The sequence below is a fragment of the Lissotriton vulgaris genome, chromosome 8 (genome assembly GCF_964263255.1).
Source record: "Lissotriton vulgaris chromosome 8, aLisVul1.2, whole genome shotgun sequence".
NCBI lineage: Eukaryota > Metazoa > Chordata > Amphibia > Caudata > Salamandridae > Lissotriton > Lissotriton vulgaris.
This window is the reverse complement of record NC_141696.1, coordinates 561,162,682-561,234,770: the sequence shown is the minus strand read 5'-3', so window position 1 is coordinate 561,234,770 and position 72,089 is coordinate 561,162,682. Positions and strand designations below refer to the sequence as shown.

The 72,089-nt window shown below is 46.1% G+C and overlaps 1 pseudogene; it reads right to left on the bottom strand.

Annotated features, from left to right (window-relative positions):
• Positions 1 to 29,721: 29,721 nt before the first annotated feature.
• LOC147697712 (uncharacterized) lies at positions 29,722 to 60,520 on the bottom strand (annotated as a pseudogene).
• Positions 60,521 to 72,089: the final 11,569 nt, after the last annotated feature.

Genomic DNA, 72,089 nt, shown 5'->3' with positions numbered 1-72,089 from the left:
TGAGTAGTGTTTGTCCTGTTGCTGCCTGACAATTCTGTGGTTATTGGTACTTCGCTGAGGTCCCCCAAGACCCACTAAGATAAGTGAGGTGCAATTGTGTCAAAGGAAGTGATGTCATACGAGTGACACCACACCAGCAACATAGTCTGTGATCACCCACCAAGGAATATGTTTGACATCTCACAAACTCATAAACCGTTTTTTGCATAAGTCCCTTGTTTGCTGAATCTTAGCATCATAACTCTTCAAGTGTTTGTGTGCGAATAAAGTTTAGAGGGTTATGCACTAACTGCTGAGGTCTCTTTGTAAATTGCAAGTCATAGGTTCAGATGTATAACCTTCAACTCACTATCAAAACTAAGAAAAGTGCCCCTTGTGCATCAAATAAATCTAATAATTAATTTAACATTTCAAGTTAGACAATTCACAAACACAGGAAATAAATATTTTGATTATTCAATACTTGAATGTAGAACAAAGTTTTAGTATACAAGTATCCTATTCATGTCCCCTTTAGGGTGGGACAATTTAGCTCCATTACCACTTCTTTATAAAAAACAGAAATTCAAAAATGCAACACATATGGACAAAGTTACAAAATATGTATATATAGATAAAGGAAGCAAGCACAATGTCTAAATGATATAATATCCTGTAAGTTGTAACCTACAACTCAGACATGCAATAACATCTTATCTGACCAACATATATGAAATCCCAGAATTCAACCCTATGAAAGCTCACCTTGGCCCTTTTGTCCAATGGGAAGATCTCTCATACATAAAGCACATGCAATAGTCTCACCTGATACATTTTCACTGTAGCTAAGGGGATTATCTCAGAGCCATGGAGAATGGCAGGAGGCCCTTATGGCTCCAACAGAACTAGCCATTGTGGCTAGGTTCAGGCTTTAACAGTTCAAATTCTTAAATTGAGAGTATTATACTAGGAAACGTCTGTAGAAGATAGGATGTTAGGTGTTTCTAACTTGCTTGTGATGTGGTGCAGCCCATGGAGGTTTCATGTACTCTGTGGTGATTTGTTGCACTTCAGACATTTTGGGATGAGGTGGCCCTCACGAAATTACACACATGCGAATTGTCTTTTCCGCTCGCTGGACCCTCCTGAATATAGTGAAAAAGTTGCAGGCAGATTGATACATAAAATGGTTTATTGGACTTGGTTTGGTCATTGCCAAAATGGATGTTGCGCAAACTTGAAGACCCTCTTGGGCACCGAGCTTGTTTGAATGGAAGGTGGACCTGGAGGAGTGCTATAGAGTATTAGAGTAACTAAGGTTATGAGAAAAGTGGATGTCTCTAGAAGCGTGATTGGGTGTCAACAGACTGGCAAAATTACTATGAACCTGAGGGGGTCACAGGGTAGCTCTGGTTAATAATTGTACATCTGAACAATGTTTGTAAACACGTTGTGCAGACACAATGAACTTGATTTTAACATGTTATATATATAGTCTTGTTGTATTTTCCCATAAGTTACATTCATTATAGCATGTGCTTTTGTAAAGTTTGTCAGCTAGCTGGCATGAACCGTTTACTAGGAATTCTACTTTTTGGTAGATAGATCACAACTCATAGTTTTCAAATAGTACTATTAGCAGCACAACAATCCAAATAAACCTAGTGTTAGTGAAATCATGTATTGAATCTAACCTGAGTAACTAACATACAATAATTGTTAATAATTTGTGTAGTTATTGTGTTGAAGATTTCTATGGCTTAGTTCTATGTTTTACTATCTTTCTACATGTATTATTTAACACATTAAGAAAATATTGTTATTAGTAGCTAAAGAATAACTTCGACTTGACATTTTAACTTTATTTTGCAATTTAACTGTATTTAGTTTCATCTTTAACACCTCCCCATGATTGCCCGAGCAAACATTCAAATGGATCCCCTCCGAATCCAGAAAAACATTCAAATACACCGTCATCATCAGCAGACTAGACTATGGCAAAGCCCTCTATGCCGGAATAAACAAAAAACTCCTCTGCAAGCTCCAAAGCATCCAGAACCCCACAGCCAGACTAATTCTTGACATCCCCAGGCACAACCCCATCACCTCCACAATCTGTACTGGCTCCCCGTCGAAAGAAGAATAACTTTCAAGCTGCTCACATATGCATACAAGGCCCTCCACAACATCGGACCACAGTACCTCAACAACCGTCTCTCCTTCCACGCCACTGAGAGAAACCTCAGTTCAGCCAACCTCGCCCTGGCCACCATTCCACTTTTCTAAAGAAACAGAGCGGGGGCGGGGTCCTTCTCCTACCTCTCAGTCAAGACCTGGAATGACCTCCCCTCCTACTATGGCAAAGCCCCACACTGCTCCAGTTCAGGAAAGACCTCAATACTTGGCTCTTCAGATGAGCCCAACGGAACTGCATGCATCCCACTCCTCTCCAGCGCTTTGAGAACCTAACAGGTGAGTAGTGCACTTTATAAACCCCTGATTGATTGAAGGTATCTCGCAGAGCACGGGTACTCAAAGTACGGCCTGTGGGCCGGCAGCAGCCCGGCGAGCCTTCCTTGGCGGCCCATGGACCATGCAGACATAGTACCTTTTTTTTTTTTTTTTTTTTAAAGAGTGTCAGCAAACACCGCTGGTTGCAGCAGTGCAGGCTCCGAGAGACTCTGCTCTTTGGGGGCCGGGCGATTCCAGCGATAATCAGAGTGGAGATGCAGGGGCGCTAAGAAGAGGTGAAATACAACAAAGCCTCATTAACAAGTGAATGGTCTTTTAAAGACGTGTGAACTACTCGGGTGCGGCTGTGTGTGCGCCCAGGAAGCTGTCTCAGCCCGGCTGACACACACAAAGGGGGGGGGCCCTTTGAACTCAGTGGGCGGTGCACGCCTGTATGTGGCACATATATTTTCTGAAGGGTTTTGGCCTGGCACGCAGGCTTCTGGTGGTCACATACATAAGCTTGCTTGCCCCTGGCTGACCACCGGGCTGTCCTTCACAATCTACTCTTACTAACAGTGCCAAAGCTTCACTTTACAGCCAACGCATGGCTGGAGCCGGGCCTTGGAAAGCATCTGACCAGGAGCCCCTTTGGCTCTGTGACTCAGGGGCCACCCCTGCGGTTGCGGGAAGCAGTCCTCCCACTGCGCTTCTTTCTCTGCTCTCTTGTAATCCGGGAATTGTTGCACAACTATAGTGACCAGGACTCAAAGACAAACACTGTGACTTATTGAACCGAGCGTGAACTCGGAGATCACTCTGCGCAGCTCGTGCTCCCCTGAGTAGCATTTGTTTTATCGACACTGAAGGGATGAAAGACTGAGTCGGCCCAGCCTTACTTGGAATCTCTGCCCTTCGGATTACACCTGATCTCTGCCGCGGCGGTCCTGCCAGCTCTCGTGCACCCTCTACATTAGGGTGTCATTAATAACATGCTGCAGATTTTGGGAAGGCTGGAGAAGGTGGTTCGATGTGTGCAGCAAAGAGCTCTTGCTTTTCGAGATATTTCTAATAGAATTATTATACCTCGCCTAGACAGAGATAGGGAGACTGAGCGGGTGAGAGAGAGAGAGGGAGGAAGGAAGGAGAGGGAGGGAGACAGAGAGAGGGAGACATAGGGAGGGAGAGGGAGACAGCAGAGGGAGGGAGAGGGAGACAGACAAAGAAAGATAGAGGGACGGAGACAGAGGGAGGGAGACTGATGGGGGAGACAGAGACAGGCAGAGGGAGGGAGGGAGACAGAGGGAGGGAGGGCGACAGAGGAAGACGGACAGAGGGAGACAGAGAGAGAGAGAGAGGCAGGGAGAGGGAGACAGACAGAGGGAGAGAGAGAGGGAGACAGGGGGACAGACAGAGGGAGGAGGGCAACAGACAGAGGGAGGTAGACAGACAGACAGACAGAGAGAGACAGACGGAGACAGACAGGGGGAGACACAGAGAGAGAGGGAGGGACACAGAGAGAGGGAGGAGACAGAGAGAGAGAGGGAGGGAGACCGAGGGAGTGAGACAGAGAGAGAGAGAGGCAGAGAGAGAGAGCGAGGGAGACAGAGAGAGGGAGGGAGAGGTAGAGAGAGGGAGGGAGACAGAGAGAGAGAGATAGGGAGAAGAGAGAGAGAGATGTGTGTATGCCGGGTCTGGTGGCTCAGTGGACGAAGGCGTCCGCTGCAGGGGCCTGTGTTCAACCTCATGGTCACAGTTTATTTTGCTTAAGCCCCGCCCCACTCTCTCACTGACTCCGCCCCACGGGTGCAGCCCTCGGCCACAAACCACACTGTAAGTTTGGCCCCTAAAAGAAAGTTTGTGAGTACCCATGTCGTAGAGTCAAGCTGACATAGGAAGCCAACATGCTATTGATTTCTGATATTGCTACGTTCTCTCTGTATCGGTAAAGGTTTGGAGATAAAGGGCACTTGCTTTATCTATCCCAAAGATTTTATCAGGATTTTCATCTTAATCAAGATTAGTTGTGTTTCCAAGAGTTCAAATATGTTCTCACGCTTGTCCACTTGTGGATACCTCAAACAATTATCATGTGGGGCATATTCTAAAGTTTTATCTTGAATGAACTACCCCATTTAGGCCCCAGTAATGGATTTACTTCTGGCAATAAGACACAAATAGAAACAATGGTCTCATCTATCTTTCTCACTTACAAAACCCTGACAGATGTTAGACCTTGCCCAATGGTTCCAAAGCAGCAGCATCAGTGGCCTTCCAGAAGCATGTGTCCATATTGGATGGATTGCTTTGTGGGCTTCTCCTCATACCTTTTGCAGGTACTGCTTCCAAGGCAACTCTTCTAGTCAGGAAATTTCAGCCAACCTATTTGCTTCAGTGATGCTCCTACCTATGCATAAATATCCCTCCAGGATGTCAATGATGGGGTTCTGTCAAAATATTGAATAAAGAATATTGTGGGACAAGAATATTGTTGCCATGTTATTGTAATGTCAAGAATATTATGGACTTGTAGAATCTCTGATCGAGCCCTGATGGTTTTGGAGCTGGAACTTGGGCATGTGTCTCCTACATCCAAGTGCTGGTGACTGAATCTCTCACATTATCTTACTCTGGAGAATAAACTGAAACTTATTGGCCATCTACGCCAATTCCTATTGGATAATGAATCGTCTATGACTTCTGTGCAGATGTTATGGGCAGCAGGGAAGGCCACCTTGAGAGGTGTGCTCATGTGTGATTCGGCGATCCGTAAGTGAGGGACTCGAGATACGCAAATTCGATTAGAAAGGGTGGTTCTTGATCTCACCGAGTCTTACGTATGGCACCCCACACCGGTGGTTGAAGCAAACAAAATATGATCTCAATACACATCTTACCTCGCAAACAGAATGTGCCCTGCTTCGTCTGAAGTGGCATCACTATGAGCAATATTTACAACAAGGGGTGGTGAGGGACAGAGTCTCTGAATTAAGCAGAAAGCTCTCACCCAGTCAAGAGATCAGGGCTAGATCCAACACCGTTTTTTAGCTCACTGCACCATCCCAGTTTCAGAACCTGGCTGTATGCAAATTAGTCTGTTCCTGTCCCAGTGCATGATGGGAACAGGGCAAACCAAACTACAAAAGCCAATTCTTACACTGGGAAGGAAACAAGCTCCCGGGGACCGGTTTCTGGCATTACAGCCGTCTTCGGCCCGGTTTGCTTGAATCCTGATGGTGCAATGAGCAAGGGTCTCACATCTGGTCTGCTTAATTCAGACACTCTGTTCATCACCACCCCCTTTTCTAAATCGTTTTTGGCCACTATAGGTGTGGCAGGGTATACTCAGACATGAGTCCCTTTCTCACTGCTCCATCAGGATTCAAGCAAGCCGGGCCGAAGACGGCTGAAATGCCAGAAACCGGTCCCCGGTAGCTTGTCTCCTTTCTGGTGAAGAATTGGCTTGGTAGTTTAGTCTGCCCTGTTCCCATGATGCACTGGGCCAGGGACAGACTGATTTGCATATAGCCAGGTTCTGAGCTGGGATGGGGCAGTGAGATAAATAACGGTGATGGATCAAGCCCTGATCTTTGGACTGGGTAAGAGTGGTCTGCTTAATTCAGACACTCTGTTCATCACCACCCCCTTTTCTAAATCATCACTATGAGCAAGGCAGGCAGGCTTCTTGTGCAATTACACCAATGGAAGCCCAATTCTGCCATTCATGCAATCAGTAGCAGTACTCAAGGATTACCCACACATCCAATGGAGATTATGGAAACTGTCACACATTTCTTCTCTGTGGTTTATAGCATGGAGGCTCCTGTTGAAAATTCATCTGAACTAGATTTCCTGCTGCATAGTCACATCCCCTCCTTGTCTGAGAATGATAGGCAGCTCCTTCAGGGGGATATCACAGAGGAGGAGATTTCAGAGGCTGTCAAGAGCATGCCAACAAAGTCCTCGGAGATGATGGTTTACCGATTGATTTTTACACGATTAACAGAGAGTTGATGATCCCGTTTCTTTAAAGACTTTTTAAGAAATTAGAGGGTGATGCTGTCATTCAGCTGGAGTTGAATAGAGCTCTCATCAGCCTTTTCTTGAAACCCAATAGGGTACCTATTAATTGTGCAAATTACCACCCTATATTGCTCATTAATGCGGACATGAAGTGGTCCTAGCAACCTGCCTCAAGAAATTCCTTACTAGTTTGATACATAGCTCTCCTGTTGGATTTGTGCTGGGCGTTTTTCCAGTAATCTTATGCGTTTTTTGTCCAATGTTATATGGCAAGTATGAAATGATTCAGATGGTAAGCTGATGCTGCTATCATTGGACGGAGAGAAGGCTTTTGACTGGGTTGAATGGGGGTATCTTCTCCGCACTTGAAGTTAGGCAGTAAAAGGTCCAGTTTTTTGACTTACATCCAGTGGCTGCAACAATCGCGGTATTTCAACAGCGGTTAAGAAGTTTACAACATTCTATGCATAGAACCAAAAATTAATAATCCTGTTCGGTTTCTTAGGTAATGGATGTAAGTTTATTGGTTCCACAACCAGCCGGCACGTGTTTCGTTGCGTGGGAACAAAATCACTGCGACTCCTCAGAGCTGGGAAAGAAGCACAAAAGTACAAATATAGAACACTTGGTCATATTCAGTGCATGTACATCCGATTTTACATTTACATGCACTAGCTACAGTAATGGGTATGTCCAGTGATCAAGGTGTCAAAACAGAAAGATCCCACAAACCGTGGTTGGAAGGTTCCATCAACCATGAAGATAGTGGCGGTATGGAGAACATATAATTTTAGTGGTGAACATAAGCTTATATCAAAAGATCACATTCTCCATATAAAACACATTGGTCAGGAATAAAACTGTGGGATGTTGGAAAGTTTTATATTCTGACAGATAAAAAGCTTCACTATAAAATAGAAAAAAGGACCACCACAAAAAGGCCTAGTACGGCGGCGTGACATGCACCGTTTGAAGTCACTCTCATGTCTGTTGTGTGAAGTGAAAGCATCACTCGGAAAGAAATTATTTGCACACTAAGAAACTCTCATACCTTATGACACAACCTAAAATCCTATAGGTCTGAAGTGATGTGTCTACACATTCTGTTAGCTGCAGTGGGGAAGATAAATTAAGGGGGCAGGGGTTATTTAGGAGGGAAGGAAAGAAGGGAGAAGATGAACCAGGGAAAACATCTGTTGGTGTTTACCCCTAGTCACCGTGTATCTGTAGATCCACAGATATCATTAGACTACTGACTTGATGTCTAGCATACTGTATGCAGACATACACAAGAAAAGTAACCTCTCACCGTATGAACTTGGTAGTCCCACACGTCCAAGCCGGGTACGTGTATCATAGGAAAGTAGAAAAAACAGCTTTTAGCGTCTAGGGAGGTTCCAGGTGTGGTGGTACCTTCCTGTACAGAATGTAAAAAAAAAAAGGGGGGGGCATGTGTGTGTCAGAAGGAACCTCTGTTCATCGGTTCTCTTTAAGTAACGCCTTGTTTTGTACCTGGCGTTATATCATCTTAAAATCACCACTTACCGTAAATATGAGTGACAACCGAAGTGGGGTTCATTATATCTTCTAGTAGTGGTCTCCCAACGAGAATCTGAGTTCATGAGCAAACGGGTTGAGAATGTTCAACCGGCCGTGCTAGGAAGAAAAAATGCAAGTGCCTCAAACTTACAGTATGTTATAAGTCCTGAAGTCTGGTGAGAACAGACGGTTGATCAACAATCTCTAGAGTTATAATGTAGATCCAAATACCTTAATGAGTGTGCTCATCAAGCCTCTAACCGGGAGGGGATACACCTACAGGCTCCGGTTCACGCGGGTACGTCGTAAATCCGGAAGTGTCTGCAGGGGCAAAGCCAAAAGTGAATCGGCATTATTAGCGGTCCCTGTGAGTGTTACCATTAAGGTTACAGATCAGGAAATGTTCCTGTCTCACATCATAAGTGAACTCACTGTAAACACAGTATCCCTCCTCCTTTGGTTCCCGGTCGCCGTGTTCCAAATAAGGACACGTGACCGGAAGGAGACTGGGATTAAATACCCTCGTTCGCTGAAAGACTAGAACGTAAATGGCAATACCGGAATCGGCCATTAATACATTCTTGCGGCACCTCGTATCGAGTCCCGTGGGTGCCGGCAATAAAATTCATGTGCGAAATCAACCTGAAAGAAAACAACTCTGTTCCATAATGTTTTAGGTGAGAGGTTGTTGAGGAACTAAATCTATCCTCATCTCATGAGACTTGCTGTCATGCGGAAAGTAAATTTAGATCAGCGGGAACAAAACTACTAAGGCTGTGAATCCCACTAGTCAGTGAATCGCGAGCAATTTTACAGTATTCAGCCGCACCAAATGTGTCATAGAGGACACAAAGAGCACCCACCTCCAAGTGACTTTGTGACTCGAATACAGTATTGCAGAGAATTATTCCTGTACATAGTTGAACTTCAGGAAGTATATGGCATCACGTGGTGAATTACATCTATTTCTATATACAGAGTAAGGTTATGGAAAACAGTCATAAGCAAGATTGTGCATAATTATTAAGAACAGTTAGTAACTTGGACTTATTTGGAGAAAGATGATTGTGATAAACGGTCATCAATGAAGTCTCAGGTTATACCTATCTTGTATCGAACAACGAACACTTACACGCCCAAGGCAACCCCTGATAACATGTAACTAGGTCAATTAGTCTCCTAGGAAGAATTGTAACTCCGGGTCATAATTGAGCCTGTGTTCAATGCAATGTAAACGCATTATCCACATTGCTTCCTTTCGCCTCAGTGTAAGTTTGCGATTTCCACCTCTGATATTTAGTGGAATAACATCAATGCCAAAGAAGCGAACTTTAACATCGTCCTTCATAGGCTGGCATTCTGCAACATGCAGTGCCACTGGATATTTGGGGTCTCTTTTTTGTATAGCCCTCATGTGTTCTGCCATCCTGTCTTTGAGAGACCTAATGGTGCTACCCACATAATATTTGCCACATTGGCATTCTATGATGTAGACAACAAATTTGGTCACACAGGTAATGTTCTGCTTGATGTTATAGGTTTCCTTGTCAAATCCTGTAAATGTTTTAGTCCCATGTTTCCCCCACCTGCACATTGAGAAAAAAAATCTGCACCTAAAAAAAACGGTGCTGTGTCTTGTCATCCAGTTATTGACAGTGGTGTTGCGGGGGACAGTGGGACTGAGTCTATTTCTCAATGTTTGTCCTTTCCTGTATGTGATTGCTGGCTTATCTGGAATCCATTCTTTCACTGTGGAGTCTGTTTTTAAAAGATTCCAGTGTTTGTTAAAACTTTTTCTCACAGTGTTATGTAATGCGCTGTAATCTGTTATAAGTCTCACAATGTTTTTAGAGGACTTAGGCTCAGTTTGTTTCTTGAGACTGTCTGGTCTCTTAGTTTTCCTTACTCTCTTTCTTGGTCTATTTATGGTTACCTCAGAATACCCTCTTCTTGAGAACCTATCACTCATGTTCAAGATGCAATTGATGAATTCTGTTTGTTCACTACAATTCTGTCTTGCTCAGAGAATTAAATTAGGTAAGAAGTTCACACCGCGTTTCGGTGCTTAAGGTATAATCACACCTTCTTCAGGACAGGCGATTAAAAACCCAATGTGTTCTTCTTTCTAAAAAGAAATACATGTCATTAATTTATTATTCTTAAAGAGATTATTCTAGTTATGGGCACATCTAGCTTATGTCACTATCTAGGCTGTTCATTGAAAATTTATAAAACCAACCTACTTCAATTATTGGAGTACGATTCCTGTTGTTGATAATCAGGACCCCCCTGTCTTCAATAATAATAATAAAATAAATTAATGACATATATTTCTTTTTAGAAAGAAGAACACATTGGGTTTTTAATCGTCTGTCCTTAAGCACCGAAACGCGTCGACAAAGGACTTATTTTATTGTATGTGTATATTGAATATGTTTGTGAACTTCTTGCCTAATTTAATATTTAAGTTTGAATCTTTATCAACAGTGACTCTGAGCTAGAATACCGTAACCCTGAATTGTTAGAGAAAGGTGTTAATATTGTACCAGAGCACTGTACGTATATATTTCAAAAATGTTTTAATGATTAATGAATTTGTTTTAATAAAATAAATCTTGATAGATTTTAATTCAAACCTAGTGTGGAGTTGTAATAATAACATTTAGTGTCACGGTCTAAAAACAAAAATTATTTGACAGATATGTAGGCCTGTTGGTCACTAACATAAAAGCCTAATAACACAGAAAGGAAACGTTTTTAAAAACTACTCTGTACCCAGTCCTTTCTGGTCTCTGGGAAACTCTCTCTTTTTTAAGACTGTATGAGTGGGCATACCTTTAGCCAGGTTCTCAAAAAGTTCAGCAGCTGCCTTGGCTCTATCCATTGGTAAGTAAAGATATGGTGTATTCAGTTAATGTTCTAAGTTAGGGGAATTTAGAAAATTGAACAACGTGGAGGCGCCCTGTCTGAATCCAGTAATACAAATACAACAAGTGGGGTTTTTAGTGTTTCAGAAAAGGTTGGGCGCACTGCCTAGTGTGAACGTTAATGTGTACTGATTGCTAAGTTAAGGCGTGGTGCGGAAAGGCGAGCGAATAAGACCCCTTAACCGCTCTAAAATAGGTCAGTCACCTAACCTACGGGACAATGTAGAACAGCAATGCCCTCGCACACAACAATCGCGGTATTTCAACAGTGGTTAAGAAGTTTACAACATTCGGGGGGCATGGCTAGCAAGCCATGATGGCGGACAGAGTCTGCTAGAGCTCCGGTGCCGCCAGGAAGGGGAACTCCTGAAAGACGCTCCTGGGGGGGCAGAATAACGCCTCAGAGGAGGGACGCTAGCTCCATAGAGCCCCCTGACGACTCGGCGAAACTCTGGAGGTCCTGGGAGCCGGGACTACTGAGCGATTGGGACAGGAGAGCCTGAGGCCTATTTCCACGCTTGGAGCCGGGACCTCGAGTGGCGGGCGCGCCCGGACCGCTGGGCGCCGCCCACCGATATCGCCTGAAACTGCCACAGAGGAATTGCCCGAGACACAGCCCTACTCAGGGTCGGACACGGAGACAGGTATGGCAGGGACCACCCATGTACGAGAGGAGGGACCGACACGGTCTGCAGGCGAACTTTGTTTCTTGGGGAAAAAACAAAATCTGTGCTGCCGAGGCGGGACTTGATCGGGCACGGCCTGACTGCCGTGCTAGCTCTGCGGCCTCGACGGTCTATCTAGTGCAGCATCGGAGGGGTGGGGGTACAGGGGTGCAGCGGTGGGGGTGAGCCTGCTTCTTCCTCCTTCCTTCTCCCCCCTCTCTCTCCCCCCCTGGGGTGAAGGTCGCTGCGGGCCGCTGTGACTGGTAGCACGGGACCGCGTGGAGGACCCAGAAGCACTGGAAATAGCCGTTCCTGCCCTCCGCCAAGTGCAGACCGCCTAAATCACCGCTGAGCTGCATTGCAGGGGAAGGAGGAGAGGCGGCCGGACACACACTGTGGGTGAACCCTCCCCCATGATTATTCGGGGCGAAAGACAATAGATGCCAGCAGCGGCCCGCCAAGAGTTGACCTGGGCGGACCCTACTCTGTAGGACACCTACCCACCGACGACGTCTGGAGACACAACATTGAGGCGAAGACCTAAGAGGGAAAGGCATTGCTGTTGGGGGCGCCCTGTCCCGGGTCCCGCTCCCGGACACAGATCGTACCCGGAGAAGGCAACCATGGTCCGTAAAGGGGCAAAAGCACTAGATGGCAAAGATGGAACATCGGCAGGACACACCCTAGAGACCAGTCCGGAAGGATCTACACAATCAATGATGAACTCTGCCCTACCTAGTGACCAGCAAATGGACAAACTAGACCTGATTCTGCAAGAAATAAGAGACTCCAGAACCGCAATGGAAGCACAGATGGGAACCCTTACCACTAATCTCTCGCTATTAAAAGCTGATCATGACAAACTGGCGGACAGAGTCAAAGACCAGGGTGCAACACTGACGGACCTCACCCCGACGGTGGCGGAACATACCACCTACATACAGCAAATACAACAGCAAGTGAAGTCCCTAATGGAAGGCGTGGAGGATGCGGAAGGCCGCAATCGACACAACAATATCCGCGTCATTGGGCTTCCGGAACGGAGCGAGGGAACCCATGCAACGGAATTCATGGAACAATGGTTCCGGAATCACGTGACCACGGAAGACCTGTCACCGTTCTTCTGTGTGGAGAGAGCTCACGGGATCCCCACTGGACGGCCGAGACCAGGACAACTGCCACGACCACTGATTGTCAAAATCCTCAACTACCGGGACAGAGATATACTGCTTCAAAAGGCCCGGGAGAAGTCCCTCATTGAATATGAAAACAGGCGTATCTCGCTATACCGGACTACACCAACCTAGTGCAAAAGCAACGGTCCTCCTACTTCGAGATAAAAAAGAGGCTCCAAAATGCCATCCTCCGCTATGCCCTACTGTTTCCAGCCCGCCTCAAGGTGATACATGACAGTAAAACTAACTTTTTTGAGAGCCCCACTGATGTGGAGGAATGGCTAGAGGTAGCGGACATTGAGGAGAATCCAGGACCGACTCAGGGATCGTCGGCCAGCGGCTCCAAGGACGGCTCAGACCATACAGGAGATACTTCCAACACGCAGACTACGAGACCGAAACGACGAAAGCCTACTAAATCCCAACAGAAAGAAGGTCAGAAAGACGCAGTCGCAATGGTGGGCTCCTTTCGAGAAGAACAAGAGATCATCAATACAGACACTGAAGACAGTATATTGCACTCGGACCCGGAACACAGCATGGTATTGTTTCCGACTGTAACGCCACGAGCAGCAGATGAACTTCTGGACAATGCCCAGGAGTAACGGCCTAAACGGACGGGGCCTGAGGCCCTAGGACCTACTAATATCCTTTCTTGGTTGTACATTGATCGAAAAGCTGGGTGAGGAGAGTGGGGGAGGAGGGAACCTGAAGCAGGAGAAACTGACTTTGTTAAAATGTCTGTATGCTGAGGTCCGGTTTAAATATGTTTTGTTTACAACATGGTAGTTGTGATTGGTGGACCTCACAACCTACATTCCTGCAGAGAGGTGAGACACAGTGATACGGTGGTGGGAAAAACCCCCCCGGAGGATACCAGCAATAGATACTATTAGAAATAACTTCCCTGCCGGCACCGTTGAGCCGGCAGCGCATAAATGTGAGACTTTGTAGACACGGCACATGCTTAGTCGACCCCCCAAAGGCGTATGCACCGAAAATTGTTTAGTTATGTTTTGCATTTTCTGGTTCGGCACAGCAACGTTCCTATGCTGCGCCTATAGAGTTCGAGTTTTGGGAGGGATCGAAGACGTCTCCTGGCTAGCACTGACGATACCAATACCACAACACATGGCACTGCCGGTTATGGCATCTGTACTCAAGTATGGCTGATACAAAGAGAAAATATAGGCTGGCTACCTGGAATGTACGTGGGCTAGGAGCAGTACAAAACGACATAGAATACATGCTTTTTTACTTCGCCAACAGGCCCACATAGTATTTCTACAGGAATCCCACTTAACACAGTCTGAGGCACACTCATTACGGAAAAAGTGGAGGGGAACTATTTTCTCTACAACGTACTCTGCCTTTTCCAGGGGGGCCACCATATGGGTGCGACACAGCACCCCTTTTGTAGAACTTGAGAGGAAGGTAGATGAACAAGGGCGATATATATTGGTGAAGGGCACACTGGACGGTACACCACGGGTCCTGGGCAGCATCTATGCCCTGAACTTTGACCAGGACAAATTCCTAGCAAGCGTAGGCCGGGTTTTAGCTGACTGGATAGACATCCCCTGGATTTTGAGTGGGGATTGGAACATGATTCTAGATATCGAACTGGACAGGCCTCAACCCCTCCTCCAGACGACGAGCGTACACAAGATGGCAGACTCCTTTAGAACCTGGCTCCAGGGATGGGGACTGACAGACGTATGGCGCACCCTGCATCCAACACACAAGGAATATTCTTATCACTCCCCAGTTATGCCCTGCATACCCGCCTAGATAGATTCTTGTGTACCAACTACCTGCTGACCAAATGTACGTCCTCAGACTACCTAGCTAAAACCTTCTCGGACCACAGACCACTGACACTCGACCTACATTGGGGGAGGGTGCCATCACCGGTACCCACCTGGAGACTTAACCCACTGCTACTAGAGGACGGCCCATTCCGCAAAACACCTATCGGATACACTAAATAACTACTTCAGTGAGAACTGGGACACTGCGTCCTCAAACCTACTGGTGTGGGACGCCATGAAGGCTGTGATAAGGGGGATGCTATCAGCCAGCTGGTGGGAGCCAGACAGGAAATTCACAGGAAACTCTGTGAGGTCGAAGACCGCCTGAAAGATCTAGAGACGGCGGCAGGAGTAGACTCCGGGCGCAGGGAAGACTTACAGTTATGCAATATAGAACACGCGGAACTCCTGGAAACACTGAGAGTCATTGATCACAAGGATTATCTGAGACGCCAGCAGACGGAAGCAGACAGATCTGGGGCCCTACTAGCTCGCCTGGTCCGAGACAACCCCGAACTCCCAGTGATCACGAAAATTAGGTACGGGGCGGGCAGGGAGATGTCCACGGAGTCGGATATTAATACTGCATTTAGGGTCCACTTGGAGAGGCTATATGCCCCTCTCCCTGAGGGTGGTAGAGGCGAAATGATAGAATTTCTAAGAGACCTACCGTCCCCAACCCTGACCCGGGAAGAACAGACTGAGATGGACGGACGCATTACACAGCAGGAAATCAAAATAGCCATTGGCTCCCTTAACCGGGGCAAAACCCCTGGCATGGACGGCCTGCCTGTCGAATTTTATCAGACTTACTCTGCAATGCTAGTACCCATTTTAGAGAAAGTTTATAAGACAGCTTACGAGGTGGGTCACCTGCCTGCCACGACAATGCAAGCCTCAGTGATATGCATACCAAAACCCGGCAGGGATGCCCTTGACCTGAATAACTACAGGCCCCTCTCAATGCTCTCCACAGAGTATAAAATACTTAGCAAAGCTATCGCTATGCGACTACAGACCCGCCTCCCTGCCCTAATACACCCAGACCAATGCGTCTTCCTCCCAGAGAGGAGTACTTCCCAGAATACGAGGAGGCTCCACGCTCTCATGTCAGCCACGCCAATGGGCCTTCCTCAGGCCGGTTGCATCGCCTTGGATCTCCGACAGGCATTCGACTCCCTGACATGGGATTTTATGTTCGAGGTCATAAGGGGTTTCGGCTTCCCGGACTCCCTAATCAAATGGATTTGTCTACTATATACAAACCCGACAGCTAGAGCAGGCAGATTCAGGTATATCTCGGATAGCTACGATATTTACAGAGGCACCCGGCAAGGCTGCCCACTATCACCTTTGCTGTTTGTACTGACACTCGAGCCCCTGGCGATCGCGATCCGGACCCGAGCGGGCGAGGTGGGTATCTCCATTGACGGAACGCATAATTTGATATCAATATACGCTGACGATATCTTAGTGTATCTACGAGATCTGAACGGGAACCACTCAAACCTGGCGACCATCTTTAACCGATTCGAGACCTATCTGGCCTGGCCATTAGCCCGACAAAATCCCTAGGCTTCTATTTCCGCAAAAGGCAACAACCCTCCCACATACAATTTGGTGACTATCGGATCCAAATAGAGCCGACTACATTTAAGTACCTAGGCATTAACGTTTATAGAAGACAGGAAGACCAGATTGAGGGTAACCTGCGGAGGGCCATTAATGGTCTCTGAAGTAGTGTAAACTTTTGGACATCCCTGCCACTATCTGTCATGGGTAGGATAGCAGTTTCAAAGATGGTCATGCTCCCCCGTATTCTGTACTACTTTGTAAACCTGCCGGTCCTCCTCCCGCAGCACATATTCGCCACACTGAACACGATCCTGATTACTCTCATATGGGGCCCTGGGAGACGGCGAATAAGCCTCAAGAAACTACAACTGAGCACTAAACAGGGAGGCCTAGGTGTACCAGACCTACGGGGCTACTATTACGCAAGCCAGTTGCAATGGCTGTCAAGATGGGTGGCGGGTAAGAATTTACACGAGATTGATTTCACTCAGGACCAACTAACACGTGGAGAACTGCACTCCCTTCTGTTACCCAGAGCCAGGATCCTTTGAGATTGCCACCCCCTGCTGCATACTGCCTTAACGTGCTGGCGAAAGGCGTTGGCATACATGGCAGGAACTACACCCTATGCAGATAACATCCCCCTGTTAGGGCTCCCAACACCGCAAGGGTGTCTGACACGACGCAGGTTACAGCCTTGGGCAGAGGCGGGAGTGGATAGAGTGGGAGACCTGTTTGGAGACGGCACACTACTGGACCACGCCTCCTTCGCGCAGGCAACAGGAGCCCCAATGCGATTGTACTTCCTACATGCCTCAGTGACACACTACGTGCGACGCACATGGGCCCCACAGCGTAGCAAACAAGAACAACATGAACTAGTGCATCTCCTCCATTATATGGGGTCAGGAGGACACTTAGTAAAATGGCTCTACGTGGGCATTAGGGAACACGCTGCTATGTCTCTCACTACACTCAGGGACACCTGGACGGACGGGGCCTGGAAGACTGTCCTAGAACATCATAGGAGGGTGTCCAGAAACGTCAAATTCAAATTCATACAGGCTATGATACTGCACTGGGCATATCTCACCCCCCCCCCCCCCCAAGACTCCAGAGGATGTTCCCTACTTCCTCCCATAGTTGTCCCCGGTGTCAGGGGGATGAGGCCGACCTCCTCCATATGCTGTTGACATGCCCGAGGATACGCAGCTATATGGGGACAGTCTGCCATAGACTACACACTATCACAACTCTACAGATCCCGGAGGGGGCTCTGCCTTGTCTGATAGGGCACAGGAAAAGACCCAAGACCTAAAAAGCACAGCTGAAGTTTTTAGACCTGGCACTCTTGTTGGCAATCAGAGTCACTACCATGAGGTGGAAATCGGCCAGACCCCCAAGTGTAGAGGTGTGGTGGTCTGATTTGCTAAAATGGGGTAGGGCAGAAAGTGTAATCCTGCGTAGAGAAGAGGAGAAAGGGCTCCGGAGGCATCCGATTGCTCAGGAATGGGAGCGGATGCTGGAGGAGATAGAGGATGGGGACCTAGAGTTCTCACAAGAGAATACCCCATGACCAGACATACGTGGTGGAGAGCGAAGGAAATACAGAGTAAGGACATAACCGCCGAATGTACAGGTTAGCCAGCCACCTGCAAATACAGTTCTAGACAGGATACGGTCAACATGCCAAGGAATACAGTGCCTAAACGATGGAGAAGCTGGGAGACGGGGAGAGTGGGAGGGTGTTGGGTGGGACAGAGTTAAGTTAAAAGGCAACAAGGTAATGCAAATGTAACAAGATTATTGATGCAAGAACCCTAAGTCAAATTGAATTTAATGTACAATTGGGAAAGATTGCAGGTCAATTAGCCGAAAGTTAGAGTGAGAAAAGACTGATGAACGATAATGTGAATAAATGTAAAATGTAATAATTGATACAGTCACGAATAAATAGTTTTAAAAAAAAAGAAGTTTACAACATTCTATGCATAGAACCAAACATTAAGACAATTGCAATCCTGTTTGGTTTCTTAGGTAATGGATGTAGGTTTATTGGTTCCACAACCAGCCGACACGTGTTTCGTCGCGTGGGAACAAAATCACTGCGACTCCTCAGGGCTGGGAAAGAAGCACAAAAATACAGATATGGAACACTTGGTCATATTCAGTGCATGTACATACGATTTTACATTTACATGCACTAGCTACAGTAATGGGTATGTCCAGTGATCAAGGTGTCAAAACAGAAACATCCCACAAACCGTGGTTGGAAGGTTCCATCAACCGTGAAGATAGTGGCGGTATGGAGAAAAAATAATCTATGGGTGAACATAAGCTTATATCAAAAGATCACATTCTCCATATAAAACACATTGGTCAGGAACAAAACTGTGGGATGTTGGAAAGTTTTATTTTCTGACAGATAAAAAGCTTCACTGTAAAACAGAAAAAAGGACTACCACAAAAAGGCCTACTACGGCGGCGTGACACGCACCATTCGAAGTCACTCTCATGTCTGTTGTGTGAAGTGAACGCATGCGTGCCCAATCTTAGCCATAACTCGGAAAGAAATGATTTGCACACTAAGAAACTTTCATACCTTATGACACGACCTAAAATCCTATAGGTCTGAAGTGATGTGTCTACACAGTCTTTTAGCTGCAGTGGGGAAGATAAATTAAGGGGGCGGGGGTTATTTAGGAGGGAAGGAAAGAAGGGAGAAGATGAACCAGGGAAAACATCTGTTGGTGTTTACCCCTAGTCACCGTGTATCTGTAGATCCACAGATATCATTAGACTACTGACTTGATGTCTAGCATACTGTATGCAGACATACACAAGAAAAGTAACCTCTCACCGTATCAACTTGGTAGTCCTACACGTCCCAGCCGGGTACGTGTATTATAGGAAAGGAGAAAAACAGCTTTTAGCGTCTAGGGAGGTTCCAGGTGTGGTGGTACCTTCCTGTACAGAATGTAAAAAAAAAAGGGGGGGGCATGTGTGTGTCAGAAGGAACCTCTGTTCATCGGTTCTCTTTAAGTATCGCCTTGTTTTGTACCTGGCGTTATATCATCTTAAAATCACCACTCACAATAAATATGAGTGACAACCGAAGTGGGGTTAATTATATCTTCTAGTAGTGGCCTCCCAACGAGAATCGGAGTTCATGAGCAAACGGGTTGAGAATGTTCAATCGGCCGTGCTAGGAGGAAAAAATGCAAGTGCCTCAAACTTACAGTATGTTATAAGTCCTGAAGTCTGGTGAGAACAGACAGTTGATCAACAATCTCTAGAGTTATAATGTAGATCCAAATACCTTAATGAGTGTGCTCATCAAGCCTCTAACTGGGAGGGGATACACCCACAGGCTCCGGTTCACGCGGGTACGTCGTAAATCCGGAAGTGTCTGCAGGGGCAAAGCCGAAAGGGAATCGGCATTATTAGCGGTCCCTGTGAGTGTTACCATTAAGGTTACAGATCAGGAAACTTTCCTGTCTCACATCGTAAGTGAACTCACCGTAAACACAGTATCCCTCCTCCTTTGGTTCCCGGTCGCCGTGTTCCAAATACGGACACGTGACCGGAAGGAGACTGGGATTAAATACCCTTGTTCGCTGAATGACTAGAACGTAAATGGCAATGCCGGAATCGGCCATTAATACATTCTTGCGGCACCTCGTATCGAGTCCCGTGGGTGCCGGCAATAAAATTCATGTGCGAAATCAACCCGAAAGAAAACAACTCTGGCCTTTTTGTGGTGGTCCTTTTTTCTATTTTATAGTGAAGCTTTTTATCTGTCAGAATATAAAACTTTCCAACATCCCACGGTTTTATTCCTGACCAATGTGTTTTATATGGAGAATGTGATCTTTTGATATAAGCTTATGTTCACCACTAAAATTATATGTTCTCCATACCGCCACTATCTTCACGGTTGATGGAACCTTCCAACCACGGTTTGTGGGATCTTTCTGTTTTTACACCTTGATTACTGGATACCCATTATTGTAGCTAGTGCATGTAAATGTAAAATCGTATGTACATGCAACATCCAAGTGTTCCATATCTGTACTTTTGTGCTTGTTTCCCAGCCCTGAGGAGTCGCAGTGATTTTGTTCCCACGCGACGAAACACGTGTCGGCTGGTTGTGGAACCAATAAACCTACATCCATTACCTAAGAAACCGAACAGGATTGCAATTGTCTTAATTTTTGGTTTTTGGTTCTATGCATAGAATGTTGTAAACTTCTTAACCACTGTTGAAATACCGCGATTGTTGTGTGCGAGGGCATTGCTGTTCTACATTGTCCCGTAGGTTAGGTGACTGACCTACTTTAGAGCGGTTAAGGGGTCTTAAGTTCAAGTTCAAGTTCAGGAATTTGTATAGCGCACTACTCACCCAGAGGGTCTCAAGGCGCTTGTGGGATGGGGGGCATTGTTTATCGAATAGCCAGGTTTTAAGTTCCTTTCTGAAGGAAATGTGGTTCTGTGTGAGGCGGAGGTGAGTGGGGAGATAATTCCAGGTCTTGGCCGCCAGGTAGGAGAAAGATCTTCCTCCCATGGTGGATCTGTGGATGCGCGGAACTGCGGCGAGGGCTTGATTGGAGGATCTTAGTTGGCGGGTGGGTGTGTCGAAGGACAGTCGTGTGTTGAGGCAATCGGGCCCTAGTTTGTAGAGGGCCTTGTGTGCGTGAGTGAGGAGACGGAGCGTTATTCTCTTGTTGACGGGAAGCCAGTGGAGATCTTTCAGGTGGCCGGTGATGTGAGCTTGGCGAGGGATGTCCAATATGAGTCTGGCTGATGCATTTTGGATGCGTTGGAGTTTTTTCTGTAATGAAGGTGTTACCATAGTCCAGTCGGCTAGTGACCAGTGCGTGGGTGACAGTCTTTCTTGTTTCTGTGGGGATCCAACGGAAGATTTTTTTGAGCATATGGAGTACATTGAAGCAAGAGGATGAGACGGCGTTGACTTGTCTGGTCATCGAGAGGGAGGAGTCTAGGATGAAGCCTAGGTTACGTGCGTGGTCTGTGGGTATGGGTGCTGTGCCCAGGGCCGATGGCCACCATGAGTCATCCCAGGCAGAGGGGGATGACCCTAGGATGAGAACTTCCGTTTTGTCTGAGTTAAGTTTTAGGCGGCTGTTTTTCATCCATTCGGCTACTTCTTTCATGCCTTCATGAAGATTGGTTTTGGCGGTGTTTGGGTCTTTGGTGAGGGAGAGGATCAGCTGGGTGTCGTCAGCGTAGGAGATGATGTTGAGGTTGTGTTGTCGCGCGATGGATGCGAGGGGGCTCATGTAAACGTTGAAGAGGGTGGGACTGAGTGATGATCCTTGTGGTACTCCGCAGATGACTTCGGTGGCCTCTGATTTGAATGGGGGGAGTCAGACTCTCTGGGTTCTCCCAGCGAGGAATGAGATGATCCAGTCCAAGGCTTTTCCTTGTATTCCGACGTTGCTGAGGCGTTGTATGAGGGTGCTATGACAGACTGTGTCGAAGGCGGCGGAGAGGTCGAGTAGGATGAGGGCAACTGTTTCTCCGTTGTCCAGTAGCGATCGGATGTCGTCTGTCGCTGCAATGAGGGCGGTTTCAGTGCTGTGTTTGGCTCGAAAGCCGGACTGTGAGGAGTTGAGGGAGTTGTTGGATTCAAGGAAGGCGGTGAGCTGGCTATTGACGGCTTTCTCAATGACTTTGGCAGGGAATGGGAGGAGGGAAATGGGGCGGTAGTTCTTAAGTTCAGAGGGGTCTGCTGTGGGTTTCTTCAGGAGAGCGCTGAGTTCGGCATGTTTCCAGCTTTCTGGGAAGGTAGCGGAGTTGAAGGAGCAGTTGATGACATCACGGAGGTTTAGAGCGGTTAAGGGGTCTTATCTGCTCGCCTTTCTGCACCACGCCTTAACTTAGCAATCAGTACACATTAACATTCACACTAGGCAGTGCGCCCAACTTTTCTGAAACACTAAAACCCCCACTTGTTGTATTTACATCCAGTGGCTATATTCAACCCCCTCGAGTGTGGAGGTCATTTATTGAAGCCCATCCTTGCGAGTTATGAAACAGGGTTGCCTGCTGTAGCCCGTGTTATTCTATTTAGCTCTTGAACCATTGGTGGTGGCCATCCATCAGTGCCCCCTTATACAGGAAGTGGAAACGCCTGTTGGTGCATGCAAGATCTTGCTATATGCAGATGATATATTATTAGGCTTTCCTGTTTTCAGTTTCTATTTTTGGTAAATTCTGGTGGGGTTTTTTCAGTGTTTTCAATATCTTAAAAAACAGTTGTTATCAGTGGTTACACATTTCCGCGCCACTAAAAGCAGCAGAAAAAGTGTTTTTCTGTTTTTTATGGAACGTTTTGCTTTTATTATTGCTTGCTTATTGCACTGAAAGAACATGGTATATAGACAGTGTACTTATAGTGTATATGAGGTCCAAATAGATTTTTGCAAATTAATCTTATTGTAGTACACAATACAATACTTCTTCAGTGAGTCTTTGGGTCATGTGCGCTCGCCCTTTCCTTCCTATGTAAACTTCTGTGAAAAGGCCCTCTCAGCATTCATAGCCCCTTGGGCTGAGAACCATCAGCTAAGGGACACAGTTGGAATGACTCTTTCTTTGATGCCACATAAAGCACAAAATTATAAATATTTGTGTTTTATTTCCTGTGCATAAGAAAAATGTGCACCAGAACAGACTAAAAAGTCAATAGCATCCCTCATTAACTCTGAAGATTGTAAAGATGCTTTCAGCATACCATCTAACAAGTGCCAAGGATCTCTTACAGGGAATCACTTCAGCTCGGTATAAATTTTGACAGGTCAATACACAAGTTTTTTATATACGTAACTGAATCACTGCAAATACAAACAATATCACTCCAATCTTTGTTGAACTTGGAAATAACCTTTTTTGCAGAGCATTACAAGTGACAATGCGTTCCATGTTTTCCAAAAGCCTGGTGTCATGTTTTCACCACTAGCCCAGATGCTTGGTGATAAATATACTTGTCAGTATGCCTTGCATTGAATGTTTAAAGCCTGAGGTGTTGGCAATTCACCTACTATCAATACTGACCCACTAGAAACTATTGTCTGATGTGTTAAGGGTTTTTACCCATTCTCTGTGGGTAAATGTGATGACACATATTAGGAAAGATTTTTATGAAACCAGCCATTTTACCTATAAGTGAAAGAATCAAATGCAGCCAAAATATCAAATATGAGTTCGATATTTCCTGATTCTCTATAGTTTATAAAATGATTAAACTAGACCTAAAACATGTAACTAAACTCTGCATCTTTAGAACAAAGGCCACAAAACCGAAAAAAGTAAAAGGAAGAAGAAACAGTATTTAAGTGGCATCCCTAAAGAACAAAACTAAAGCAGAATAATGTTAGCCAGTATTTCTTACTGCGAGCGTGTATAACAAAGTTACATTGTATTGACCCCTTCAGGAAGAAAAAAATGTCACTTTCACTCTCTTTTTCCTTTCTTTGAATGGCATTTAGTTTGTGATTGTCCAGGTGTTTTTTCAGTGTTTATATGTTTTCACCGGTGAGAGCTATTTTTCTTTCAGTGGGGTTTTATCAGTTATTATAGGTTTAAAACTAAAACCCCACAGCCTATATATTATTGACTTTGAGTAGGCCAGACTCCTCTGTTCCCAAACTCATGTCTCTAATTGAGGCTTTTTCAGTCTTCCCCGAGTATAAGATAAGTTGGTCCAAGTGTGAGGTGCTACCACTCACGAATACGGACTCCACAGGATGCTTTTGGCTTCATGAGGGCTCAGATTTGAAGTATTTGGGATTGCTGACCCGCGTAATGCTGACACCTGGGGAAGTCCGGCCCCTCTCTATAACTGGGGTTCCAGAGTTAGCTGGTTAGCCCACCCAGTGGACCTTGTGGCTACCTTCCATAATGGAAGTGAGAAAAGTGTGTGGCTAGGCACCACCATATAACAAACGTGGGAGACTGTCATGTCCCAGGACCCAAACCTCCACTGCGTATACCGGATCATCAAATCCCTCAAACCATTAGTCATTAAACGCTCTGTAGTATTGCAGCGGATCTGGGGTGTCAATGCCCTCCTTCAAAAGTGGATCAGCAACTTTTTGCGAGGTCAATACGGGGCATCCCTCCATTCCACAGGAGCTTATGCAGTAGAGCATTACCCCTAGCGAAGAAGTTTCTCTTCATCAGTAAGGAGAAGTTCTGGAGTTGATATAGAAGTCGGGTAGTATTTTGAAGATGGCCAAACGGCCAAGTAAGTATAGGGGAGGGATCTCCAGAGTTTCATATCACGTGCAGGCTCTCTAGCTGGAAGTTGAGATTATGCTTATATGCCAAAGCCCTGTCCTCAGTAATGGCAACCCGAGGTATTTGAATCCCTTGTAATGAATCTGCTTTTCGCAAAAAGGACAGACCCTAACTTCTACACCCGCTTAGGCCGAGGCAAGAAAACCAATCCAAATGTATGGAATATAAGTTATAACACATATAAGTTTATTAAAACAATACTTCTAAAGGTAGACCTATTATATCAGTCATGGCAGACTCCCAAGTTTCTAAAGGACAATTGAAATAAACGGTCAAAATAGAATGCAGTATGTCAAAGAATAGCATAGAATCGAAATAGAATAAAACTGGTTAGGAACACCTCTCCGACTGACTCTTCTGCAACATCCTTGCCAACTCAAGCTGAGAGAAGCCAGTTTCTACAGCCCAGGCAGGAGTTTCAGTCAGGACTGAAGTTCCAGAGCTAATATGTGTTCAATTACTTCCTCAGGGCTGTATATATAAAAGTTCCTGATCCCGAGTCCAAAAGTACGTGACTTTTGGACTCGGGAATCAGGAACTTTTGAACTGAGGTCACGTACTCGTTGACCCGATGGAAGGCAGGAGATAATATAACATAGAACTTTGAGGGTACTACCTTGGTATTTTCATTATTATGGAGCATGGATATTGACAATTTGGATTGCTTTCAGTGATTTAACCAGAGAATGGATACCATTATATCATCAGAGTCGTTAAAGAGACAGGTGCTGTGGAGCATCAGGATTATTGATTTATTGCATATTCCATTATATATATACAGCCCTGAGGAAGTCATTGAACACATATTAGTGTATGACGAAACACGTGTTGGCTGCGCGCTTTTTTCATGTTTAATGAAGAAGACTCATCTTGTATCTGGAATATAGACTGAAATAAAGGAATAAAAGAATGTGAAGAAAGGACCATTTCAATTGATTTGATGATTTATGGTCATTTTGAATTTTGAATATTTGAGATTCCTGGTGGAGCATGATTATTGCTGTGCCCCCGTTATATAATTTTTGGGAACTGTATCTAATCTACTGAATGTTACACTTAATTAATGTGTGGTTATTAATAGGTGCTCAGGGAGGATTTAATTTTGCCACAAATAGACTACGCACTGTTGTACCCGGCACGACTTAGAGTTCCGCATCAGGGCAAACAGATATTATTTACAAAACCGCAACAAGTGGAGGAATTCCTCAAGCAAGTAAAACGCACAAACCGGTCGTATGGTGCTGAAGCTGCGTCACAGCAATCTCTATCAACAGGAGCGGAAGATGACTCGCAGTGAGATCCGGTCTCTCTGCTTGGACACGTTTATAATTTTGCTTTGGTGGTACAATTGCACCGAAGTAAGACCTGAAAATCTTAACAGTAAAAGGAATGACATAGTAGGGTAAATAAGATACTATCCCAGCCACTGGGCACCCCAGACTTCCAAGGGGCCCGGATACACTGTCCGCAGTGGGGCTCCCTGGGAGGAGGGTTAACATGTGGCCACCTTGTAATGTCCCCCAAAGGGTATACCCCACGATATGTTTGTTGCGGGACATGAAGGGTGTTCATGGACCAGGTTTGGCTACGGGCTGAGTTGGGGATGTGGGGGGTGGTGGGAGGGAGAATAATACTGGCAAGTTGGAACTGTTTCACTGGGAGTAGGGAGGGGCAAGGTGGTTGGGGTCGGAATGACGAAGGGGAGGGGGAGGGGTAGGGAGGTTGTTTGGTTGGAATATTGTTTAACATGTCAAAAACATGCAGTTTTGGATAGCGCAGACGCCATATATGCCGCAGGTCGCGGCAGAACTCTGGGTGGCACATCCCGTACCCATAGATGGCGTAACATTTGAATCTGTGGGGACTAGAGAAAAGATGCTGACAACCCTTACATGCACGATTTCAGCATGGCAGCACAAAGGGCGAATAATGAACGCACCCATGCTCTATTCTCCATTGCTGCCTCTTACTTATCACCCGAGCATGCCGCTCCTGCAGGAAGTCATTTTCCATAATTTTAAAAAACATACACACATCTGCACCTGGGGGGAGTTGTACCACAATGGCCAGTTTCGAACCCTGGAACAGATGTTCCAAAACACACAACAGACCCCAATGGATACCTTTTTGTATATCCGGCTTAGACAGGGGATACGGGCATTGACACCGGATTTCCCAGCTGAACCACAAGCCTTGACACCGTTATAGTTGATGCTACAGTGCGGGACAGCTAGACGTCTAGTGTCTTTAATATACCGTACAGTGCATACACAAAGGGTAGTCCCGGACACTGTAACCCGCACGAAGTGGGGGGCGGAGGTGGGCTTTGTCCTGACTGATGAACATTGGGAATTTTGTTGTATGCAAACCGAACAGGTATCAGCCAGCAGCAGGCTTCGTATAGTTAATTATACGTTTCTACACAGATTGTATGAAATACCTGCCAGAATGCACAGACTTGGTCTGAGGGACTCTGACAGATGTGACAGGTGCTGGGCTGAAGGTGCAGACTTTCTCCATCTGGCGTGGGAATATCCAGGAGTGCATGATTACTGGGAACAGGTCTTCCAGGCTTTAGTGGAGATGATACACATGCAAGTTGACCTTACCCCATTGATGGCACTATTAGGTTATGTTAAACATGTGCGTGCGGAGCACCGTAAGTTTGTGGCTATGGCATTGCTTATGGCTAATAGGAGAGTGGCATGCCGCTGGGGAAGAGGGTGAGCGCCCAAGTTCAAGACCTGGATTGATGATTTGTTAACTTGCCAAGAAAGGCTCATAACATATGCTGAAATGTTGACTGTGGCCTCCAGGCCCAGGGACATATGGGCTCGCTGACTTGCTACCTGATTGCACACCCATGAGACCCCACTAAACAGCCTTGACTATACCAATACAACGGTGAAGCAGGAGGCTGCGGAATTGAGGGGTGGAGATACGAATGTCAGCCACAAGAGGATGGGTTAAGAATGAACTGCTTTATGTATGACTACAGAAACTGTAATCAATTGGTTGCAGAGTACTGGGAGACAATTGGGCTGAAGGAATAGGGGTGTCACAGCATATTGATTATATGAATAATTCGTGAGGGGCTGCAGGGTGCCCATAGGGCGGATATTGTTGCATGTATACAGTGCTTGTATTGTTCTGACAAAGAGGGGAATCTAATCCCATGTACCAAGAAAATAATGGATTTACCGCTGTACCAATTACTTGTACCGCAAACTGTGATGATAGTCTTGTGATTGCACTATGATTAAAATAATAATAAAAAGAGTTAAAAAAAAAGAATGAAAAAACACGAGTGAAAAACATGTCCTCCCCACTTTGCAGCTACGTGCGAGCACAGAACATGGCGTCAGTTATGCAAACACTGCCATGCACAGACAGGAGCATAAAGCAGAGGAAAATTAGAAAGCAAGATGACATGAGGCCATGTCAAAGCCAATAGCAAATACTGCCATGAAGCAAGATAAAGTCAGAGAGCAAGATTGACATGAGGCCATGTCAAAGCCAATAATAAGAGCTCATATCGAAATGTACTGTTCTACTCCGTAACAGCTCCCACTAAGCAGGCATATTTAGAGCCGTTCTACATTAAGGCTAGAATAAAATAACACGCTAAAGTCAATTGAAAGATGGTGGTAGTTGACGGTCATAATGGGGTACTCAACCAAAAAAGTTGCACAATCACTACATTCCATTCAATCCCACGACCATCGACTATCACCATCAGCATATATCAAGAAATTGAATAAAAAGGATTTATAAGGGTCCTTCCCTTGACCAATGACTACTATAACATATTGGTCTAAAACCAACTACCTGGGGACGTAGCCTAGATAAGAGATTAGGCACACACTGAATACAGCAACATAATGATACTAGAATACATATCGCTAATGCTATACCACCTAGCAAAGTTTACCAAAATCTGGCAACCACCCAAACAACCAATCCCACCACCCCTTTTCGATATCTTGCTTGACATCTTTAGCCAACTTGTGTAAAGCATCAATGTGGGACTGAATTAAATTAGAATGATCTGAAAGGTTAAAGCAACACATTCCCTCAAAATCTGAACATCCATGATCATGTTTTAAAAGCAAATAGTCAATGTTCTGTTCTGCAATATTGCTTTCCGTGCCCCTCGCACGTGTAATAAAAATTCTGTTAAAGCAATCGATGTATGATGAGTATTTTTTACCATAAGACATGCTAATTCACTAACAGCTTTAGAGTTATAAATTGCTAGGCCTTGAATACCTACCATTGAAGCCGCCAAACTAATGTATTTGGATTTCGATAATAAATGCAATTCAGAGTTACAATGTTCATAAGCTGAACAGCTTCTCTTATAGTTCAAGCATGAGGTGATGGATCTAACGGAAACATCATCAGACTTAATCTAGTAAAAGCACCTGTGATATTTGCTAGAATATATGTATAAGTCACATTCCCACAGGAAAATAACCACCCTACAGGCAACTTGACATGCCTGAAATGACTGGCAGCAGATACTATATTATTGCACACCACATTGTTTTGCACATTTGCACAAACATTGTAGTGTCTATATTGACATAAAACATTTTTCTGCCAAGACATAACGGATGAATTTCTGTCAAGTCGAATTTGAACACATTTACCAATAATAGTTGGGTCGCAAGTTAAATTATAACAAACGTCGCCTTCAGTAACGTTGAAAGTTATGCCCTGTGTCATGTTTTTCCAATCATTATCAGTAGCTTCTCGACAAAAGCGGCAGAATTCGTAAAGCGATAATTGAGATCTCACATCATGTTCCTCTACAGCCCTGTCTGCATTCGTGACATTAAAAGTCTGCAGCAACACGTCAATAGGGGTAGGCACAGTTAGAAAGCATGTGGAAACGACGTCCAAAGTACTCTTCATGTTTGACATGCAGAAGTATGACCTGTTGAGCACAGTTTGTGCCAGGTATGACCAAATATTATCCCTCTGAGTCAGCATTGCTGTCAGTCTCTGCGTGGTCGGTTGGCCACTTCGCGATAAGGGTCTCCTTGTCCCCCCCACCCCATGCGTACACGGCCAAAAGGAGTCCAGCGAGCACAAGCAGAGCACAAACACGCCATACAGTGATCTAAAAGAACGGAAACAAAACAGGTATTACACATTCTCGCAAATAACATTTATCAGCAGGCACATGTTCCCATTTTTCCTTCCCTGGCTTCATAATGACTAGAACATTGTCCTTTCCAGTTGCAATGACTTATGTCTGTTCGGGGGGTCTATTTGGAGACTCTACCCACACTTTGGCTCCTGGGTTTTTATCAGTTGAGCCAAACCCTCCTTTCCCACGTACGGTGAGGAGGGCTGGGGCAGTCCCCTTCTTAACTACCCCTCTGTATACTGGCATGATCACCATTTGAGCAACTCTGTCTCCAGATTGTATCATCAGATCAGTATCTCCACTATTAAGTAGGATTACTTTAATTTCACCTTGATAATCTGCATAAATTACACCTCCCAGCACTTGGATGCCCTTTAGAGCCAATCCAGATCGAGGGGCAATTAAACCAAAGTGCTCTAGGGGTATCTGAATTTCCACTCCTGTCTCAATGAGTGTAATGTCTCTTGGTTTCAGTATGTACAGTTTCAAAGCATGCAGGTCAAGACCTGCAGCCTCCGGTGTCACTCTGTACGGCGCAAAAGCTCTAGGAACTGCCTCCCAATAAAGGATGACGTTGGTAGCCACATGAGGCTGAATCTGCAAAGCTGGATTTAACATTTGCATTAAAGACGTTTCTGCATTTGGGGGGGGCGTGGCTAGTAAGCCAAAATGGCGGACACAAATCTGTAAGCTCCGTTCATCATCCCCTAAAACTCTGATAAATGTATCCTGCAGGAGCGCCATCTCAACGAATGCTGATTGGGACCGAACACCGAAAACTCTGCTGCACCTGCTGAGCCTACTACTAGGCTAATTGACCCATGGACTCCGTGAATCTGTAGGCAGCGAACGTCTAGCCCTGCCCGTAATGAGGCCACACGCGGGAGCCTGCTACCGGAAGATGGACGCCCGCACCTGAGTGGCTGCGACTGGAGGTTTGGGGGGCCTCCGCCCGGACCTGACGCCGCATGGAGGGAGCGCTGATACAGGCAGGGGACCCGGTACTTGACCGCGCCGCCTCCCGGAGCTCCACGGCCCTATCCGCTGTGTGACCGCGCGCGGGTGACTGGCTTTAGAAGATGGCCATCCGCCTTACTGCCTGAGACTGGTGCTGTCGGGAACCTTCGCTGGGACCTGGCGCCGTGTGGAAGGAGCGCCGCTACAAACAGGAAGACCCGGTGCTTGGCTGCGCCACCTCCCTGGAGTTCTACAGCCTTATACACGGTGGGGCTGAGTGTGGGTGCCTAGTGCTGGGGGATGGCCGCCCGCGCCTGAGGGCCTGCACCCGATGCTGTGGGGGGCCTCTGCCCAGACCTGCCGCCGCGGGGTAAGAACACTGCCACAAGCGGGAGACCTGACTTTGAGCCGCGCCGCTCTCAGAAACTGTATGTCCCTGTCTAGCGCACACGGGAGACCGCATTTGGAAGAGGACCATACGTGCCTAAGTGTCGGTGCCCGGAGCTGTGGGGGACTTTTACCCAGACCTGGCATTGCGCGCCGGGACTGCCGCCACAAGGGAGAGATCCGAAATTGAGCTAAACCACCCCCTGGAGCCACAGCTGATGCGATAAACGAGGTGACAACTGGGCCCCCAAGGTATGTTTGCCAAAACAGGGCGGCGGTGCTAGTAGCAGATGAGAGGGGTGGAAAACAACACTAACACTGTGCAAAGACTGCTGCTGGGGACACTGAGGTGCATAATCACCTCCCGTGCCCGCAGCCCCTGACTCCCGGAATACTGATTACAGTTGCGACACCACATAGGGGCCTGTACGCTGAGACCGCATGGAGTCGGCAGCCGGTTGGGAGGGAGGCTGCCTAAGCCAGAGGAAGCGTCAGACGCGAGCCTGGAACCTGTGTGGGGCCCTATGGCATAGCGGATATAACACACGCGCTAGGCACCCCATCGAAATTGAGTGACACAGGCCTTAGTGAATAGTGGCACTCAGATTGGAACTTGCTGTAGTGAGATGCGTGTGGCTGTAGAGCAACCGAACTACAAGGCCCGGGCCCCTGGGGAGGCGGCGGAGCATCGAGGCTGCGATGAGAGCAGTCCCACGTCGAAGAGGCCCGCCATGCACCTACAATAAGACCTAACGGCACTGTGTACCAGTAAGCAGGCTGAGATCAACACACCAGCAGCGCCTATGGAGAGATAACAGAACAGACTCAATAGGACATGAGCGGCCAGCTGAGATTATAACCCCCTCAGCCAGACTCTGAGAGCTGGTCCAACGTTGGGCAGGTGCAGGGTGGAAGCACCGACGGTGTGCGAGCGCTGCAATCTCCCACTCCCGCACACGTAGACCCCTGTGGCATGCAGAGACAGTATCCACGTGGGCATCCACCGCCGTAGAGCATAGCCTTGACCACACCGCAGTGTGGTTGTGGCAATAGACAACGTCTTGACTCCCCTAGAATTTAATTGCAAATGCCCACGGCGCAGCAGCTTGTAATGGGCCGGATGAGAGCTAAATTACAGCAAGGGCCTCTACGCACGGGCAGTTTGGATCCTGCCAATATGAGCGCTGTAGAAGGGATGGAGCCAGCGACCACCGTCGTGGAGGCCAAAATGGACTCAGTACTCGCAACAGTGGAAAGGATTGGGACTGCGTTAGACCACACGAGGACATCCCTAGAGACCCGGATAGATAAAGTCACCTTGGACTTCACCTTACTACATGTGGATCACCGCAAGTTGACCGACAAGGTTGTGACACAAGGCTAAACGCTGAAGGAACTCCAACCTATAACGCAAAACCACACAGCTGCGCTGCAGGATTTGATAGACCGTGTTCATGACCTGGAAGACAGAGCGGAAGATTCGGAGGGACGTCCCGCCGTAACAACGTCCGCGTAGTGGGCCTGCCGGAAGGCGAAGAAGGGAGAAACCCGGAACAATTCATAGAGCGATGGCTACAAGATCTTTTACCTCAAGGAACCTTGTCAATGCAATTTGCAGTTGAGAGAGCCCAGAGCATACCGGCACAAAGACCCCAACCAGGAGCCAGACCTCGCCCTTTCATTTTCAAACTGCTAAACTACAGAGACAGAGATGCGGTGCTCCCTGAAACACACAAGATGTTTGGCCTCACAGTGAGCGGCAGGCAGGTTATGCTCTTCCCAGACTACACCGCTTTAGTGTAGAGACGCAGGAGTAACTATATGGAGGTGAAACGGCAACTCAGAACTCTAGAATTGCAATATTCGCTGCTGTTCCCAGCCCGACTGCGAGTGGTTACGAAAGAAGGGACTCGCTTCTTTGATTCCCCCGAAGACGCGTGGGACTGACTGGAGGAGTCGGGGTTGTGGACAGGCGTGAGACCCCCGGGCCCGGAAGTAGACAACACAGCGGGCAGACGACCCAGGAGACGAGGAAGGCAAGGACCCTTACGGAATGCTAAGCCGGGGACTGCAGCACCGAGGAAGGAAAGACAGGGTGCCTTGGCAGCGGTCACAACTATTGGATCCACTCATCCTAAAGAAAGACCGGACTTCTACATACGGGAAATGTTGGTGGCCAGCAGATCCCCGTCACCTTCAACGGAGATGTCCGACAAGCTCAACTTGCCGACGATTACTCCACAGACTGCTGATGGTATCATATGAGGCGGAACTACCGAGATAGGCGCTGACATAAGCAGCATACGCAAGTAGAACTCTGTTTATTGACCCCTATGATATTGCTAGCTGAAATGTGAGGAGTAGGACCCACTGGGTTAAATGCAACACATACTTCACATTGAGCTGGTAAGGTACTAACATGCCTACCGCTAGCCACCACACACATAACATTGGATGGCAAGCTCACACACGACCCTAACAACCGGGGCAATATACTACCGGTCCTACGAGATGATTTCCGCGATCAATAGATGGTACACTGCGCAATCTGGAATTAAGGGGGTGGTCATAACTCAACACCACTAGTACACGCACCCTAAAAGGCAACACACTGACCTAGTTTGTACTACTCATTTGTTGCAGAGGTTTGGACAGACATTGCGCAATGTCTGCCCAAGATGTTATGTTGTTTTCAGTTTGTTTATTGTTGATTTTATTGCAGCATAACGACGCGTTCACTCATGAAACTCGCTGACATAATAACATGGAACATACATGGCATGTACACACCTGCGCGCCGCTATTCTGTATTTGCGTACCTCCAGAGACACTCGGCTGCAATCGCTCTACTGCAGGAAACGCACATGACCCAGCCAGAACTGGACAGACTGCGCAAACTTTGGAGGGGACAAATATATGGCACGACATACTTGCCGCATGCGAGGGGCACATTAATTTGGGTAAGAGCGGACACCCCGTTCAGCTGCACAGAGACGGTGATAGATCCCGCAGGCAGGTACACCTTAGTGAAAGGGACACTCAATGGGCAGTAGGTACTCCTAGGCTCCATATATGCCCCGAACACAGACCAACCCTTGATTCTGGCGCAAGTGTTTGCAACACTGACCCCTAACGCTTGGCTTCCTCTGGCTACTAGGCAGGGATTTCAACTCGGTACTTGATATACACATGGATAAATCCTTCCCACCCCTCCAGACGACGGCAGCTGTGTCGAAGTCGCGGGCGCTTTCAGACTGGCTGTCCCATTGGGCACTACTGGACCTGTGGCCAATCCTACATCCCACTGACCGCATCTACTCCTACTACTCAGCGGTACATGACTTGCATATGTGGCTGGATAGAGTAGTGGGTTCCCAGTTGCTGGCTCCTCTGGTTGAGACAGAGGACTACCTGGGGCAGACACATTCTGACCATAACCCCATGATGCTTCGGTTGAACTGGGAACCTGACCACCCCCCTGTACCCACCTGGCACCTACAGCCAACTGCGCTGGAGAATTCAGAGTTCCAAGCATCCCTGGAGACAATCGTTCTTGAATACTTTGCCCTCAACGAGGGGTCAGAGAGCTCCACACTGGTGGAATGGGATGCCCACAAAATTGCTGTTAGAGGCCACTGCCTTGGTGCCACATGGATTATACGCAAACAGTTATCTTTGTCGCTCACTCGCCTGGAATCACAACTACTGCAGTATGAACGTGACGGGGAGGGTGGCGGTGGACAATCCAGCCAGCTTGAAAGTCTTAGAGCACAACACGCGGAGCTCATAGTAAAGCTGAGGTGCCACAACAATACTGCCCGCACCCACGCCAAAGCTGATAGAGCAGGTCGCCTGCTAGCCTGGCTACTGAAGCAGGAAAGCAGACATACCCTAATCAGTGCCATACGCACACCAGAGGGGGCCCTCGTCTACACACAGAGGGAGAAACATAAAGTAATGTTGGATCATTACTCACCGTTCCACCAATCCAAAGGACGATGCTAAAGCCTCGATCTGGAGAGGTTCCTAGAACCTGTTCACCTACCCACAGCCTCAGGAGCACATTAAGAGGCACTTAATGGTCCCCTCACCCTAGAGGAAATAGGTGAAGCGATAGGGTCAATGGCGTCCGGGAAAACGCCAGGCCGGCTGAATACTACAAAGCCTACATGGAGCCTCTGGCGCAGCGACTCGCATATCCTGTATGCTACAGCCCTCGAGGAAAAAGCATTTCCCCCGTCGATGCGAGAGGCTACCAGGTGTCTCTGCTAAAACCTGGTAGAGACCCTGACAACTTAGGATCATACAGGCCACTGGCACTCCTAAATGTGGACTACAAAATACTTGCCAAAGTGCTGGTGGAGCGATTCGCGCCGGTGGTTCCCGAGCTGGTTCATGCCGATTAGAATGGGTTGTGCCCAAGCGTAGCACATCGTTGAATTTACGGAGGTTCTTCATGGTAGCTTTGGACAGTGTGAGGGGGTGGCCCAGGGCGGGATGCCTGATGCTGGACCTTGAGAAGGCCTTTGAATGCTTGGAGTGGAGCTATCTAGCAGCAGTGCTGCTACGGTATGATCTGGGTTGGGATTTCCTCCAGATGGTTGACCTGTTATACAAAAACGCCACAGTTAGAGTATGGTTGGGACCATACATCTCAGACGCCATACCTATTCGCAGAAGCGCTAGACAGGGGTGCCCGCTATCGCCTCTCCTGTTCGCACTCGCTATCGAACCCCTGGCAGCGGCCCTGCGTGCGACGCTAGGTGATAGAATACCTTTAGGGGATGCGACACACCAGGTGTCGCTATACGCAGACGACCTCCTAGTATTTGTGAGAGATGTGGAAAACATATCGGCCCAATTGGAGCATACACTGCTTGACGTCGCCACTCTCTCAGGCCTTCGAGTGAATGCAAACAAGTCCTGCCTTTACGCATTCGAGGGAGACACACAAGATCCGGTTATATCTCAGGGGGCACGAGGGTGCAGTGGAAAGCTGACACTTTCCGCTATCTCGGTATTCAGATATACCGCCAACCAGCTGACCTCTTTGTTGGTAATCTGGGACGAGCAGTGACAGCCATCAAATCGCAAGTAAACTTTTGGAGAACGCTACAGCTGTCAGTCACTGGCAGGGTGGCACTATCCAAAATGATGATATTTCCTCGTCTCCTGTACTTTTTTACTAACATGCCTATTTATGTTCCGCCGGCTTTCTTCTCCACACTTACTAAACTGCTCAGGGATTTCCTATCGGGCAATGCCGCCATAGGATAGCATTTGCAGAGTTATACTTGCCCACCGATCAAGTGGGACTAGCGCGCCTTGTTTTGAGCACTATTATTTGGCTGCACAGTAGCAGTGGATAGCCCGCTGGCTTGCCGATAGGGGTCGCGAAGACACTGCAACCTTAGCCCCCCCTCTCTTTGGATTATATCACCAATCTTTTCCACCCAGCCTCTGAAGCCCCAATGCCTACCTCTCTCCTCCTGGCGGTAGCTTACAGGTGCTATCGCCGCTACCTACACCTCACCAAAACACTAGTCCCTTACGCACCGGCTATACCACTAGTAGGCTCCCCCAACGGGCCTGTGGTGCTCACATCTCTTGAACTAGTGGACTGGCACGAAGCTGATACACAGTCATTGGGAGACTTATACCGGGATGGCACGCTTATACAATATGAGTCCCTAGTCAATGAGGTGGGGCTGCCGCCGGGACAATTTCTAAGACACCGCTCGCTGATTGCGACACTAACCTCTAGATGGGGAGACCTGCAAGGGAAACAAGTCAGCACCTAACCATACAGTACCTTCATGTCATGGGGCGTGGTAGACACTTGGTCCTTTGGTTTGCAGCATCTCTTCGCACACACGCAGCGATAACGTTAGACCCACTGCGCCGCAAATGGGAAGCATATCTGGAGCGGCAGTTAGAAGACAGAGAATGGGAAAAGATACTAAAGAGTCCAACGCGAATTCCTAGGAACATGAGGTTCCGACAAATACAACTATTTATAGTCCACAGAGCATGCCTCACACCTCAAAAGATAAATAAGTACTTTCACCGCACAGATGTGATGTGCCCACGGTGCGAGGAGGTGGGGGTTGGACTGGTGCACATGCTATGGGGATGTCACAAGTTACTCATCGATTGGCAAGCTGTAGGCGAAGCGCTACATACCTGCATGGGCCGCAACATACCCTTTGAATGGCCTGTTTACCTATTACACCACTTCCGCAGGTCTCCGACCACAAAACTTTCCTCTCGTTTCTTGGACCTATGTTTAGTGGTAGCTAAGCGGCTTCTAACCAAGATATGGAAGGCGCAAGAACCACCACACATACGGGCATGGAGGTACTCACTACTAGCATGGGCCAAAGCAGAAGGAATCACCATTTTGCAGGAAGAGACGTTAGGGCTACGGAAGACACCTATAGCAGCGCAATGGGAGGGACTCCTTCAGGCCCTGATACGAATTGGGGAGACGACCCTGAGAGGCGGCCAGGAAGTGGGGAAGACGCTCAAATAGGGGGGTTCGGATGCCCTGCAGCAAACATTGGCAATGGCATGCAAGTGCACACAAATCAGCTGGCACTCGGGGTGCCCTGGGACATGGGCGGGGGGGGGGGGGGGGGGGGAGGATGATCTGAGGTGCTGGGGAAGGGGATACCGCCACGGGGGAGGAAGGGGGGGTGAAGAGGCATGGGGAAGAACATACACTGGAAGTTGGTACAAGTTGCTGTTGTTAGTTTTGAGCTTTTGTTGTTTGTTTTTACTTACAACGTCTGTACACTTGCCCGAACTGTATGATCCCCAAAGACTTTGCACAAAAGGCAAATAGAGCCACATCAATAATGTATAATGGCTGTTATCCTTGTTGAACATGCACTGTCTGTAGCTGAGCCTGTAGCAACATCAAAATGTTTATCTGCCATATATCGCTGTTCAACCGTAATGTATCTTCGATGTGGACAAATGGTCACTGTATGGTCAACTTTATATGATATATGTTATCTTTCATGATGATGCAATCTTTAAAAACAAATAAAACCAGATTTAAATAAAAAAAGTGTTTCTGCATTTGCTAAAGGTCTGTTATTCAGAATTTGCAAGGCTTCACTCAAATGATGTCACCAACATTTCAAGGTACCATCAGACAACTTTCTCAATTGATCTTTCAACAGACCATTCATCCTCAGCCTCTGGGTAATATGGGATGTGAAAAATCCACTCAATATTGTGCGGTACACAATAGTCCTGCACTAATCTACCTTTGCAATGAGATCCGTTGTCACTTTGAATCTGTAATAGAATTCCATAACACAAAATCAGCAAGTCTAACATTTTCAATGAATTCAACTGGGTAGCACGTTTGCATGGAAAAGCTATCAAATATCCAGAGTATGTGTCCACATCCGTGCATACATATTGACATCCTCGACTAGTTGGCAGGGACCCAATATAGTCAGTTTGTCAAATCTGTGCTGGAAATTTTCCTCTACCTAGTTGACCACTCACTATCTGTGGGACTGATCTATGTTGGGCATGCTGACAAACAGGACACTGCAAAATCACCTTTTTAGTCAGGTCTAGGGAAATGTATATCCCTCTATTTTCTGCCCACTTGCTAGTAATCTACTCTCCAAAGTGTCCGCACTTCTGATGTGCCCACTTCGCAATCCCAACCAGATAAGAATCCTGTGTTGCCACTTCTGCCTCTGAAATCTTAGCTTTTTCATCTGTGAGGGAATTAAACCAGCTGTAAAGTGAGTCGGTGGAACAAAGAGCATCTAACTGTAGTTTGTGTCAACATGGTCCAGATCTCTTGTCACAATTCCTTATCCCTCACCTCTTCTGCATTTATCATCCAACTATGAGCATGCTATGTGGGAAGTCCAGTCGCTATGCCCATTGGCCGTGGACCACGAATCAGTGTAAATATGACATTTTCATTGCAGTTCTTGTTTCAAAGTTTGATACACAGTGTAAAGTTCTGCAAAGTGGCTACCCTTTCCTTCTCCAGTAGTAGTCAACAATTTCTGGGTCACAGGATTGTATGACGCCACTTTCCAGTGCCTCTTAGCTCCTATATACCTGGCTGAACCATCAGTAAAACACACATGCTTCTTGTCCTCCACAGACAATTCACCAAATTCCTTACCCCACTTTACAGGAGATTCCTGTATCTCAGGTACATCATGCAACACCTCTGTCTCTTCCATTGGCGCCTGCGCCCCCTTCTCATGGAACACTGCGGTACCTTTGGGACCCACTCGGGCCCTATCCTGTGTATATACCACTTCCATTTTATTACGCTGGCTTCCTGTGCATGTCCTATTCTATGAGCCTTATGGGAACTCATCACCCACTGCATTATCGGAATCTCAGGTCTCAAAATCACATCGTGCCCTAGGGTCAATTGCTCAGTATCCACTAGAGCCCAATATCATGCAAGTAACTGTTTTTCAAAGGGAGTGTACCGCTCTCCAGCATCTTTGTCCAGAACCCTAAAAGTACTTTATTTCTTCCCTGCTTCTGCCACAAACTCCAATTAGCGTACGGTCCTTGCACTGTCACATTTAGATCAACATCTCCCTCTTGTACTTGCCATAAATCTAAAGCATGCCTCTTTTGCTAATTCAAATGCGGTTTGCTGCTGCGCTCTCCACTCAAATGCATTTTTCTTTCGCGTAACTTTGTACAAAGGGGTCAAAATCTGACTCAAGTGAGGAATGTGTTGTCTCCAAAAACCAAACAAACCAATGAACCTCTCAGCTTCCTTTCTGTTTCGTGGAACTGCAAATTCTCTAATCTTTCGTCTCACTTGGGGCACCACCTCTCTGTGTCCCTGATGCCACTGGATACCCAAAAACTTCACACTCTGAGAGATTCCTTGTAATTTGTTGGGATTGATCTCCCATCCCTTGCTCTGCACATGCACCACAATCCTGTCTAACTGAGTTTGCACTTGTTCTTGTGTCTCTCCCTGTATCATTACATGATCAATGTAATGACAAAGATGTATTCCAGAAATAACTGATACTTCATCTAAATGCTCTGCCACCAGCCGGTGACAGATCGTGGGACTATGCAAGTACCCTTGAGGTAATGTAGTGTAGTTCCTATGTCCTTAATAGGCTCTGCGCAATGGAATAATATACACTATAGATTTGACATAGGACTGAGGTCAGTATGTCTCTATCGAGTACATTAAACTTAATTACTTGTGTGTGCCAGCTAACTCAGAGGTCACTAGAAACGTTCTCGAATGAGCAAGAAGGGATTAGTCTCTGACAACCATATAAACATGACAACTTTGTTTCCCTTAGAGTCGGAACAATATCTTCTGAGTCGTGGAAACAATAGATAACCGTTTTACTCAGTCAATCGTGCATACTTCGTTTCTACAGAGTTTTGCACTGAAATAGAGAGACAGGCGTTTCAATAAAAAGGGTTTATTGAACAGTCTTCTTTCTCATGCAAGAGATATGAACTTCTACAATCGTAAGACAGAATGCGAAGTATAATGCGTACAGCGTTAACAGTAATATAAAATAATACTGTAATAGCATGGTCTGTAGCTATGACATATATAAAAATACTTACATAAATACCACAGGCTAAAATACTAAACTGGTGCTTCTAAAATATTCCTACCTCAGTGTACCTAACCTAAGTCTAGTACGAGGGAAGAGGTAGGTGGTGTCTTAGCATAAGTTTAGTTTTGCCAAGGATTGCCAAAGGTTTCTCTAGGTTCTAATCAGCTCCATACCTTAGAATGAGAGAGATTGGTATCTCTTTCCCAGGACTCAATTCTCTAACACCCCGCAAGGGGAGTCAGAAACATTGGAGCTGGATTCTCGGCGAGGAGGATGACAGCGTCTGTTCAGTGCGTCATTTGAGGAGATGACTTACTTCGGGACTTGCTGTGGCAAGCCGCGTTGTGCAAGTAGGTAGTCGAACTGCACCGTGCCTTGCCTTAGCAAGTGAAGGTATATTTATACCTTGAAGGTGTTTAGGAATGCCAGTATTGACGTAAAAGACGGGCATATGAACTTCATGAATTAACCCATAAGGAATAGATGTTCATGCATAATAAATGAGTTCTTGGAGAAATTAATATCCAGGCAAGGGGAAGTCCCTAAAGCTCACGAGTCTGGTTTTCCAAGAATTCGTTGTGACGTAGATGAACGGATGTAAGTAGCCATGCCTTTATTTGGGTAGCATGGACTATGCCTAAATAGGGACTGGATTTCTATGCCTATATAAGGGCAATGTGAATTGTACCTATATAAGGGCATGAATCGGGAAATTCATACGGAATCTAAATTGAAACACAACACCCACTCCACTTTCTTATGTACGACGTTACTAAATTCTAAACATGTTACACATATCTAAACTATATCTACACATGAATTGCTAAAACATGTCAAAAATACATTTGTAAATTGCATTAGAACTAGTTGTAAGCATAGAAAATGCATTGGTGCTGTACACATTAAAGCAAGTTGGCATTTCAGATGCAAATTGAATGAATCATGAAAATATACATTTATGAAATGGCTCGTAAATACAGAAGAAAATAGGGCCGAAACCATTTCATGTCAGATTGCATAAAACTGTTTGTGGCCAAGGTCACATATTGTCTCTGGAAGTATTCAAAGAATTCTTGTTCTCTATGAATAGTTATACTATAAGCAGATTACTTGTGCAAAAAATGAAAAATACAAATTTGGAGGAAAAAAATGTAATCATAGGAAAAAGTTATTTGTTTTGTAAAAATTGAAGGTCAAATTTAAAGTCTCTCAGAACACTGTGCCAAAATCAAAAGTCAATGTTAGGGCTTGGAGAAAACATGAAATCTTCTATATCTGTAGACAAAAAGTCATTTATCATTGTAAGCAAAAGTTGGATTACTTTGTTTAGAAGATTAACCACACATAGATGTGAAGCATCTCCTTCAGCATTGGTCGCATCAGCAATGTTTGTATCGGATGTTACCTGCGCGCTTGTTGTTTCCTTTCGTACCTCAGCAGTTGCAGTTTGCGTCTGTGAGATCTCAATGAATGCCGTCATCAAAATTGGGAGCCGCTGGGGACAACACAGAGCATGGGCCGTTACCGGTTCCAGCAAAGTATCAACATCTGTTGGCATGAGTGAAGGGAGTGTTGTAGATGTCTAGAACGCATTCTTCTCCGCATAGCAGGCAGCGTAGAACAGTTAAGATGCAATCTTGCCAGATTGGTCTGAATCACAGAAACCATGTGGTATTTACTTCTCATAGACGAGGTAAACTCAGAATTTGAACGATGCGCTCACGACATTTCATCTCCAATAGAACTCGCTCTATGGTGCTTGGAGTGGCGTTGGTGATTCGACTTGCCATATCGCAGCAGCCGGAGCAAAAATAGTATCCCTGCAACGAGTCCGAAAAGGAGGGGCAGTCCGCCAAACACAGAGTGCACGAAGTTGGGAATTATTCTGAGGACTGCTTGAAAAGGTGCTAACAGTCCTGAACATATGTTCTTAAATAGATGTACAATACCGCTCGTATCAGACATGTTTAAGATACGACCTAACATTTATGAGTAATGTATAGGGCAGTTTGTATTCAAAAGGGCATGAATCTCGGCAGAAGTCCTTGCGACTTGTAGATCATAAGTCTCTTTGACCGAGGTCAGTGGCATAGTTTTTTGCATTCTGCTTAGAGTATCAATTCATATAGAAGAGATGTTCAGTGAAGGTCATAGAGGTGACTCCCTGACTGTCTTGGTTTGTGGAAACAATACTTGCATGCAGCAAGTGACCCTGGAGGACACAGTTACTAGCTATGGAATACCTGGCAACATGCCACAGCAGCTGGGATCATTCAACATGAGGTAACTTCCATTTGAAAGCTGTCCAAAAATTGGATCAATCACCGCAGCTGGTGAAACTTGCAGGTGACAGGATAAGTTGTTAGAGGAACCATCGCAGGCCCTGTGTAAATTAATACCCTGGCCACGGAGAGAACCGCTTAGTGCGTTTTCACAGTTTGATCCGCTAAGAAACGCTTCACGTCCCCCACTCCAACATCTGTGTGTGTATGGTAAATTCCAGGATGTCTTGATGTATTCTTTACCCAACCTTTCATATTTGTCTGCTGGTATGTGTTTTAGGCAATACTGAAAATGAAAAATTGTAACCGGCAGAGTGATTTATTTATTTATTTATTTATTTATTGCATTTATAATGCGCGCAGATACCCACAAAGGGTTTCCCGGTGCCAGGACTAAGAGACCGACAACACAGAAAGCAGCACTATCAAAGCCCACAATTATTTATTGAAAAGCCAGGTTTTAATGCTTTTCTTAAAGATGGCAAAGTTTTCCTCCTTTCGTAAAGTTGAAGGAAGGGAATTCTAAAGGACTGGTCCCAGATGGGAAAAGGATTTCCTTCCCACTCGGGCCAGTTTAAATCTAGGAACCACGAAATTTGCTCCATTTGAAGAACGGAGATTGCGAGTAGGAGCATAGGGCCTAACTAGTTTTTGCAGATATTTTGGTGCGGTTCCTGCCTTGATTTTAAACATAAAAGTCAAAGCTTTGAACCGAACCCGGTTCTCAACCCTGAGCCAGTGCAGGTCCTTGAGGTGCTTCGAAATCCTTGCTGTCCTGGGGATTTTGCACAGCAACCTGGCTGCGGAGTTCTGGACGAGCTGAAGCCGCCTGGTCACGGCTAAGTTGGAACCCAGGTATAAGATGTTACCGTAGTCAAGCCTAGATGTAATAAGTGCATTGACTACGGTCTTCTGGGTATCCACAGGCAGCATCCAGATAATCTTCCGCAGCCACTTGAGGATAGTGAAGCAAGTGCCAGCCACTTTATTGACCTGCTGTTTCATCGATAGTGACTCATCGATGCATACCCCTAAATTTCTGACCTGGGTAGCCGGGATTGGAAAAGCGCCCAAGGATGGCGGCCAATGGATATCCTGCCACAGATCTCTGTTTTTACCTAGGAGAAGGATCTCCGTCTTCTCCCCGTTGAGTTTCAGCTGGTTCATTGACATCCAGCTGAAGATCTCATGAAGACCTAGTTTCAGCGCAGAGGGAGATGAGGGCTCTGAGTTGGTAAGAGAAAAAATGATCTGTGAATCATCCGCGTAGGTCATAAGTTCTAGACCTACTCGCTCTGCTAGATCAGCGAGAGGGCGGAGATACAGGTTAAAAAATAGCGGACTCAATATTGAGCCCTGAGGCACACCATGGGAAGAAACAAAGGTGTCAGACTGAGACTGAGAGGACGAGATCTGAAACGTCGGGTTGCTTAAATAGGACCTGATCCAGTCCAGTGCTGTCCCTCCGACACCATCCTCACTCAGCCTGGTAAGCAGTCTGTTGTGTGAGATGGTGTCGAAGGCCGCGCTTAGATCAAGCAGGACAAGCGCAACCGTTTGCCCATCGTCCAAGAGCCCCCTGATCTTCTCGGTGACCCCCAGGAGGGCAGACTCGGTGGAATAGCCTGCCCTGAAACCTGACTGGGAGAAATGGAGTAAGTTGTTATTCTCCGTGTATGTTGAAAGTACACCGTGAATGTGCTTCTCCAAGATTTTTGAGAAAGCAGGCAACAGGGAGATAGGGCGATAGTTGGCCAACACCTCAGGGTCCGCAGACGGCTTTTTCAACAGAGGGCTGACCATGGCATGCTTCCAGGACGAAGGGACTGTGGCCAGATGAATAGAGGCATTTAATGTCTCGGAAATGATCCTCAGAGCGGAGTCGTCAAGTTGGCTCAGAATGCTAATGGGGAGCGGGTCACAGGGAGAGCCTGACTTAATAGAAGTAGCCAAGGATTTCAGAGTGTCCGAGGAAATGGATGGCCAAGAGTCAAGCCGGCATTCTATTGAGTTTGCTGGAGACGGGACTTCTCTGCCATCCCTCACCGGGGGATTGATGTTGGCAATAATAGTCTCAATCTTTTCCACAAAATAGGTGGCAAGATCTTGACATTTTTGAGTGGTAAGGGGGCGTGCGGCCGCCATAGAATTGGCTCCAGCCAATTCTTTGACTGTATTGAAAAGAGTCCGTGCTTTATTAGCAGCCGTATTAATAGTCTCTGTTGCATAACAGGCTTTGGCTCTTGTGCAGGCTGAGTGATAAAGATTTCTGGCCTTACGGTATGTTTCTTTTTTTAAAGGATCATATTGCTTGCGCCATTTCCTCTCAAGTGCCTTACACTTTGTTTTTTCTATTTTAAGTTCTTCAGTATACCAGGGAGCCGGTGGGCGGTGAACATTCCCTCTGCACCTGGCAGCAGGCAGACAAATATCAACTGCTCTCTCCAGCCAAATGTGAGTTTCCTGCGCATTTTTTTCCATATCACCACCCAAAACAGGGGGGGATATCTTTAATGCATTCTGCAGGTCAGTCAGGTCCAGCAATTTCCAATTTCTCATAAGAGTCGGAGGCCGGGTGGAGCGTGACTGCTTAAGTTCTCTAAGGGTGATACTAAAAAGAGTTAAAAAATGGTCAGACCAGCAGATAGGGTCAGTTTTTAGCCATTTTAACTCCTGTATGTTGGATATAATAGGGTCCAACAAATGTCCAGCTTTGTGAGTAGGGCCCTCATTACACAGTGTCATATTCAAAGTAGTAAAATCCTCCAAGAGGTTGGCAGCTATGCTATTTGATTTGTCCTCCAAATGGAGATTAAAATCCCCCAGTATAGTCAGGTTTTGGGCATTAAGAAAGTAAGGCGAGATGAGATTAACCAAATTCACAGCCCAAACGCTACTATTTCCAGGCGGGCGATAAATCAAAAAACCAGAAAACATAAAATTTGGATTCAATGAAATTTTAAAGAATGCAGCTTCGCATCCGGGAATGTTGACCATTTCAAAGTCACAGTTAAAGTCCCTATTAAAAATCACAGCAATTCCCCCGCCTACCTGTCTTTCTCTATCTACTCTAACGATAGCATAGTTAGAGGGCAAGGCGGCGGCTACATCGGGACCTACACTGTCATGCAGCCAGGTCTCCGTTAAAAATACTGCACTTGGCTTTTCTTCAACTAAGAGATGGTAAATGTCTGCTTTATGTTGGGGCAGAGATCTACAATTAACAGTGTAAAAATTGAAGGTACCGGGGTTTTGAAGAGGGGATTGAGTAGGTGACTTACGATTGTGTAAGCCCTCTGGATAGGGCTGAACATTAGATAGGGCAAAAGCACAGTGAGGACATGTTTGTGTACCCGTTAAGGAAGGAATTAGGACGGAACATTTACGGTTGCTACTGGGGCGCATAGCCCTTAACTGAACAGCAAACAACATACCAGAAGCAGCTTTTCCAGCCCCGTGACCCGGCCTGGCCCGGACGGTGGCGCAGTCAAAGGCGCCTACCCTGCGCGCCATCACTGCGCGCTGGGGCCGCCGAGTGGCTAAATACCCTCCAGGAAGCGGAGGTCTAGAGCGCTAACCGCTCGACGCTCCGTGAGGTGCCGCCCCTGTCCCGCCCTTGACAACCGCGATTGGCTGGAGTGCCGGTTGCCTTTGAACTAGGCGGAAACAGTCCTCGGGTGAAAGTTAAGGAACGCTGGTGAGTGCGAGTAAGTGCTCAAATTTGTCAGAGTGATAATTAAAACAACATACAATCACTACATCAGTTAGAATTGATTATTAAAATTGGAGCTTCAGCTCTAGTGCACAGCGCAAAATGCGTTAAAACAATTAACAGCCTCTGAACACGAGCTGCTTTCAAAGTGTATAGTGCTCGGCGCCCAGCGGGGAGTAGCTGCCACCAACTCTTACCGTTCCATGTATTATCCATTCTGTAGCTGTTTTTTGTGCCACTGTGAATGGTAATCTTTCCAGTTTTTCAATGCTCAGCGCTGTATAGTATGCTCCTCTTTGTGCCAGTTTGAGATGTTTATCAGTGAGCTTGAATTCTGAAAACAGTGACTTAGTATTGATTAAACGCCAAGGCACATAGCCTGAACGCAGGTTTTGTAGCGTCAAACCCAATAGCATGATAGAACGTAACTGAGACTGACCATGTTGCAACATGACCAAGTCTTGTTCCATGATGTCTATGGCAGAGGATACTATGCTGCCCAATGAATATACCCTGGACGACAAAGTCGTTAACCCATTGTCAACTACAGAGAGAGATTTCTCTAAATTAATACGATCAATTTCTCGTATTCGTTCTGCAGTCTCTGCTTGAGTAATCTTCCATATTTCATTATATGCAGCATATATACCGGCATATATGAAACGTTGACGCAGTTTTCTTGGTCCTAGCAAGAATTCCCTAAGGTCTGCACTATCTTTAAGTAACGATAAGTGTTGTTTTACATCCTGTAGTGTAGCTTCCTGTAGCCAATCAAGGCACAGCTTCACTGTATGTTGTTATTACCCCAGGATGCTGTCTTTGAACAAATCTTGGGTCCAGCCTATTGACTTTGAAGCCTTTAGTTTTGTTCAGGAATCGATCTTGACAGTTATTTGTGTCTATAGGCCAGAGCAACCATTTGTTCCAATCTGGATCTGATCTGTTGTGATGCAAAATATTATGTACGTCGACCTCCCCCCGTCTAGAGCTAATACTCGCAGGTATTGGTATTGTCGCTGTGTTCATGTCCTTGATCTTGGCTAACCCAAGGCAAGACGTTTGTTGGACAGTGTCATTCAAAAACGTCATTTGCTCAGGGATTATACATGCTCTAAATATAGCTTCTATCTCCTGTACTTGCCAATCTTTAGAACCCCAGACAGTTTTTGTCTCAATGTTGTCTTTCCAAAAGTAGAAACCCTATCTAGACAGTTGGGCATAAAAGGCTGCAGAATAAATCGGTTTTGTATTGGTCAACATAATTTTCATTCCTGTTCTGTTTACATTTCTAAAGTAGAATGTTTCTGCATTTGATACATTGAACCCTGAAAAATATGGAAACTTATTTGCAAACGTTTTTGAGCTACCCTTTGGAGGCGTAGGACAATGTTCCCATTGGTTATACATATATACATTTCTAGGCATTGTTGATTTGTGCAAGAATTGATAACCATAATGGTTATAACAATACATTTGTTTATAGTCTGATGAACCTTCTAAATATTCATGATTTGTGAATACTGCTGACATTTCTAGATCAGACATCATATTATTATCAGTCTCGAAATCCCAATCACTTAATGAAATCTTGAATTGGTGTAGAATCTTCAACAGCTCCGACGGGACAATAATGTCATATTCTGTTTTGTCCCAAGCTATACCATCAGGTATAGGAACGGCTGTGATGTTCACTGCTGACAAGTCTCTTTGTTCGCGATGAGATGATTTGTGTGGTTTGAGGAGAAATTTGACTTTCTGACTTGCTGTGTCCATTCTTACATATCTTCCATTCATCAGCCTACCCAGAATTATTACTAGAGTTAACCAATGTAGAAGAAAAAATATTCCCAACACAATCCATAATTCATTCCATGATGAAACCAGATAAGTTTTTCCCAGGTGATGAAAAAAGTCTGTTGCTTGTTCTTTGAAAGTTCTTTTTGCTAGCGTTGTTTCAGGTTCGCTGGGATCCTCAGAAAACATGTAAAAGTTAATAAAATAGCCAGAGGCAGTTCTGTCAATGGTTGGAATTGAAATCACTGGAACCAACCCGATCACTTGTTACTTCATTGTAGACAGGTGTTTCAGGATGAACTGTTATTTGGGTCTCAAGAGGAACGAGTTCGATAGCTTTGTTGTAGTACAAAGCTTTATTTCGATAAAGAGATATCTTAAAAGCACATAACAATAAAAATACAATTCATGTTATTAATAAAACACTTAATAAATAATTAAAAAGACGAGATAAAACAGTATTAAACCATTTACAGCTTTGAGTTAATTGAGAAAAAAAAACGAGGGATTGCCTAAGAAATAATTCATCACATAGCTTTAAATCTGATCACCCATGCCCAGCTAATAAATTTGGCTACCCCACACGCCAGTATTGTATTAGGCTTAGATTGTAAAATTCTTAACGTTGGGTCATAGCCTCTGGTCTCAAGTAGGCGACAGACAGGTTTTAGCCATTTGGATCTGGGCTTATTGTAGGCACTGCAAACAAAAAAGACATGTGGGATGGTTTCCAGTTTAGTGCTGCAGTGTGGGCAGGTGGCAAGCGTTGTCATATGGATACTTCGTTACATATATTGCGTTAAGTTAGCATGAGTGTATTACATGTTTAAACAGCCGTTTTTTCTTCGGCTTCAGTTTTGCACACGACACCTACTTGTTGTTGTCGCTTTCAACCTAGAAGCGGTGATGTGATTTATTTGAGAATAATATGTTATCACTATGCTATCAGCTTTGCCTGGTACACTTGGTACAACTGTCTGCACACTGAGAGCTGCACACTCTAAGAATAACCTAACACAAGGTTGTTGGGAAGCCTGATCCTCGCACCACATTAGACATAACACTAATAATGTTGATGCCAACATTTTGGGCTCTATGCGGGTTTAAGATAGAGTTACACGGAATGAACGTAGACACTTGGTGCTGCGCATGAAGAGAGCTGGTAGCTGTTGATGTGATCTACTCCTACTGACATTTAGAGGTATGGGTCCGCCCTGCTAAAGCCCGAATGAGACCTTCTTAGATATAAAATAATATGCTAAATAGGATGCGCGAAATATAGGTGATATAGATTTCTATAGATTTTGCATTGTAACATGCTATCACCTTTTGCTTACTATGGATTAGTGACTATGCTGCTAACTCTGATTTTTATAATCTGCATTTTGGTATTATACAAGATACTGCGTTTGAGAACCTTGCATTGAATAATAAATATTTCAAACTTGCACGTGTGTTCTTTGACTCTCAGTTTTGGTTTGAAATGATTATATAACGAAAGAGTGTTCATGTGTTCCACGATTCCTGAGGTATTCTAAAGTTCATGTTCTGGTTTGTCTAAGACATGGATCATTCCATAATGAGCCATGAGACACTGTAGCTAGCTAGGTAAGGGGATTTCTGACACTGAGATGAGTTTTGGATCATCCTAACTCACTGAGGTTCTAGATCTCTATGCACAGTTCTGTGGGAGAACGGAAACCCTGCTACATGGCGCCCGTACGTTGTTGGCCTTATATCATGACACTCGAGTAGTATATCATTCAAACCTTGACACCTTCATTCCCGTTTCCGGTAAACGGTGGTGTCGGAAAAACCTACCTATTTTTTAAATGGGTCTTTTCAAGCTTGAATTCTTCTAAAAACGGTTTCTTTGAATTACTACCCAGTTGTGCTACAAAGTGTTCTTTGTCTTTTTTCTCTTCCTGTGCTACCATGGCCGTGGACATACCGCAGCATAGCCGCGTCGCGGTTCGCGACCACTTGCGGGCATATAATGTCCCTGTGGAAGGCTTGGCTGTGGTTCTAGTGGTGAGTGCGGAACATGCGTACCCGTATGAATTGTTTTATTCCTGGGTGACATTTCCGGCAGTGGACGCTAATTCGGGTGTCTTCCATTCATACACTGCCTCGGCTGTACCAGCGGCTTATGCTCCGTACAGGGCACTGGAAGTACCTATCGATGCTTGGCAGCACGGAGTTTGGTTTGGTGGCGCCCTACCCCATTCTTTAACGGCTTCTAGGTTAGGTCCTTTATCCATTCCGGGCACAAATTGGCCCGCTTTGGGTGGATTTACTCCTCACCCTAATCGCGCTACTTGTAGTGTAGCTGACCTGCGGCGTCTTCATGACGTCGCGGTTGGAGTGATTAGGGCGCTTGTTCATTACGTTGGTCGTAATGTTCATGGCGCAGCATCCGCAGGTGCGCAGCTTCGAGCAGAACAGGCTGGTTTGAAAATCAGTCCTGTCTTGGTGAATTCCGTTATGGGCAAGAAGCCCCAGGATAAGGATGATTTTCCTTACTGGCTTGCCGAGAAATTCGACCAGCTGGAGGCTGTGTTTCCTAATACGACTCCGGGTGAAAAACACCGGATTCTTACGCTTAGTTTACCGAAAGATTTAGCCCCTGAACTTGCTGACTGTGAAACATGGGGTAAGACTTTTGCATACTCTCGGCCATCAGCGCGTGGGGGTCCACGCTGTTGGTAATTCGCTTGCTGATGAGGCAGCGAAGTCTGCGGTATCGAAATACTTAGTTGCAGCAGTCACGAGGTCCAAAAGCAAAATAGATGATGACATCTTGGCGGCTGTTGCTGCCACGGAGAAGGGAGGTAAATATCCTGTGGGGTTCCCTTCGAAGTACACATACCACTTAAGTCCCGATAAGGTTCCTTATGTGAAAATTCCTGAAGTTGGCGAACGTCTAGTTCCCAACTCGGATCGCAGAGCTTCTCTGATTACAGCGGCTCATGAAGGTGTGGCGTCTGCGCATGCGGGCGTCTCAGCCACTGTAACTCAGCTACAACAAAGGTTCTGGTGGCGGGGACTGTACAAACAGACGCGCGATTATGTCCTTATGTGTGACATTTGTCAGCAGATTAAGCCTTCTACTGCTGCGCGTCCGCCTCAGACACAGTTGTACATCTCTAATAAACCGCTTGGTTGCGTTTATTTGGATCACTGCGGTCCTTTTTCCTCTGATACTGCGTATAAATACATCTTAGTAGCAGTTGACTCATGCACACGCTTTGTGTGGGTATGGCCGCATCGAAGCGCTGATTCGCGGACTGTCATTAAGGATTTGCGTGTCTTTGTGGGAATCTTTGCCTGTGGTACTTTCCATTCGGACCAGGGTCCGGCTTTCGCCTCTAAGGCGTATAAGGATGCTATGGTTTCGTTGGGAGTCCAAGTCAAGTTTTCAAGTCCCTACAGGCCTGAGGGCAATAGTGTAGTAGAACGAATGAACCGCGACTTAAAGCAATCTTTGACAGCCCGAGTTATAGGCACTGGTAGAAACTGGCTGACCCACCTCTATGGCGTGCAGCGTGCGCTTAATAATCTCCCTAGAAGGTCTCTGGGTGGGCGGACCCCATACGAAATGGTCTTTGGTATCAAGATGTACGTTCATGACCTCGATGGTGCAGACTGCCAGGCCCATGCCGCGGCCTTTGACGTAGATGAACATTGCAATGTTTTACAGAATCTACAAAAGACCAGAGACAGTCTTGCTAAGGAACACTTGCCCTCCACGTCGGATGATGCGTTGCAGATCCCGGTAGTTGGCTGGCTACCCCAAGTTGGAGAACTGGTTCGAGAGAAGATCGATAACAAGAAAGAGTTTGGTCCCTCATATCGAGCACCGGTTCGAGTTCTTGGAGTGAAGGGCACAAGAACAGTCATTTTACCACCACTTCCAGGTCGTAAAGAAAACAGATTTATTTCTATTGACAATGTCAAGACACACAGGGTGGCCGATTCTTCATAGCATGACACCGGCTGTATCCTGTCCTTCCATGGTGAGGCACTCTGTGCTGGCTATTACATCTGGTGCAGAACAGGAGGTGTCCCTCGAGATGCCTGCTATATCCAGTCCTTTATTAAATACTATTCCTGTTACTAACATTGATGAATTGACCTATGCAGATCCTGCTAATTTATCTATGTCCGATTTACAAGCCCGTTTGGCTAACCAGTCCAGATTCTCTTTTGACTCTGATTCGGAACTTTCAAAGAAACCATCGACTATTGCAAAATATGCCACGTTGTTTAAAAAACATTTTCTAATTCCACCTTGGACATACGTTTGGCTGATACTATTTTCATTTTATCTTTTTATGTCAATTGGTTTTGTGTTGTATTTTTTCCGCCTGATCGATGGCCATTATGTGAAAGAAAGAACAGGAATTCGGTACCTTAATGGAACATTGGCCCCTCTTTCCTCCTCACATTCAGCACACAGACTAAAAAGAGACTTAAATACAGTAGAGATTACTGCTTGGCCTGTCCTTGATGGGATTGTGTGGGATGCGGTTAGGTTTCAGATACATGGCCCCACAGAAGTTATTAATGTTCCTAATGTGCTTGGAGTAAACATGGGAGATGTGATTAAGCAAGATATTCGTTCTGATGATTGGGATCTTCAGGCCGTAGAAGAATTGTTCTCTGATTTGAAATATTATGCGGCCTTTGATGCTGAGGAGTTGTACTTAGATTCTGTCAATTATGGTGATTTGTTTTGTTATCAACATTATGGGAATCACTTCTTGCACAAAACAAGTTCCAGGAGGGTTCCTGTGAACTACACACAGTGGGAACATTGTCCTGCTCCTTTACAGGGGAGCTCAAGTACATTTCTGAGGAAATTCTCTTATTTTACAGATTTTAATCAATCAAATCCTGAGTCGTTTTATTTTAAAGTGAAACAGAAATTCATGTCCAAAGTTAGACTTACCGATACAAAATTGCTGTATTCGAAGTCCTTTCTAGACAAGTTAGCTATAGATGGCTATGAGTTATGGAAGGAGGCTATTGACCTTAAATCGGTTTGGGGTACCAAAGATTGGCAGGTACAAGGCACTGAGGCTTTGCATCGTGCATGTCTCATCCCGAATCACATGTTGTTTTTAAATTCTACTATTTCCCAAACAACATGCTTTGGATTGGCTACATCTAAAAAATTAAATACACCTACTATCCCTGATTTGGAAGAATATTCAGGTTGGAGTAATTTCACTACATTGTCCATCAGTGGGATACGAGCACTTTTGCACAATTCCTCCTTTAATATTTCCAGTTTTGATCCAGAGGGGTGGCTTTTGTGGCAAAGAAGCTCTGATTCTTGCCAACGTCGTTTTTTGGGTTTGTCTGAAGGTTTTACACACATCAGGCCAGATCCCAGGTTTGAGACAGATCACACTGTTACTACTTATTCAGTAGGCAAATTGTGTCAGAACTGGTTACAACATTCCACTTTGGCTGCAGTTAAACTGCATCTGTCCCAGTTGAATGAGAACATAGAGCTAAATGATTTTATAAAAGGCCCGGCTAGGGGTAGATCTAAACGCTGGCTTTATGCTGTGTACAATGAAATTTGGAAATTTTCACAGATTGAGGCTGCTAAACGCCTGAGAGCTATTGATCAAGCAAATTTGGAAAAAGTGCTTGCAGTGGTCGATAACAGTATTAACATGCTTTCTTCCAGGATTTACACGTTGGATAATATTGTTTCTTCTGTTGTTGATATTGTACATGATGAAGTGTCCACGTTATACCATGGTCAAAATCAGTTACGTTCTGTAATGCAGTTTGCATGGACCCTACAGACACTTAAGGCTGGTCGAGTTCCCTGGAACTCGTTGAACGTTTCGTCCCTTTTCGCCCCTTTTAATCTGACTGAAAAGCAACGCATGCTTTCTATGCGTGATGCGTCATTTTCTATGTTACATATTGAAAAGCTAGAATCCTTACCTTTCTCTGTTGCTGAAACCACTACTGCCACATGGCTTATTCATGGATTAATTACATTACCATTTCCCTTATACAAATTTACTAATTGTATGCGGTATATTGCTATAGGATGATATGAACCACTAGGCAATGCATTCCTACATGAGGCATGGTCATTACCATACACATACAGATGTCTGAAGGATGGAAAAGAAGTGAATCTTAATGGTGAGGAATGCACACAGTCACCTGACCATTCATTAATATGCAGACACATTCAGTTACACGGTTCTTGTAATCAGGACCGCCCAAATTTAGCATGTGTTTTAAAAGGCACGCCAGTTCCAGCAGTAGTTCCCACGTTTACATTATTGACTAATGGTAGTTATTTGCTTTTAAACAACGAGTTATGTTGTGGGTTATTAATTGGTGTGGCTTATGTGGTAACTGTATCAGAGCGTGTGGTGTGTTGCAAGAATGTTCTATACCCACCCACGCATGGGTCTTCAGATGTCTCCATCTGGCCACGGATTCCAACATTGGAAGCGAAGTTCAATGGTTTAAGCAGAATAAGGGCCCTTTTGTCTCAAAAACAAGTGACCCTGAGTTCGGCCCGGGAAAATTATGTCCTTCACATAGCTAACACACGCACAGAGGTGCAGGCGCTTTTAAATACTGATTTGCCGTTTCATTTCTGTGAGCTGGTGCATCAGATCTTTAATGCATCTTCCACGACTGGGCTTGCACATTTTTTTAAATTGGTTAGCAGTGGCCTCGTGACTACATTTGAAAAAGTTTTTGGTATCATTCCCACGTTTTTCCACTCTATTTTTTCGAGTTTGTTTGGTGGACTACCTGTGTTACTGGCTGTAGCCGCTGGCATTTTGTTGGTGTTTTTCTTCATAAAACATGGATGCCCATCCTGCGCAAGAAGCCGTTCAACACCTCCTGACACTGTGCCGTAATCGGATGCTCAATTACTATGGAACATTGGCGCTTGCAGCATTAAGCACGGCTTATAGATTGTCATTTCGGTTCACCGACTTCACGTGTGTCCAACCTGTGTTTCACTGCCTGAGCTGCGAGTTCGATTGGGCCATTGATTTGTGCCTATGCTTGAGGTCTGCTCCTGATGTCGATTTTGATCAGCTAATGCGTCCCGTGGTGGCTCACGAGCTGATTTGTTCTGGCGACAGAGTTATGGCCTTGGCAGCGATAAATGGAGTGCTGGGCCAATGGGAGATCTCTGCAGCGGCGCATGCCTTTCTGACACACAGCGTTCTGGTGAACCCACCGAGTTGTCCTCTGACGTTACAGGAGGATCCGATGCTGGAGGAGCACGTATGTTCTTTCCCATTGCTGAATTGGATTGCTGAACTATTTTCGGATGATGGCAGTGATTTCATACTGGAGGCTGTTGCAACTTACTTTGCATATACTGTCCAATCGTGAGATGCCTGGGAGGATTGCTTTGTTATGGAATATGACTTTCCCCTTGCTGGATTGGAGGGATGAACTGTACTCAAATGATGGAGAGTTCAATCATGTGATGTCGCTGAAAATAACGTCAATGTGGCACATGACTTTGGATATCGGATAAGTGCCTTGTTTTTTCTCTTACAGACATTTGGATTAATGCGACCTGGTCCTACATTTTATAATTTTGAGACCTGGCGGATAACTTTTGGTTCGAAAGTTTTATTTTTAATTTTAGATTTGAGGCCACATTAGGCATTCATACATATTCATTCATACATATTTTTTAGCTTATTTTAGCTCAAGATTATTGAACTTTGCTTTCATTTTATGTATCTGATTTAGTATTGCCTTTTCCCTTATGTTTGACGGTGCTCGGATCAATGGGGGGGGTGTCATATGGATACTTCGTTACATATATTGCGTTAAGTTAGCATGAGTGTATTACATGTTTAAACAGCCGTTTTTTCTTCGGCTTCAGTTTTGCACACAACACCTACTTGTTGTTGTCGCTTTCAACCTAGAAGCGGTGATGTGATTTATTTGAGAATAATATGTTATCACTATGCTATCAGCTTTGCCTGGTACACTTGGTACAACTGTCTGCACACTGAGAGCTGCACACTCTAAGAATAACCTAACACAAGGTTGTTGGGAAGCCTGATCCTCGCACCACATTAGACATAACACTAATAATGTTGATGCCAACATTTTGGGCTCTACGCGGGTTTAAGATAGAGTTACACGGAATGAACGTAGACACTTGGTGCTGCGCATGAAGAGAGCTGGTAGCTGTTGATGTGATCTACTCCTACTGACATTTAGAGGTATGGGTCCGCCCTGCTAAAGCCCGAATGAGACCTTCTTAGATATAAAATAATATGCTAAATAGGGTGCGCGAAATATAGGTGATATAGATTTCTATAGATTTTGCATTGTAACATGCTATCACCTTTTGCTTACTATGGATTAGTGACTATGCTGCTAACTCTGATTTTTTTAATCTGCATTTTGGTATTATACAAGATACTGCGTTTGAGAACCTTGCATTGAATAATAAATATTTCAAACTTGCACGTGTGTTCTTTGACTCTCAGTTTTGGTTTGAAATGATTATATAACGAAAGAGTGTTCATGTGTTCCACGATTCCTGAGGTATTCTAAAGTTCATGTTCTGGTTTGTCTAAGACATGGATCATTCCATAATGAGCCATGAGACACTGTAGCTAGCTAGGTAAGGGGATTTCTGACACTGAGATGAGTTTTGGATCATCCTAACTCACTGAGGTTCTAGATCTCTATGCACAGTTCTGTGGGAGAACGGAAACCCTGCTACAGCGTCTGGTAGGGGGGTTTCCACTTAGAGGTGCGTTCACGGACTGGTAGGGTTCCCATTCTAAACTGAACATATAAGGCCCTATCTTTGGGTTTTCTAATGAAGTCCATGTAGGGTTCAAGCAAGGGTACGGTCTTATGCAGTCGACACTCGTCAGTGAGTCTACCCAAGTTATACACTCTAGATTCTTGGGTGTCGACCTACAGCCAGTAAGCCCGCTTGACTTCCAGTTTGGATATTGAAGCACCGGAATCCCACGCGACCCATAGGCTAATGGCCGTAAGAAATTCCTTCATTTTGGAGAGCCAGACAATTTTGTGAGACCCCTGCAAGTTCATGACTTCTTTAAGGCCGTCAGCGTAGCTCCCTAGCTCTGGTGTGCGCCACAGGCGAGCCCAATAGAGAAGCGGACGCAGAATTATAAGATCTTTGATAGATCTGCGTCCAAGATCGTATTGAATGGGCTTGCTAGGGGTACTCCTGGAGATAGACAAAAGCTCCTTGTAGAATTTGTTTTCGCCATTACGAGGGAGTCAACATTATTAAAACCCCAGAGCTCTGCCCCGTACAGTGCACTGCCTACTGCGTTAGCAGAATAGATCTCTAAGGCAGGAGCTATGGGTCTTGATACTGAGGATCTATGCTCCCTGCTTATGGCGCTCACAACCCGTTTATGGTTTAAAGCCATTTTTTCGATGTGAGGGTTCCACTTGAGTTGGTCGGATATCCTAATCCCAAGATAGTCGAACATTTTAACCCGCTCTAGTGGCTCTTCATTAAGAGTGAGCGTGCGATTGGCTTTCCTACTGGGATTAAAATAGAGGAGCTTGGTTTTAGAAGTGTTAATAACCAAGCCCCTTAAATTACAAAAGACACAAAACCGATCCAGCAATTTTTGGAGCCCCATGGGCGTTTTAGAGACTAGTAGCGTATCATCGGCAAAGAGCATGGCGGGAACTTTCACACCAGCCAAACTAGGGGTGTCAGCATCAATATCAGATAAATAGGAAACCACCCCATTAACAAATAAGGAAAAGAGGGTCGGCACCAAAACACATCCTTGGCAGACACCTCTGTTCACCGGGATTTTTTCAGTTATCTGCTCCTTCGTGCCTCACCAAATGCGTGCATATGTTCCTTCATGCATGCGGGCCAACAGGTGCAGAATGGGCAGAGGGAACCCCATCTCATGAAGAACCGCCCACAGGCACCCTCGGGAGACCAGGTCGAACGCGGTCTTCAGATCGAAGAAGGCCAAGTACAAACCACCCTTGCTAATCGAGACTGTCTTCCAATGAAGTAGTAACAACCTAAAAGCTTGATCTACAGTGCTTGTACAGGCCCTGAAACCCGCCTGGAAGGGGGAGATAATATTATTCTCCTCTGCCCAAGAGAGGATTCCTTCCAGAAGGACTCTGCCAACCACCTTCTGACCAGCATCGATCAAGCTGATCGGACGATAGTTGACAGGGTCACCTCTTGGCCCCTTCTTATAAATAGGAATCACTTCTTCCCCCCTCCATGAGCTTGGGACTAATGACCCAAGGAGGAGGGCATTAGTCAAGAGGGAGAAGATCGCCAGGGATGCCATCCTGGCCCGGTGCCTTGCCTTGGACAATTTTACTAATCGCAGACTCTACCTCACTCTGCCCTATAGGATCAATAGATGGGGGTGTATCGTATTGGGGTAATGTACATTCTGCTGTAACTTCGATGTTCTCAGGAACCCCTACCCCTGCGTACAGTTTCCTAAAGTGATCAAATCATTCCCTGTCCGTAATATGGTTAGGTAATGGATCTGTACCATCATCATTGTTTTTTCTTACTAGAGCCCAGAATCGTTCCCCGTTCCTGTTCTGACTGGCCAGTTTTAACTCTTCCCAGTGGGAATCATCCCAAGCTCTCTTTGCCACTAATAGTGCACGCCTGTACACGGCTCGGGCTGAGCGAACCTCAGTTGGATCTCGGGTTTTGATGGCACAAATCAATTTAGACTTAGCCACTCTGCATTCATGGTTATACCACCTGGCTGTGGGCTTCCTATGCTTCAACTGGCTTGCCCCACATCCATCAAGGAAGAGAGCGGCCATCCTGTCTATTGTCTCCTCATAGACCATGTTGACCTGGACAGAACCGGGATCATCAGTACAGAGTGCAGAAAGCTTCTCGGTCTGATCTCTTACAATTTCCCCCAGGGCATTTGTCTTTTGCTCATTGATGGCAAATTTATGCCATTTGATGAACCTTTTGCAATTCGAGGGTACTATTTCTCTAGTCGCCATTGTTAATCTATTGCTGGACAGGGGGTTCCCCACGGTTATCAGGTTGCACAGGCTAAGGGATAGAGGGTTATGGTCACTATGGATAGATGGAATAACTGCCATATCTGACACATATCTCCACAGTCTCTTATCTACCAGAACGTAGTCAAATCTGCTGGGGCAACTAACCCTATTATAGGTACACGCACCGGAGAAGTCAGACGGCGTGCACCCATTCACTGCTACCAGAGCATGCTCCAACACCAAGGCATTCATTTGGATAATAACAGGTGTCCACTTTTTAATCGGCGCAGTCGTCAATTGCGGGATTCCCCATCTCGCATCTTCCTCCAGTAAACCTACCGTGCCGTCGGCAGCCAACGGCTCAAATGTGCAGTTGAAGTCGCCAGCAATTAACAGCAAAGTATCTGGGGAGCAGTTACAAAGTGAGTCTGCAAGTAAGGCAATAGTTGGAGATTTACCACCCCCTGGTATACCTCTAGCATAGATGTTAAAAACTTCCAGGATCACTGGGGCTTGGGGAACCCGAATCATTAACCTCATCATGTCGTGGGAGATGTTAGGGGAGTAGGAGATCTTACAGTTTAACGAAATTTTAACCCAGACGAGCAAGCCACCAGACGGGTGACCCCGTCTAGAGGAAGTAGCTGGGACATGGAAGGTGGAATAGCCAGGCTTGTACACTGGTTCCAAACACCATGTTTACACAGGTCATACCTTCCTATTAGTTCATTCCAATCGGGAAGAGCTGTTTTATTCCCAAGACCTGCGACATTCCAAGAAACAACGCTCAAATCTCTACTCTTGCCATTGATGTATAGTGTAACAGGTTCAATCCCATGACCATCGGTGGAAATCAGGATGTTGGGGTTAGCGGAAACTATAAGCTCCTCAAGCCCAGCATTACCAATATCCAGCGAGGTAAAATGGTCCACCTTGATTCTTCTCTCACATGAGGTACGGTCGGTACCCTGGGCCTTGTGGTTATCTTCCCCGATTACCAGAAAAGAGGGCACTGGGAGTGGGTTGCCACAGTCTACATTTAACCTCTGTGGACTGCTAGTTTGGTTTTCTGCAGTCTTAGTTGAAACTATAGAAGGCCGAGAAAATCCTGGAGATTCCATGAGTCAATCGACAGCCTCCAGTGTGCTGTACCGATTGTAACAAGGGATGGGGGGTTGGGTAAACTGGGGGCCATACCATTCATCGCTACACTGACTACCGCCATGGTTAAGCCACCCTCCTCTGCGCTGTATCAAATTCCATCCCTCTACTCCCCCGCCACCTGGGATGAAGCAGTTCAAGTCCCTACCCACCTCATGCCTCCTCCCTCCCCAGGTATGGTTGGTATCCCTCAACCAACTGCCGTTATCCAGCTGCTCCCCGGGCATGTAAAAATAGGACAATGGTCTGGCCACAATCGCAGTACCGTTGGTTCCGGGTTTCCCCATGCAAATGTGCTCCACAGTACGAGGATCCTCAAAGGTCACTACAACACAATCCCCCTGCAATACTTTCCTATTAGGTGGGAGGGCCCACCCAGGGGGCTCTCTCAAACATCAAGATATTACTGCGGGTGTTGGGTGGTAATGGGTGGATGTTTGCTAGCCAATGGCATACCTTATTTTTAAGCGCCCGGAAAGGTTCTAAAGATGTCAGAACCAATTTCGGTACCCCTGTCAAAACGATTACAAAGCGACAGGCTTCTGGTGGTAAATTGATATTTTGACGCTTCTGGCTCTTAGCAGGATGGGATGAGTCCGATTTTGGAGTGGGGGCAGCGTGACTATTCATCTTAGTTTGGTTAGTGGGCTCAGTTAATGCGTGGGGCTGGACACCCCCTTTTTTGGACTCAGGATTGGGGCAGGTCGGCAGTGGAGTCTTAGGTGTGTTATTCTTTGCTACTGCTGTTCGTTTGTTAACTTGTTGGGGGTTACTAGCTGGGGCAATTGCATGGGTTGCCATATTAGCACGGTGTGTTGCCTGGGGTCTTAGGTCTTTATGTAATTCCTGAAGCAATTTTTCTATTCCATGAAGCCTAGCTTCTAGGGGAGCAAGTAGGGTTTTAATAACATTAGTCAGGGCGTGGGCTAAGGGCTCATCTCCTCCAGCTGAGCCTCCTAGTCTATCAGCTCCCCACCTGTCAATTATAGGGCTATCTTCAAGGATAACAGCCATGATGTTATCCAGGATGGTGTCATCGAGTATACTCAATGGTAATCGTAAGGCCTCGTGTCGGGTCTCCTCAATCCAAGTGTTGCTCCCATTAGGTACTCTATTAAGTTCCCTCACCTCTTCTATGCTGTTTCTCTCACTAGTGGGAATGCCAGTGCTTCCGAGTTTTACTCCACTGGCATTCTTGGTGTTGGGGATAATGGTCTTGGGCTGCCTACATTTAGGGATAGCCCCCTTCCGCTTCCCCCTCTTTCGAATAGTGGAGTTATCGTTTTTGGGGTCAGCCAAAGTGGCTGATGGGCTAGAGTCAGATTGGGTTTGGGACAGGGACTGGGCGTCAGGAGGTGTAAGGTCCAGTGCTGCTGCTGACTGGCTACAGGTAACATTATGGAGCTCAGCATGGATCAGTGCAGAATTAGTAATGCTTAAGGAGGTGTTGGGGGTACGCACAGAACAAATATGGCCCAAGGATGACCTTTTTGCTGCTACTAGTTCTTGGGAAACCCTTCTTTCCATCAATACAATTCCTTGGTCTATTAAAGAGTTAGTGCGGACGATAAAATCGTCAAGAGTTCCAGTCAGTTTTTTCCTAGCGCCCACCGCAGCCATACTTCTAGTTTCCCGGCATTCCATAGGCTATACCGGATACTGAAAGCGGTAAATCTAAAGACGGGCAAAAAAAAAGAAGTCCCACTTTCAATACCCTACTGCGTTAGTAATAAACACTGATAAGAGCCCATGCAAAAGCCACTATAGGAGCATAGATTAGGCATGAGCGAATTTTGCGGATCTCGCGTTCGCGAATTTTGCGGATTTGCGGATTCGCAATCCGCAAAATCCGCGAATTCCCGCGAATTTGCGGATTTTTTTTTTTGTGTTCGCCCGTGTTTCTGCCAGTTCGCGAGGGTTTTGTACACTTTCGCAAATTGCGAACTTACCGGTCGGGTCGCAAGTTTCGCGAACTTGTTGTTTCTACGTGTCCAGCCTGTTTGGGACACTCTTCTTCATCACTGCCACTCTCTGTCACCACTGCCACTCTCTGACTACTCATGCCACCCTCTGTTTCATCACCACACCCTCTGGTTGTCCAGTGTACATTATTTTCGGCAAAGCAAAGCACACCTTCCCTGCCTCAAGTGACCTGAATTAATTTGGGGCTGATTAATGTGTCACAGAATATTTTTTTAGCTGGCACCTGCTTCCTTAGTGCGCCCTGATTAGTGATCTTTTGCACTTGCTAAGTGCTTTCATTGTTGCAAAATTAGTTACAACACCTGCCCTGCCCCAACTGACAATAATGAATTAGGGGCTGATTAATGGATTTTAACTTCCAGCCTGGCTCCTGCTTGTCTCCCTTAGCTGTAATTCAGGACCTTTGTGGCATATGTGTAACTATTCTGAGGTTCAGAGCAGGGTCACATAATAGTTTCAACTGGCAACTGAACTCTGGAGGGGCCCCTCAGGAAGCACTACAGGAAATGGCTACTAATGATGAGCCTGAACTTTTGAACCTGGTAAGTAGTTACTTTCAGTTTTGCTAAAATCGTATTTCTGCAATTTTGCACTTATTCGCGGGGCGCGAACTCACGCGAGCAGTGCGAGCAAAATCCGCTGCTCGCGGATTTGCGGATTTTGCGGGAGATTCGCAAATCTCGCGGATTGCGGATTTCCCGAAAATCCGCGAGCGGAACGGATTTTCCGCCCATGCCTAGCATAGATGTAACCAATGGGGGCTTACAGTTCTGATGAATGAAACTCGCTTTTCGGCCAGGGGCTATGGCCCAGTCCAGTCTCTTTCAGGCCTCTGAGGGCCACAGAGGGCCTGCCCGCCCTTTGCCCGGGCTTCGCCCGGCGTCCCGCGAGGCGGTGCTGTCGCTGTTTATATGCGCCTCCTGGCACCTTTCCCGGTGTCAGTGCCACTGTAGATTCTTCAATGGTGATGAGTCTCTCAGTTTGAATCTCTTGGATTGTAGCTAGCAGAATGCTTCTGCTACATTGTCGGAGTCCACTTGGCCTACAGTTTAGTATTGGCCACATAGTGTGGTTTGATCAGGTCGATGCGCATAAACCTGTTCTCCTTTTTTCCAGCAAGGGACGGCAGTATCACTGTTCTTGTTCTGTGGATTGCTAGGACAGGTACTGGTTGTCTGTAAGAAGAGCCAAATTCCTTCTTGTCCGCGATCTTTTCTCTGACTAGATCACCAAGCTTTGGGATCCAGACAGACCTTGCTGGAACGGGTGGTTTTTCCTAAGTGGTGGTTGGCTCCTGGAACATGTTGCTTTGTTTAGTTCTTATTTCATTTAAGTCCTGTAAAACAGCCAAACGATCTTTGATATCAAATTTCTTAATTTCCACCACTGATGTGTGACAATCAAGGTCCGGGACCAACATTCTTGTCCCAAATAGGACCTCATATGGAGTGAAACCCCTAGAGAATTTCTTGGCAAGTTGTTAAGACTACGTTGGACACTTATTAGATGTTTACCCCACCCATCACCCGAACCTAATACCCTAGCTGTTAAAGATTGCTTTATGTCCCGTTTTTTTCTTTCCACAACAGAATTTCCCTCAGGATGGAATGGACAAGAGAACCGCAATGCTACGCCAAAACTGGCCATGGCTTCTTTGGAAGCTCGAGAGCTAAACGCAAGGCCCTGGTCAGAGTGTAGCGTGCCAATTGCGCATGTGCTGATAAAGACTTGCAAATCTTTTATAACAGTTCGAGCGTCAGCCGAGCGCTGAGGCCACATCCAAAGGAACCTTAATTCTAGTGTTTATGAGACTGCACTCGTCCAGAGGGACACCTGCACGTAGATAGTCTAATGCTGTCTAACAATGGTGCCTGCATTGGGCTGGCTACGCTGTAGTCGGGTATCTGGCGGCGTTCTGTGCTGCGATCTCTATTGCAGTTTATGCAGTTGATCATGAAGATGTGAATATGTGCATTCATCCCTGGCCACCAGTACATCTCTTTTAATGTTAATATTGTTTTAGAGACCCCCTGATGTATCAGACACTCTCACAGATTTGCTTCATAAATCAAAGCTATCCTACGTTCCATGTTTGGAATTACCCTATGCCCCACTCCAGGGATTCGAGCAAATGGAACGCTGTTCGCATCAATTATATAAGAGTATTTGAGTGGAAACTTTTTAGGTAATGCTGCACCGCTGCCTTTGCATGTCACATTGACAGCCAGCATTATTTCACTGTCTATTTTCGTTTTTGAACGAGTGATTGCAGCTACGGAAGCAGATTGCACAGCCCCCTTCACGGCTTCATCAGCCAATGAATTTCCTTCAATGTGAACGCCATCACGTTGATGACTCAGCGTGTGTATCATGTGAGTGTTTTGTAGTCTGTTTCTCAACTGAACTACTTATTCCCAAAGCGTTTTATGCTTGATTGGGCCACCTTTTGCATCTTTGAAACCTTTTTGAAGCCAGTTCTGCAAATATTCATTGTAAGATTGAACACAGTAAAAGGAATCGCACAATATGAGTGTGGGGAATTTGCGATCCCTATTTTCAGGTGCCATTTTGAATGCTTGTAGTTCAGCTCGCTGAGCTGTACAATCTCCTAGAGATTGAGTTTTTGTGACCATAGGTCTGAATTTGCCATTGCGCATACGACCTTTAACGATCGCACATGCAGCACTATAAGCTTGTTAATCTCCCGTAGCGGGTTGTGCTGATCCGTCAGTATAAATTATACATTCATAATGCTCTAGACGCAGAACTTCAGTAGGCAGAGGACATTCGTATTCGTATTGCAGGTACACTTGTGTTTTCAAATAAGGATCAAAAACCTATTCAACATCAGTTGCAGTAAGAGAATTAACCCATTGTATCCACCTCGAATGTAAAGCTTTAGCATTTGGAATGCTCACTTTTATCACTGCCTCTAAGGCAGGTACAGGTGTTACGACCATAATGCATTTCCCCTGTGCTAGGGTTCTTTCTTTTGCTACAGCGGTTTGAACTGCTGTCAGAATTTTTTTCTGTAGAAGTGAATTTCATTTCTGCTTGTGTATACAAATGTGATTTGTATGCAATTGGTGCTTTTTCACCTTCATTAAAGGTTAAGTAGGTAATTCAGCATTGACCCAGAATGATTTAAATCACTAAGTTGCGTACGTTTACAAGGGTTTCTAAATGTTTAGTTGCTAACATGTCTGTTTGGAGTGAACGCAAAATTTCTGTGTGTTTTTGTGTCCAATGTACTGTTTTAAAATCAGGTTTGATTAATTCGTAGAGAGGTTTAACCCTTTCTGCGTAGTTTAGAATGTAAATTCTTTCAAAATTCAGGAAACCTAGAATCAACTGTAAGTTTTTCAGCATTTTAGGAGGTTGGAGCAGCGCACACTTTTCTAAAAAGTTGTCTGCCAGGCTTTTGCCTTCACTTGATAGTTCATATCCTAGAAAAAGGACGATGAGATCGGCAATTCTTGATTTTTTTAAACTGAATTTGTACCCTTCAGTGGTAAAGCCAAGTATAATGGTGTTCACCCTGTTCGGGGACCTATTCAGGTCATCGTCTGTCAGATAGATATCATCGACATATGACAATCCCTTGTCATCATAAATTTGTAGTAACTCTGTTACCCTTGCTGAGAATAACCCTGGACTATTCTTGAATCCTTGAGGGAGACAATAGAATTGACGCTTTGTCCCCATTATTGAGAAAGCGGTTAAATACCTGCTTTCAGGTGCAATGTTTTGACAATAGAAACCATTTGAAATATCTAATGTGGTTTTATATTTTATGCGCACAATGTTATTCATTAATGCAAGTGTCTGTAATCCAAAACTAGACGATATGTACTGTTTGGTTTGGAAACAGGAAACAAAGGATTGTTCATTGATGAGGTGCAAGTTTCTATCACCCCTTGGTATTCAAGTTGATATAAGATCTCCCTGACCTGTTCTTTAGCTTCTTGCTTGACTGGATACTGCCTTTGTTCAGTTGGTTGATTTTTTTTTTTGTCAAAGGATTTTTTATTAATTTTTGGTAACAAAAATATAAAGACATGCGACAATCCCGCACACAACCAAACGCAGGGAGCAGCTACGAAAGGCAGGCGATATAAACACCTAGCCCAAGGGAGGTAACAGGGACCTAGGCCATAAGAAGGCCATAAGCTAAAGGGTGCATTGGACGCTTAGCAGGGGCCACGTCTCTTTCAGGTAAGCGGCTAGAACATGGTCGCGGGAGGAGTGGTGACATTTCAAGGGCAGAAATCAGTGGTACCCGGTGGGACCGCAACCCGTGGTGGCTAGAGCGCTGCCTCAATAACTTGTCGGAATGTCACAAGAACAAGAATAAAAAAAAAACCCTCCCCAACCCTATACCCCTCCCCGCAATGTCCGCGCACAAATAATCATCCGAAGGACCAACATTCACACTTGAAATAGATGGAGGGCTCGTATGTTGGGTGGACAAACTGCTGAGGGGAGACCCTTGGAGAGAAATCGAACTAGGGGCCCCCAGCGGGATGCGAAGTTCTTAAAATCATCCAAGAAGATGTCAGCCATTCTTTCCATACTCAACAGTTTCCACAACCTCGCATGCCATAAAGAAATTGCAGGGGCTTCCTTCTTCTTCCAAGCCGCGGCCAGGGTTAGCTTGGCCACTCCCGCACACAGCCACAGTATCTTTTTGTCCGCTCTGGTCTGAAGAGTGAGATCCGGGTCTCGAAGTCCCATACAGAATATGGGCCATCGAGTCCGAGACCGGGTAACCTAACATCTCCTTGATATGGGACAGGATCACTTCCCAGTAGGGAGGAATAACGGGGCAGTCCCACCAAATGTGACGAAAGTCTCCCAGCAGGCCGCACCCCCTCCGACACCACCTATCAGAGGAGCCAGGAAATATCTGCCGCAATTTAGCCAGATAAAGGTACCAGTCCATCATTGTTGTGAGGTGCGCCTCACGGAGCTCCACCGAGTGGTTATGTTTGGCTATGTCGACCCACAAGCGGGACCACTCCGCATCAGATATATCACGGCCGAGTAACTCTTTCCACAGGCCCATATAGCGAGGCCGGGGGGCTCTGGCCGTTGAAAGAAGGTGGCTATAGATGAACGAAATGACACCCCGCATGGCGGAGGTCCTAGAGAGGAATGCCTCGAAGGGTGTGGGCGGTCTAGTAGCTGCGTCTCTTACCGTAGGGGACAGCGCCCAGTGGAGGAGCTGGGCATGGCGGTATCGCTCGGTCGGTTGGATCCCATAGTCCCGCATACAGTTATCAAAAGTAAGCGGCGCAAAGCCGTGGAATAAGTGCATGAGTGCTAGGCAGCCCCCTTCTCTCCAGGCATCAAAGGGACCCTCACGCGTCGCTGGCGGGAAGGCTGGATAAAAGTGTATCGGCGTAAAGGGAGACAGGAACGTCGTCCACCGTTCGTCACCAGAGACAGAGTCCCAGACCTTAAGGGTAGTGCTAGTGGGGGTTCTAATGTAGGCGTTTTTAGGTCTGTCGCTTTTGGGTTTCCAGACTAAGTCCCAGATCGTTCTCCCCGCTACGCTCCTATCCATATGTAGCCAGTGTTTCTCCGACATAGGCTGGGACCATTCCACCAACACTCGGAGTTGCGCTGCCTTATAGTATAACTGCATATCGGGCAAGCCTACCCCCCCTCCTTCCTCGGACAGCGCAGCGTAGCGAAGGAGAACCGAGCACGGCCCCTTTGCCAAATGAAGCGCAGCATCAACGTTTTAACACGCCAGAAGAAGTCTCCCTCTGGTACAATGGGGAGCACCTGAAAGAGGTATAGAAGCTAAGGGAGGAGAGACATTTTGACCGCATGGATTCTCCCTAACCATGATATGAACATCGGTTTCCATTGGGCTAAGTCAACCTGAATTTTTGCCAGCAACGGAGGAAAGTTGGCAGAGTAAAACCTCTCGAGTGTGGGAGTCAAGTGAATCTCCAGGTATTGAATGGAGGAGCGGGTCCAGGGCAGGGGCGTGAGCGGCTGGAGGCGAATCACCTCTGCTGGCGAGAGCGTAAAATTAAGGACGTAGGACTTATCATAGTTGATCTTGAATCCCGCCACCACCTCGAAGCGTGATAAAGCCTCTTGGACATAAGGAAGAGAGTGCGCGGGATCCGAGATAGAGAGGAGGACGTCGTCGGTGAATAAGATAATCTTGTGCTGTTCCCCTGTGAAGGGCAGTCCCCGAATATTCGGGTCCTCTCTCACTGCCAGAGCCAATGGTTCTATACTCAGGGCAAAAAGAAGGGGCGACAGGGGGCAGCCCTGTTTGGTGCCCCGGGAATGCGAAAAGAAGGCTGATAGATGACAGCTGACCGTCACTCTAGACCGGGGGCTGCTATAGTTCGCTCTAAGCATCGTAAAACTTTAGCAGAGAAGCCGAACGCCGTCAAGGTCTGAAACAGGAACCCCCAATTCACTTGGTCAAAGGCCTTCTCAGCATCAAGTCCCACCAGGACCGCCGGGATTTTAAACCTGTTGACCTTCTCGATCAGGTGGATCACCCTTCTGGTATTGTCATGGGTCTGACGTCCCTTAATAAAACCGGATTGGTTGGGGTGAATGAGGGCCGGCATAAAGTCATTGAGCCTATTTTCAATGATGGATGAATATAACTTAGCGTCCAGGTTAAGTAGGGCTATCGGTCTGTACGAGGAGCATTTTGACAGGTCCTTCCCTGGTTTGGGAATGACCGATATGATAGCTTCGGCCATAGAGCTAGAAGTCATCCCATCCTCCACCATGGTGTTAAATAGGCGGACCAGAAAGTCACTGAGTTCAGATGCAAAGGTTTTATAAAAAATAGCCATACCCATCTGCTCCGGGGGCCTTATGGGGCTTCAGGGTATTGATGGCAGCCAGCACCTCTTCCCTGGTGAAGGGGCAGTGAGGAGCTCATTCCACGCTGCCGACACTTGGGGAAGCGGAAGCATGCTTAGGTAGTCTTTCTGTGCTCCGCAGTCTAGGGCCTCCCCCGTGTATAAAGCTGCGTAGAAGTCACCAAAGAGGCCAGCCTTGGCTCCATCCTGGTGAGTCAGGGCTCCAGCCGCATCCCGGATTCCACCGATATATTCCTTCTCTCGCTTATCACGGAACTGCCGGGCCAGATGCTTCCCAACTTTATTCCCCTGCGAGTAGGAGAGGCGCCGTAGTTTCAGCAGCGTGTATTCCGCTCTATTATTGTAGTGGGCCCTAAGCTTGCCCCTGACAGCTGGCAGTTGTCTCAGTGTCTGCCTGGTGGGGTTCCGTTTGTGTTCCTGCTCAAGAGCGAGGAGCTCTCCCTCCAACCCCTACCTGTCCCTCCGCCGCAGCCGGTTGAGGGCAGCGTTGAGAGCCAAACAGGTACCGCGGATAGACCCCTTGAAGGCGTCCCAAGTGGTAAAGACGGATGTATCACCGGTGTCATTAAAGTTGAAAAATTCGCGAATAGCCTTCCGTAGGTCCTTACAAGAGGGTTCATCCTGGGTCAGGGAGGCCGGAAAGTACCAGTTCAGTTCAAGAGGCTTTATTCGAGAATTCTCATAAAAGCATGTACATACATAAATAATTTAAAACATTATTAAATTCATACCTCATGAAATATACAGGCAGTTAAAAATCCAGAAGAGATAGATAAAAAACAATACCCAATACATTGGTGTAAAACAATTCTAGAATTCTTATGGTTAGATGTATCCTAAAAAATAGAACTCTGTCTAATGGACCATGCCCACCCCAAGAATTTGGCTGTTGCTAAACTTAGTTGGAAACAGGAGCTAGTGCAAATAATTCTCATAGCTACAGAGCTGCTGTGAGTGCCTAAGTTTTTGCAGGCAGGTGCTAGCCAAATGCGCTGAGGGGCCGCATAGGCTTTGCAGGAAAACAAGAAGTGCCCAATAGATTCCTTTGTAGCACCACAGGCAGGGCAGGAAGTGTTGGACAAGCCCCTCCACCTCCCTGTGAATGACCGTAAAGGGAGGGCACCTATCCTCAATTGAAAGAAGAGTTTCCTGTCCCTTGGCTTAGTTATAGTATCCCAGAACAGTTCTAGTGTAGGGAGGGGCTTGACTTCCAGGAAACGACCCGTCACAGAATCAGCATCCGATTTTCTCCATGCCTGCTCAAGCACATAGGCCCAATACAACTCCCTAATTGCTTGTGTGCTTGGGAAGGATGTTTCTGCAGGGGTATCCCATAACGGCTTCAGACCAAGCACGCATAGCAATGTTCTAAGTTTACTCAGCCATTGGATCTTATGAAAGACATCAGCAATGATCACTGCTACAAAGCCCGCTACATAGTGCTTTAGGGCCCGATGTAGGTGGCAAATTCCGGTCGGAAACGGCCGAAATCGGCCGTTTCCGACCGGTATTTGGCACTTTGAGATGTAGGGGGCCAGTATTTACCTATTCGGTATATTTACCGAATCGGTAAATTTACAGAATCTGTAAAATACTGAATCAGTATTTTTAACGATTCGGTATCTTCCAGATGTAGGTGGGACTCTTCTGAGTCCCACAGGCCTTTCAGATTCGGTATTTTAACACCCAATCCAATTGGGTGTTAAAATACCGAATCCAGGTGTGCATGCACATGTGTGCATGCACACCTATGCCATGTGCCAGACAGACATGCCCTTAGGGCATGTCTGTGTGCCACATGGCACACAAGCCAGTATTGGGGGTGCTAGAGGGTGTCAAAGTGACACCCCCTGCACCCTTGCTGGAATCGGTATTTACCGATTCGGTAAATACCGAATCGGGAATGCCCATTGATTCCTATGGGCTTCAATGCCCATAGGAATCAATGGGCATTACCGATTCGGTATTTACCGAATCGGTAAATACCGATTCCTTCCGATTCGGTAATATTTAAAATAAAATTACCTACATCTGCCCTTCTCTTTTTTACCACTTCTTAAATACCGATTCGGTATGAATCGGTATTTATGAAGTGGTAAAAAAGATTTACCTACATCGGGCCCCTAGTTCTGGCGTAGTCCAAAGCCGCCTCCAGTATAAATATAGCATTGAGAGCCAAACAGGTGCCGCGGATAGACGCCTTGAAGGCGTCCCAAGTGGTAAAGACGGATGTATCACCGGTGTCATTAAAGTTGAAAAATTCGTGAATAGCCTTCCGTAGGTCCTTACAAAAGGGTTCATCCCGGGTCAGGGAGGCCGGAAAGTACCACTTATGCTGTGTATTGTCCCCCGCTTCCCAATAAAGGCAGATAGCGAGCAAGCTATGATCAGAGACCGATAGAGGAAATATCCTGGCCTCCTGCAGGGACCCCTGCAGAGACTGACTAAGAAAAATATGGTCCAGGCGGGAATATGAGCGGTGAACATGGGAGGAAAAAGTGTTGTCCCTAGATTGTGGGTAAAGAAAGCGCCACCCGTCTACAAGCCCCACGTCATCCATCGTTTGTTGCGTCTCAGCGGAGAATTGGCCAGCCTCTGATCTCTGGTGGTGAGAGCAATCTACGTCCTTATGCCAAACCAGATTAAAGTCTCCCATCACAATCAAAGGACCCTCGACAAA